Source organism: Mus musculus, chromosome X, assembly GCF_000001635.26.
Source record: "Mus musculus strain C57BL/6J chromosome X, GRCm38.p6 C57BL/6J".
In the NCBI taxonomy this organism is placed as follows: Eukaryota; Metazoa; Chordata; class Mammalia; order Rodentia; family Muridae; genus Mus; species Mus musculus.
In genome coordinates, this window is record NC_000086.7 from 89,282,854 (window position 1) to 89,354,942 (window position 72,089).

Sequence of the window (72,089 nt, forward strand, 5' to 3'; positions counted from 1 at the left end):
ATTCAGTATTATCTTGGGGATACTCAGTGATGAATGCATGGGAAGAGCTTTTGGCAGTGCTCTTGATTTTTGAGCTGGATATTGCCATTGCATGGGATTGTCTGGTCATCACAAGCCAGGTGGGGCGGGCGCTTAAGGAGGAAATTTTCATCTTGCTTACTGCAACTCCATGAAAATTCTGAGATATTTCCCAATTGCAAGCCATGGAGCAGATTCGGGCAAGAGATAAAAATGTGGAGGCTGCCAGCATTTCAGAATAGATGTTGTGGCTTTAAGAGAAAAGCACTCTATAAGTTTGGTTCTGTTTACTAATTAATATTGGATTTTGTAATCTTGTATTTACATTCTTGTTGTCAAAACTTGAACTGTACAATGTTTTTTCTCTATTTAAAGTCAGTTATATATCTATCCACTAAGAAATATATATGACTGTGTATTATTTTGCATAAATCACAACTTACCCATCTTATGCATGAAATATTCCAGTTTTTATACTTGATATGTTAAATTTTTTATCCATTATACAAGTAACTTGACACCATTGGATATACTACTATTTTAAAGACTATTTCTATAAATAGCAAAATAAAGATTTTATAAGCTTCTAGACACATACTGACTCAGTTCAAACTGTTGAGCTGCCTTGGTATGAGTTTTACTTTGCAAGCAAAATTTGAGGCACTCACAAATGTCTTTCAGGGATTCAATAGAGATTCATTGTCCCAATTTACATATAAAAGAAGCTAGATATAAATGTTGAAAAGCTCCTCTAACTGAATCTATTGGTTTCCTCAATTATCAGCTACAGTCCTATCTATACCTCAGGGAATATATCTACTTCCTCATATAAAAGTAATACTTCAGCCGATACAAAGTCTGTCTCATGGATTCTTAGTTTTGTTATTTAGTTGTTACTAATATTATTCCTTTATTTTTCTCCCTATTATTTTTTCAATGATTAATTTTCAGGAGCAACAACAATTGAACTCTGGTCACCATATTGAATGCTGAAATGAAAGCACTGTCTCAGGTTTTTGTTGTTATTTGTTTGTATTTGGATTGCCATAACAAAATACAATATACTCTTTTCAGAGTTGATAGAATGCAGAAATGAAACCAGTTAGCATGTTTGTTTTAGTGGTAAATAAGACAAGCACATTTGATCATGTTTTGCATTATTGGGTCACTTGTAATCTCTCTTCTGGAACTTTCTAAGATCTTATATTCATATTTTGCTTTTCCTATGATCTACAATACTTGTCAAAAAATGTCATACAGACATGCCTAAAGACATATATAATGAAATAATTTTCTCAGTTGTGACTCCTTCCCAGATAACCCTGGCTTGTGTCAAGTTGAAAGAAAAAGGAAAAAAGAAAAGGAAAAAAACTACTGATCAGTATAAGGCTTTATTTACAAATAAAGTAACATTGAATGTTGAGATTTTAATATATAAAGAGAAGGGCACAATTCATTTTCTAGCAGATAGTAAATATGTAAATAATTTAAGAAATGACATTTTTATATTAGATCTCTGCCTTTGAACAAACATTCTAACTTACTTATTTCCCTAAGCTTATTTTTATAGTTGCTTACAAAAGATAGAATACATTATTGTGTTAATTTGTAGATACGACTTGATATTTGTTATTATGCTTATATTACATATCTTGTTTGTTAGTTTCATGTGGCAAAATTCTTGGACTTAAAGATATCTTCAGCAGCTTTTGGGTTTCTGATTAATTTGAGTATTTTATAAAATGATTCCTTTGGATTTTCTAATTAGAGACTCATGCCATCTATTATAACTGTTTCAATATGCCTGTCTCTTATATACTTTGGTGTTTCACTACTGTGTTTATGGATTTTCATTCATGATTAAGCAATAGGTGATATTATACATCTGCATCACTTCCTTGACTTTAATGGGATGTTTCTAAAATTTCAGATTTAGTCTAACATGTTGTAGATTTTATGAAATAAAAATTCTCTTCTAATGAACCCACTCTGTTCTAATGAGAGACAAAAGAGGAGTGGATCTGGATGGGAAGGGAAGCAGAGAGAATCTTGAAGGAGTAGAGGGAAGGGAAATGATAATCAAGATGTATTATATGAGAAAAGAATCCATTTTTAATAAGAGAGGGATTTAAATAAAAGAAAATTCTCTTTTAATACAGTTTTTTCTAAGAGGTTTTGTATCTTAAATAGCTGTTAAATATTTTACCAAAAACTTTTTAATGCATATGTATAAATGGTCAAATGTATTTTCTCCTCTAACTTATTAATTAGGGAAAATCCATCTTGATGTTATGTTTTAATATCCTTATAATTCATTATCTACTTATTAATTACTTCACTGAATAATAAAAAAATGATATAGAATTCATGTCTCCACACATAAATGAGCTTGGCTCAATGAATCATTGTTTTCAAGTATTTATTAATTATATATATATATATATATATATATATATATATGCATTATGACTTTATGTGCTCTACATTTATATATCTACCCTCAGAGTACAAATGGACTAGGATTCCCTTGAACTGGAGTTATAGGCAGTTTTGAGTCAATGATATTAATGCTGGAAAACAATTTCAGGACCTCTATAAGAACATGATACCACTCTTAACCAATAACCATCTCACCAAATCAGAAGTCAAGTTTTTGAGGTAACATTATTAAATTTGCCCCAAGATCAGTATATGTGTTGAAGTGAATTCAATAATTTATCTTTTAATATAGTATAGAACAGTTTTCATAAGAAAGTAATTTGTTTTCTTATTAACAACTTTGTGAAATTGGACTACAAATTTGACTTTTCGTAGAATATTTTAAGAGTCTTGCATAGAGTCTTAGATTTGACAGCAAAGTACAATCAATCATAGAAAGAAGTTGGTAGCTATACATGATTGTGATACATAAAATAATATTTTTGAAAGATTTACTACATATTGTGTGAATTTTATCATGATTACATAGTGTAGTCAATGTTATCAAATTATAATATTGTCTGGTGAGGTTTTCAATGTACAGAGTGGTAATGTCCAAAACAACAGTCATATAAAGTAAGACTATCAAAGAACCTAGCAAGATACTGAAGTTTCTAAACTGAAAATGAAGCCTTGAAATATTTATATTATCAGATTGAGATAAATTACATATAAATATTATAATCCCTTGGTTACCCATTAAAATTGTATGAAGTTCTATGTTTTCATTAACTGTAATATTTTTATTAAAGCTATTTTATCTCTGCATTTTAAATAACTCATTAAAAGAAGGAAGAGGAAACAGAAAAACAAAAATATTAAAAGAAGATTAGAAAAGGAGCAACAATTAAACTACAGATTAGGGTGAGAGGGCCAAATTTACAGTTAACACTACTTGCACTTCATTCATACTAGTTTGAATTCATTACCCAGCACTTATATAAAAAGTCATTATTTCCCATAAACACCTGTAGCTTAGCTCTGAGGAGTGGGGGAACAAAATTATTACTGGGGATTACTGGTCTCCAGCCTAAATGAAATGAAGAAAAACCAAAGTAAAAGGAGAGACCTTTGCTACAAGGAAAAATATATGAAGTGATCAAGAAGGACAGTCCTAACAGGGCATGGTGGTGCATGCCTTTAATCCCAGCACTTGGGAGGCAGAGGCAGGCAGATTTCAGAGTTTGGGGTCAGCCTGGTCTACAAAGTGAGTTCCAGGACAGCCAGTGCTATACAGAGAAACCCTGTCTAAAAAAAAAAAAAAAAAAAAAAGGACAGTCCATGTACTATTTTGGCCTCTGAATTCCTGTACACACACACAAGTTTCCTCACACACATTTCCTCACACAGATATATAATAAATACAATATAATATAATGAATTAATCTTTTTGTAAACAACACAAAGCTTGGCTGGAGACATGAGTCAGTGGTTCAGACTGTGCACTGCTCTTGCAAAAGGCCTTAGTTACATTCATTCGTTCCTACATCACATGGCTCACAACTCCTTATAAGTCTACTTCCAAAAGATCTAATTAACAAAATCAGAAAAGAAAAGGGAAACATAACAACAGAATCTGAGGAAATCCAAAACATCAGATCCTACTACAAAAGGCTATGCTTAACTAAACTGCAAAACAAGTATTGAATGGACAATTTTCTAGACAGATACCAGGTACGAAAATTAAATCATGATCAGATTAACTATCTAAATAGTCCCATAACCCTAAAAAATAGAACAGTCATTAATAGTCTCCCAACCAAAAAAAAAAAAAAAAAAAAAAAAAAAAAAAAAAAAGCCTAGGTACAGATGGGTTTAATACACAGTTCTATCAGACCTACAAAGAAAACCTATTACCAATTCTCCTCAAACAATTCCACAAAATAGAAACAGAAGGTACTCTACACAATTCATTTTATGAAGCCTCAATTACTCTTATAAGTAAACCATGCAATGATCCAACAAAGAGAGTTAACTTCAGACCAATTTCCCCCATGAATATCGATGCAAAAATACTCAACAAAATTCTCACAAATTGAATCCAAGAACACATCAAAATGATCATCCACCCTGATAAAATAGACTTTATACCAGGGATGCAGGGATGGTTCAATATATGGAAATCCATCATTGTAATCCACTATATAAACAAAGTCAAAGACAAAAACCACATGATCATCTTGTTAGATGGTGAGAAAGCATTTGACAAAATCCAGCACCCATTCATCATAAAATTCTTGGAAAGATCAGGAATTCAAGGCCCATACCTAAATGTAGTAAAAGCAATATACAGCAGATCAGTAAACAACATCAAACTAAATGGAGAGAAACTTGAAACAATCCTACTAAAAGCAGGGACTAGACAAGGCTGCTCACTCTCTCCCTACCTATTCAATACAGTACTTGAACTTCTAGCCAGAGCAATTAGAAAACAAAAGGACATCAAAGGGATACAATTTGGAAAGGAAGATATCAAAATATCACTATTTGCAGATTATATGATAGTATACATAAGTGCCTCAAAAAATTCCACCAGAGAACTCCTAACCCTGATAAACAACTTCAGTAAAATAACTGGATATAAAATTAACTCAAAGACACAAAGTGTTCTTTCTCTACACAAAGGATAAACAGAATAAGAAAGAAATTAGGGAAACAACACCATTCACAATAGTCATAAATAATTTAAAATATCGTGTTGCGAATCTAACTAAGCAAGGGGAAGATATGTATGATAAGAACTTCAAGTCTCTGAAGAAAGAAATTGAAGAAGATATCAGAAGTTGTAAAGATCTCCCCTGCTTGTGGATTGGAAGGATTAATATAGTAAAAATAGCTATGCTGCCAAAAGCAATCTCCAGATTCAATGAAATTCTCATCAAAATTCCAACTCAATTCTTCACAGAGTTAGAAAGGGTAATTTTCAAATGCATGTGGAATAACAAAAAAACCTAGGATACCAAAAACTATTGTCAAAAATAAAAGACCCTCTGGTAGAATCACCAGCCCTAACCTCAAGGTGTACTACAGAGCAATTGTGATCAATCCTGAATGATACTGATACATGTAGATCAATGGAATATAATTGAAAATGCAGAAATGAACCCACCCATATATGGTCACTTGATCTTTGACAAAGGAGCTAAAATTATCCAGTTGAAAAATGACAGCATTTTCAACAAATGGTGCTGGCTCAACTGGCAGGTAGCATGTAGAATGTGAATTGATCCGTTCTTATCTCCTTGTACCAAGCTCAAGTCTACATGGATCAACGGACTCCACATAAAACCAGAGACAATGAAACGTTTGAGGAGAAATTTGGAAAGAGCCTTGAGCATATGGGAACAGGGGAAAAATTCCTGAACAGAACACCAACGGCTTGTGCTGTAAGATCTAGAATTAGCAAATGGGATCTCATAAAACTGCAAAGCTTTTGTAAGGCAAAAGAAACTGTCGATAAAACAAAAACGCAACAAACAGACTGGGAAAAGATCTTTATCAATCTGAAATCCAATAGAGGGTTAATATCCAATATATACAAAGAACTCAAGAAGTAAGACTCCAGAAAACCAAATAATCCTACTAAAAAATGGGGTACAAAGATAAAAAAGAATTCTCAACTGAAGAATACCAAATGGTTGAGAAGCACCTAAAAAATGTTCAACAACCTTACTCATCAGAAAAATGCAAATCAAAACATCCCGGAGATTCCACCACACACCAGTCAGAATAGCTAAGATCAAACTTTTAGGTGACAGCAGAATGCTGGCAAGGATGTGAAGAAAGAAGATTACTCATCCATTGCTGGTGGGATTGCAAGATGATACAGCCACTCTCCAAATCAGTTTGGTAGTTCCTCAGATAATTGGACATAGTACTACTGGAAGATCCAGCAATACCTTGCATGGGCATATACCCAGAAGATGTTCCAACAGTTAATAAGGATACAATGCTCCAGTAAGTTCATAGCAGTCTTATTTATAATAGCCAGAACTTGGAAAGAACCCAGTATAGTCTTTCTTACAAATGATGTTAAAATAATATGATTTCAACAGGATTTGTTGAAATTAGCCTTGCCCTAACTGTATAGTATAATAGGTATTTCAGATCGATTCAATTCTAAATATAAAACATAAAATTATAATATCTTTAGAAAAATCTTAAGGAGAAGGGCTGGGGGATATCTCAGTGATCGAACACTTGCCTAGCATGCTAGAAGCTCTGGGTTCAATACCCACTATGAAAATAAAATTAAAAAAAAAGAAGAAGAAGATATCACACAGAAGAGCTTGGTAGTGACTTTGAGGTTAGTGAAGAATTTTTAAACCTGAACACACAATTGTGAATCATAAAATGAATTATGGATAAATTTAACTTTATTTAAGCTAATAATGCTTGACTTTCAAAAACATAGGAATATAAAAGGACTTTGGAGTCTGGGACAGATTATCTGCAAATCATTGAACCAGCAAAAACTTTTAATTTGGAGCTTTTCCTAAGCTCAATAAGAAGCCAAAAAGCATACATTTTTATGAATCAAACTATGTATGATCTGAACATACCACTTCACTCAAAAGGATATATGTGTGGGCAAATAAAAACATGTTCAACATCATTATACTACAGGGAAATAAAAATTAATTTAAATACAAAATTCCCTAATATCTCTGTAAATCAATCTGGAAGATTTTTTTATCAAATTACATATATAATCATATATTCTTTTAACTTTTGAGAATTTACCTAAGAAATGCAAATCTTTGTTTGTACTGAACACTAACTAGAAGTATATTTTGGAACAAGTATATTTTGATAAATTGCTAAACAAATATAGTATATTTGTAAAATAAACTTACAACACAAAAGGTAACAATAACTATAAACAATATATTGAATCTGACCAAAGTATATTCTTTCAGTGCAAAATAACAATCTCTACAGGTTACTTTTAATTTCATTTATATGAAGTTTTTTAAAATAATGATACAGTAAATGAAGAAAATTCAGTGGCTTCCAGGGATAGTTAAATGGAAGTATAATTACAATGTGTAAAACTAGGCCATTTGAGGAGTTATTGGAGAAAGCTGTACTCTAATTGTAATTTTGGTTATAAAAATCTACAGTTTTTTTTAATATCATTAAAATACCAGAATTTACAACATAAAACAAACAAGAAAAATATCAAGAGACTGTACATTAAAACTGAGTAAATACAGATTAGACTGTCGTTTTATAAATTTATTTTTAAGTATGTTTTAATTGAAGTAGAATTACCTCACTTTGCCTTTCCTTTTCTCCCCAGCCCATCCCAATTCCCTCTGTCAAACCCTTCCCATTTGTTCATATTTAAGTTTCTTTGCTCTTTGATTGTTATTGTTACATACACAAGAGTGTAAGTATATGCACACACACACACACACATATATATATATATATGCAACCTGATGAGTTTATTTAGTGTTGTTTGTATGTTTTTTACCACTCAGTAACCAAGTAAAGTGGTCATCCCTATGTAAGAAGAGTGATGTCTTTCACAGCAGATGTTAACTGCCTGTGGTTCTTCATCTAGGGGTGGGGCCCCATGATATTTTTCCCTATGTTGGCATATTAATTGATGTTGCCATAGTTCAGATCTTATTTAGGCAGACATATTATTGGGATTTCATAGGTGCCACTTCTCTATTATATATAAAAGACACGATTTTGCAATAGACTTCCTAGTCCTTTTGTTTTCTGAAGTTATCTATGTAAATATCTATGCTGATTCTAAAAGAAGTTTCTCTAATTGTAGGTAAGAACTAATCATATACCGTCATTCTTATTTTTAGTTTAGAGGTGTGTATATTAGTGCAATCACTTGTAGACGCCAGAAAAGAGGATTGGATACCTGGAAGCTGCAAGTACAAGGGTTTGGAACCTGCTGACATGGACACTTAGAACAAAAGACCAGTCCTCTGTGGAAGCAGTATGTATTCTTAATTGTTAAGCCATTTCCCCAGTCCTTAAGCTGATATCTTTAGAAGCTGGGCCAAAAAACCCTAGGAACTCCTTTCTACCATTTGTAATTTCTATGAATCTAAGCTGCTTTCGAAATATAAAGGGTTAAAAGGCTTCTGATGTTCGCTCCAATATCTAAAAACCATAGAAGTCATCACTTGTATATTTTCATGAAATAGCAGCAAAATTGAAAGTCGATTCCATTTTTGAGACTGAGCAAAGGACTTGGGTTAACAAGGTCACAGGGCCAACTGCCACCTTGAAGTCAGGAGAAACAGGCACATTCTGAAAGATACAATGATTTGCTTCTCTGGAGCAGAAACTCCTGGAAGTCAAGGAGGCAGAACCAATTACTTTACTAGTAATATTGACAAATTACTGTGGGATGAATGCAGACCAGTCTGAAATTGCAAAACTACTGGGAGTGGCAATTGCAGAGGGTGCCTCGGACTTTTGCAGGTCTTTGGTCTAAGAGGGTCACCAGGTTCTTATAATGGGAATCTGAAATAAGTCCCCTAGTGGCTCTGCCAAGAGGAAGGAGAATATTGTTTCTTGATCTCTCTCCTTAATGGCCTTACTCTACAGGGTAACTTAGAAACTTTATGTTACCAAGAAGAATTACTTCCCACCATACACTGATTTTTCCTCTTTCCTGTCTCAATTAAGAAAAAGTAAATAATGTAGCCAACATAATATAGGGTTCCAAATCTATTGATTGGAGATGATGCAGGCACACGAGAAAACAAAGAGCTGAGATAGGTACTAGGATGTTAATATTGTAAATGTAGCATTACCAAAATTCAGAACCACTAAAACACTAAAAGCTAATTGGGAAAAAGTTGAGAGACCTTTTCTTAAGCTCACATTATAATACCATAGCCAAAGGCCTCTACTATAAACTGGACTTACAGTTAATAGAGCTGAAAAACAAAGATGCTCAAAACCAATACAAGGAGATCCTAAAGCAAAGAAAGGAGACAAAATCAAAGATACCAACAAAATTTAAACGCTTTTTGCACTTAGTGCTCCACAAACATTAAATACAGGCTGACTCCTAACCATGTTAATGCCAAGCCTCTTGATAACAGAACATTTTCCTTAGTATATAACACTAATACACGTGTGAATTTCAGTGAAGTATTACAAAGAACACATCTCAGGAAAGAACAATCTAAAAGCATAAAGCAATCATTAGAATTAGATGCAAGACTCAGAATTATTTTAAAACAAGAAAGTTAGCATTGATATAATCAGATTTTCCTCTTTTTTGACAGGATATCACTGTTCTAGTTAATGGTGAATCCTGTTTTGTCCTCTAGCAGAAGGGAGGATGAGACAGGATTGAAAGTTCACAAACTGTCTTGACTATGGAGTGAATTCAAGATAGGCCTAAAGAATTGAGAGGTCTGATATCAAAATAAAATTAAGAAGAGAAATTGGGATATAGTTCTATCAATGACAGAGTACTTGCCTAACATGCATGAGTCCTTAAATTCAATCCCCAGGAATACATTCTTATAAAAAAACAATAAGACAAGGGAGATATTTCAGCTGGTTTAGGCTCTTGCCCTCAAGCCCTTGACCTGGGTTTAACCACTAGGATGTACATGGCATACATATACCTACGGTTACACATGGCACTCACATGATGGGTAAACAGAAAGACAGACAGACAAGATAAGATAGATAGATGTAATGAACATATAAATGCAATTTAAAATTTACAGAAATATAGCCCACAAATTTAGAGACTTTACTAACAAATAATATGTCTGATAATGAAAGTAACTGCTAGTAGGTTCAATCAGGGCACACAAAGATTTTTCTGTCTCCTAACCTATGTACCTTGGAAGATACACATACTCACAGCTCTTTAAATAGGAGCACCTTGGGTTACAGTAAGCTCTAAACTCCTATGAAAAGAGCAGACATGAAAGAAATACAGAAGAGAGCTAGGTAAAGGTGGCAGGTTACAGTTATGGCTTATAAGTCAAAAATGTCATAATTGCTGAGTAGCACTTGGGATATAGGAGAAAGTTATATGATACTTGTTGCTCTGAAGCTTCTGAAATGTACTAAGCCTTGTGACACCCTGATATCACACTTCTGACCTCCATATCTGGGAGAAAACAGATTTCTTCTGTTGTAAGCTACCCAGTTTGCTACAGTTGCTCTGGGAAACAAACATGCCAGGCTGATTTTAAAATGAACAAAATTGTACAAACAAATATCTCACAAAAGAAGACATATGATGGGGAATTAGCATATGAATAGATGTGCAACATAATTTGACGTTAGAAAAATCCATTATAACAAATATTTACCAGCCTACTCCAAATAGAAAACACTAAAAACAATTCCTGGTGAATATGCAACTGACTACTGAGATGACGAAAAGATTTAGAAGTCTCATATGATGGCAGTACCAGCTTCCTGGAAGGTAACACCAGAGAATCTTGAGCTCTGGTCAGCTGGAGTACAGAAGAAACTGTTACAAGCCCCACTGTATCACCAAAACAGAAACAAAGGAATGAACAAAAGAAAAGAAAAAAAGGAAGGACTATGAGAAAATGAAGGAAATTTAATGAGGTGAGGACTTCAGTTAATTGTGGTATTGTGATACATATTCATTAACTTATGACAAAATGTTAGTTTAAGGGACTGACAATAAGATAGAACAAATACTAAGAAAAAAACAATGATGGACAGTAAGGTGCCTCAGCAGGTAAAGTTGTTTGCTGACAAGCTCGAACAGTTAAATTTCATCCTCTGGACGAACCTACACGGTAGGAGAGAACCAATTCTCAAAAACTTTTTTCTGCCCTCCATACCCATGTGTCATTGCAAGTAGCCATACACATGAACACATGAATTAATTAATTAAGGAGAAATGAGAAATTAAACTTTTAGAGAAGAAGAAAAAAATTAACATCTTGTACTAGTGTTGGAGTTTTCCAGCTCCTACTACCTCTAAAGAGTAGTTGAGACCACAGGTCTGGGTAAATAAAAGGTCATCAATAAAGATTTTTTTTTTAAACCTGTAAGGGCCAAGCACAATGGCAGCTTTCTATGGGAATTTGGTTCTAACATGGAAAGTTGTTTCTTCTATCACTCAGAGCCCTTCCTTTGATGAATTAGAACAGCTATTAGTGGAAAGAGAACATATAGGTTCAGAATTTACTAAATCTAGTGATTTGAATCTAAGAATATCAGAGCTGAAGTTAGAAGGAATATGAGCAATATCTTCTAATATGTAGGAAATGGGGCCAATATACTTCACCCCACAGATTTTACTTTACATTTCAGTTGTAGAAGAGATCTGTTTGCTTACCTGAAACTTCCTCATAGAATAAAGCTTTTGCAGTCCTGAGCCAGATGCACCAGAAAGTAGCTTCCTGGGATCTGCTATGAATCTTGATTAGGATCTCCAAGGGTAGAAAAACAGCGTTGGGGCTCTCTTCTGATATCACTATTTTTGGAAAAGGAACTACTGATAATTTGGTTTCTAAATTTGAGACCTGGTCCATCTCTTTTTTTATGTTAAACTGAGAACACTGTCTTAATCAAAAGCTATTACTCACCTCCCCTCTCATCCCAGTGGCCATAAAAGGGGTGGGGGTGGGGGATGACTGTGTCTAAAAGCCATAATTGGTGATCCCAGAACTAACAGAGAGGTATTCTGTTCTGGTGTGCATGGCATGGCCACTTACTCTGGTTCTTCAATTGGGATTTTCTTTGTTTTTAAAGACAAAGATTTTTTCACTTATCTTGGTCCAGCCTGGAATCTTTGTTTTTTTATCCCCAGGATGGTATTGAAATTGCAAGAATCCTGATTAGGCCTCCTATATGGTGGTATTATAGGTGTATGTCACCACTTAGGTTCTCCTGTTTAGATTTATGAGGGCCTATGATTCTTCTTTTTACTTATTTGTAACTGAAACTTGTCCAATGTCTTGTTCTAGGGGTATAAAGTAATTAAAAATTACAGCAGATCCTTCAAAAATCTTGGGCATATCTGATACCTGTTTAAATTGTTTTAGTGAACCAAGTTTGTACTCTTTCAGTCATTCACAGTTTTGGGCCTTGTGTATCAAAAAACATCCCAATAATTTAAAAAGTAAATTGTCCTGTGTGTGGAATTTCTTTGTCCATCAAGAAAAAAAAAAGTTGGAAGTAATTGCTTACACCAATATTATTTATTATTCGCATAGATCTCAAAATGGAGATACAGGGCTAGGGATGGCCTTGTACTATGCTTCAAAGAATGAAGAGATAGTGTCTATGATTATCAAGATTTAAGACAATACAGGCTAACAAAAAGTCAATAGTAAACCTTTTATTTTCAGTTGGTGAGATACATAGCCCTCTAATTTTCCCTCCAATTTTCTACTGATTATAGCTATAAGATATTCCCTATTAAATTGCATATGTTTTAATTGCCAATAATCACTGTACTCCAAACAAACAAATAAAAGAAGCACTAGTTTCAATATTGTAAAATTACTATACAGGAACAATATTATTCTATGACAAACATGAAGGAAGTTTAAATTTTCTTTGTGCTCATAAGTATATACAACTCACCAGAGATCCAGAAAGATCATATTCTCTGAAATTCCCTTACAAATAAATAAATAAAATAACATCACACAGTGACATACAGAAATAAGCTACACTTTGTCTACTGGTGACTAATGGAGATTTTAAGATAAAGTTTTGGTATATTAGACATGTATGTTCATGATTCTTTCATATGATAATTTGACCACACAAATCACCCCACTAAATTCACAATACAAGATATTATTAGATTATATTATATTATTTGGCTATTGTTCTTTGTGGTGATTATGGCTGTTCACTATTTATTCCTGGCTGACTCAAACTCTTTGTGATCATATTGCCTCTGCTTCCTAAGTGCTGAGATTAGAGGAATGCAACACCACACCCAGGTTCTTATTTGTTTTAAATTGGCTAGGACCCTATAAGATCTCACATCTTCTCTTCTGTTATTTTTATGAATATATATATATATATATATATATGTATATATATATATACATATACATGCACATACAGACACATATATATGTGTGTGTATATATATATATATATATATATATATATATATAACCATGTATTCTAAGTACTTACTGTTATCTACCTTGGTCTCTCCAGACTTATCTTAGACTTTGATCTCTCTCATGGACTCTGGGAGCTGCTCTAACTCCAGTTATGTTCCTCATTAACTGAAGAATTCTTCTCTAAAGTATCTTCTGGGACTGAGTTAAGATTACAAAATCTGTGTTTCTCAAAGGGAAAAAAAATGAAGCCTTACTCACATATTAGAATTGCAAAGCATTCTGCAAAGATATTCTGGTATTTTAAAAATTACTGTACAAATGCTACTTTGTATAGATGATGCCATAATGCATGCATGATTGCTTTTGTAATTAAAAACTTCAAATTCTATTAAGATACATTTAATTTTTAAAGATACATTTATTTCATGTGTATGAGTGCTCATTTGAATGTATGTGTGTCCACCACAGGTACACTTTGTGCCCATGCGAGTCAGAAAAGAGTGTGAGATTCCTTGGAACTGAATTTATAGATGGTTGTGAGCTGCCATACAGATGTTTAGAACTAAATCTGGGTCATCTGTAAAAACAAGTGCTCTGAACTGATGAGCCAACTCTCCAACCCAAATATTTCAAAATTTTTGATTGACATAATTAGTAAACAAAGAGATAGTGAAATAATAGTAAGACTATCATTTTATCCAAGATACTGAACAAATTTAAAACTGATTAAATAAAATTCCTGTCAGTTGAAGATGCTCATATATATATATGTGTGTGTGTGTGTGTGTGTGTGTGTGTGTGTGTGTGTGTGTGTGTGTTTATATGTTAGGTGACTACAAATTGATATACCATTAGCCTAGCCTTGTTCCTATAAGCCTGTGATCTCAGAGACTTGGGAGACCGAGGCAGGAGCATTACTAGTTCAAGGCTTTCAAGTTACAGAGTGAGTTCAAGGACATCCCTAACAACTTATATATAACTTATATTAAATTAAACCTGCCTAAACTAAAACTAAAAAACAACAGAGCTGCAGATACAGTTCATGGTAGAGAGCTTGAAACATGAAATCCTGTATGCAATATTCAATATAGTTAAAATAAGAAGACAAAGCATCATTGAAAATATTTCATTAGTATTCATAAAAATTACAATCAAAATCAATTTTGAATGTGAACTAAGATTAATATTCATAAAAATTTGCACTGACTTTATTTAACTCAAATTTAAATATTTCCTATCAGAAATTATGTTCAATTAATATTTCCATTCTATTCACCATAAAAATAAAAAATCAACTTATGTTTATATCAGAAACAACTAGTTAAGTCAATGTATCAATTTTTGTCATACATATACACAGTTTAGAGTACTATGGAGAAAAGTATGAGGTGAATGAATCCACACTTACACACACACACACACACACACACACACACACACACACACACACACACAAAGTGGACTCTCATTAGACACTGAATCTATCAAAACATTGATTTGGGATTTTGTAACCTTCAGAATTGTGAACCATAAATTTTGGGTTCCAGGAAGTATGAGGCTAGGAATCTTCTTTACCTTGTGAGGGTAAAATGAGAAGATTGTAAAGTAGAAAGAGAAGCCTCACCATAAACTCTGACCATGTAATCTCAAATTGCCAACTTCCAGAACTGTGATAAATATTTGTTGCTTAAGAAAGGTGTATAGTTACTTAATAAACAGATTAAGTTATTCATCAAATCAATTTTCATAATGGTAGTACTAAAACTTTAAAGTACTAAGATTTTTAATTTATATGAGCAGTAATGATTCTTGTGCTTCTTTGCATTTCAGGTACAAACAGAAACCTTCTAAAGTGTAACACTAACTTTTTGATTAAGAAACAAATAAAACCCTGAAAAAGGAACCTAAAATTTTGTGAATTAATTAATATTTTCTTAATTCTTGAATAAAGTAAGTATAGTTATATACTATAGACTGAACACTTAAAACTTTTGTTTATACATCATGCTACATTCTCTCTCTCATTTCAAAAAGTACCTACTTTCCTATCATGTTATCTTTTCTAAATCAATAATGTGATAAAACGTCTTCTAATTTGTTTTTCAGAATGATTAAATAGAGTTAAATACCATTCATAGAAAAATGTAAAACACCATTAATAAACTTAAGTTCAAAGGTTATTATAAGCTGATAAAGGGAATACTTTGTGAAACACTCGGAAGAACAGAGAACACAATAGGAATAGAATATTACAAATGTGTTGTCTCTTGACTCTTCTTGACGTTCCACTATTTAGAACCAAGACTTCTCAAAATGATAAATGATTGAAACATTACTAAGTTGGGGGAGCAAAAGCACAAAGCTGTTGGAATGTACACTGTTTATAGCTGTGATTGAGCTGTGGTTTGGCATTTCATTTCCTCATCATTTAGCCCCTCTTCATACAATGGTGAAAAGCTGCTGGAAAGAAAAATATACATCTTATCTGAAATTTCAAAACATTTCATCTTGCTGGTTTAAACATGAGCTTGGGGATGGGCACAGAAAAGTTCCAAAACTCTTTCTCTTGAAACGAACAACAACGCAAAAAAAAACCAAACCAAAACAAACAGGAAAAACACCCTCAAATTCCTTCACTCTTTGAGATTCCAAGACATATATGCCCACAAACCTTGCTTGAGCTTTCTTAGAGCTGACAAAGGTATCAGTGTCTGTGGGAATGCCAGTGTTGTAGAGGGAAGAATTCCCTTAGAATGTCCTTAAACAGCGTTTATTGGTCCCAAGTTAGAGCCTCTCCACTTGATTACATGAGTTAGACTTAAACCAAGGGATTCCTTGTCTGGAATTGTAGAAGGTTAAGTGCAGGACTTGCTGAGTTTTGCAGCTTTGCAGAGTTGAAGATGCAGGTATAGAAATGGCAGCAGATAGACCAAAGTGTGAACACCCTGCCCCTTCTCAGAAGTGGAAACAAAACACCCATGGAAGGAGTTACAAAGTTTGGAGCTGAGACTAAAGGATGGACCATCCAGAGGCTGCCACACACGGGGATCCATCCCATAATCAGCTACCAAACGCAGACACTATTGCATACTCCAGAAAGATTTTGCTGAAAGGACACTGATATAGCTGTCTCTTGTGAGGCTATGCCAGTGGTGGCAAACACAGAAGTAGATGTTCATAGTCAGCTATTGGATGGAACACAGGGGCCCCCCAATGGGGGATCTTGAGAAAGTACCCAAGGAGCTGAAGGGGTCTGCAACCCTATAGGTGGAACAACAATATGAACTAACAAGTACCCCCAGAGTTCATGTCTCTAGCTGTATATGGAGCAGAAGATGGCCTAGTCGGCCATCATTGGGAAGAGAGGCCCCTTGGTCTTGCAAACTTTATATTCCCCAGAACAAGGGAACACCAGGGCCAAAATGTGGGAGTGGGTGGGTAGGGGAGCTGGGGTGGAGGGTATAGGGGACTTTCGGAATAGCATTTGAAATGTAAAGAAAATACCTAATAAAAATAGAAAAAAAATAAATGGCAGCAGTAGTGGGCAATATATCTTTTTATTTATTTATTTATTTATTTATTTATTTATTTATTTATTTATTTTTGGCTTTGGATTTCAACAGGTCCTTTTGTTTATATATTTTTAAAAGAAATCATATAGTAACACATTGGTTGTATCATGAAGGTTCAATAGTAGCATTAGATCTAAGGGCCTTTGACATGCAAAGCAAGTGTTTACAACTAAACTTCACCCCTGAAAATCTGTGCAACTCAGAAAATCCTGTACTTCTACATTTGAGACGGGTAGAAGGAAGATGCCCTTGATTTAATGTGGGAAGCCGCCCCCACATTCGCCGTCACAAGATGGCGCTGACATCCTGTGTTCTAAGTTGGTAAACAAATAATCTGCGCATGAGCCAAGGGTATTTACGACTACTTGTACTCTGTTTTTCCCGTGAACGTCAGCTCGGCCATGGGCTGCAGCCAATCAGGGAGTGATGCGCCCTAGGCAATGGTTGTTCTCTTTAAAATAGAAGGGGTTTCGTTTTCTCTCTCTCTTGCTTCGCTCTCTCTTGCTTCTTACACTCTGGCCCCAAAAAGATGTAAGCAATAAAGCTTTGCCGTAGAAGATTCTGGTTGTTGTGTTCTTCCTGGCCGGTCGTGAGAACGCGTCGAATAACAATTGGTGCCGAAACCCGGGACGAGAAAAAACTCCGGACTGGCGCAGGAGGGATACTTCATTTCAGAACCAGAACTGCGGATCACGTTTATAAAGGTTCCCGTAACACAGACTGTTGAGAAGGATTCAACTGCCGAATTCAGAACTCATCAGCTGGGGAACGACGGTGATAAAGGTTCCCGTAAAGCAGACTGTTAAGAAGGATTCAACTGTATGAATTCAGAACTTTTCAGCTGGGGAACGAGAGTACCAGTGAGTATGTTTGGCCTTGAATTTTTTCTGGTGTTAGGAGCCCTTTTGTTCTTTTTCACATGCTATCAAGTGATTAAGATAGGGCTGAAAATTCTAGAGGAAATTCAGGACAATCTATCAGAAGTAAAGCGGGGAGAGAGAGTAGGAACAAAGAGGAAGTATGGTACACAAAATAAGTATACAGGCCTTTCCAAGGGTCTTGAACCCGAGGAAAAGTTAAGGTTAGGTAGGAATACCTGGAGAGAGATTAGAAGAAAAAGAGGAAAAAGGGAGAAGAAAAAAGATCGATTAGCGGAGGTCTCTAGGAGATACTCGTCACTAGATGAGCTCAGGAAGCCAGCTCTTAGTAGCTCTGAAGCAAGTGAAGAATCCTCCTCTGAGGAAACAGACTGGGAGGAAGAAGCAGCCCATTACCAGCCAGCTAATTGGTCAAGAAAAAAGCCAAAAGCGGCTGGCGAAAGTCAGCGTACTGTTCAACCTCCCGGCAGTCGGTTTCAAGGTCCGCCCTATGCGGAGCCCCCGCCCTGCGTAGTGCGTCAGCAATGCGCAGAGGGGCAATGCGCAGAGAGGTGCGCAGAGAGATGCGCAGAGAGGCAGTGCGCAGAGAGGCAGTGCGCAGAGAGGCAGTGCGCAGACTCATTCATTCCCCGAGAGGAACAAAAGAAAATACAACAGGCATTTCCAGTCTTTGAAGGAGCCGAGGGTGGGCGTGTCCACGCTCCGGTAGAATACGTACAGATTAAGGAAATTGCCGAGTCGGTTCGTAAATACGGAACCAATGCTAATTTTACCTTGGCGCAGTTAGACAGGCTCGCTGGTATGGCACTAACGCCTGCTGATTGGCAGACGGTTGTAAAAGCCGCTCTACCTAGTATGGGCAAATATATGGAATGGAAAGCGCTTTGGCACGAAGCTGCACAGGCGCAGGCCCGAGCAAACGCAGCTGCTTTGACTCCAGAGCAGAGAGATTGGACTTTTGACTTGTTAACGGGTCAGGGAGCTTATTCTGCTGATCAGACAAACTACCATTGGGGAGCTTATGCCCAGATTTCTTCCACGGCTATTAGGGCCTGGAAGGCGCTCTCTCGAGCAGGTGAAACCACTGGTCAGTTAACAAAGATAATCCAGGGACCTCAGGAATCTTTCTCAGATTTTGTGGCCAGAATGACAGAGGCAGCAGAGCGTATTTTTGGAGAGTCAGAGCAAGCTGCGCCTCTCATAGAACAGCTAATCTACGAGCAAGCCACAAAGGAGTGCCGAGCGGCCATAGCCCCAAGAAAGAACAAAGGCTTACAAGACTGGCTCAGGGTCTGTCGAGAGCTTGGGGGACCTCTCAGCAATGCAGGTTTAGCGGCTGCCATCCTTCAATCTCAGAACCGCTCCATGAGCAGAAATAATCAGAGGACATGTTTTAATTGCGGAAAGCCTGGGCATTTTAAGAAAGATTGCAGAGCTCCAGATAAACAGGGAGGGACTCTCACTCTTTGCTCTAAGTGTGGCAAGGGTTATCATAGAGCTGACCAGTGTCGCTCTGTGAGGGATATAAAGGGCAGAATTCTTCCCCCACCTGATAGTCAATCAACTGATGTGCCAAAAAACGGGTCATCGGGCCCTCGGTCCCAGGGCCCTCAAAGATATGGGAACCGGTTTGTCAGGACCCAGGAAGCAGTCAGAGAGACGACCCAGGAAGACCCACAAGGGTGGACCTGCGTGCCGCCTCCGACTTCCTATTAATGCCTCAAATGAGTATTCAGCCGGTGCCGGTGGAGCCTATACCATCCTTGCCCCCGGGAACCATGGGCCTTATTCTCGGCCGAGGTTCACTCACCTTGCAGGGCTTAGTAGTCCACCCTGGAGTTATGGATTGTCAACATTCCCCTGAAATACAGGTCCTGTGCTCAAGCCCTAAAGGCGTTTTTTCTATTAGTAAAGGAGATAGGATAGCTCAGCTGCTGCTCCTCCCTGATAATACCAGGGAGAAATCTGCAGGACCTGAGATAAAGAAAATGGGCTCCTCAGGAAATGATTCTGCCTATTTGGTTGTATCTTTAAATGATAGACCTAAGCTCCGCCTTAAGATTAATGGAAAAGAGTTTGAAGGCATCCTTGATACCGGAGCAGATAAAAGTATAATTTCTACACATTGGTGGCCCAAAGCATGGCCCACCACAGAGTCATCTCATTCATTACAGGGCCTAGGATATCAATCATGTCCCACTATAAGCTCCGTTGCCTTGACGTGGGAATCCTCTGAAGGGCAGCAAGGGAAATTCATACCTTATGTGCTCCCACTCCCGGTTAACCTCTGGGGAAGGGATATTATGCAGCATTTGGGCCTTATTTTGTCCAATGAAAACGCCCCATCAGGAGGGTATTCAGCTAAAGCAAAAAATATCATGGCAAAGATGGGTTATAAAGAAGGAAAAGGGTTAGGACATCAAGAACAGGGAAGGATAGAGCCCATCTCACCTAATGGAAACCAAGACAGACAGGGTCTGGGTTTTCCTTAGCGGCCATTGGGGCAGCACGACCCATACCATGGAAAACAGGGGACCCAGTGTGGGTTCCTCAATGGCACCTATCCTCTGAAAAACTAGAAGCTGTGATTCAACTGGTAGAGGAACAATTAAAACTAGGCCATATTGAACCCTCTACCTCACCTTGGAATACTCCAATTTTTGTAATTAAGAAAAAGTCAGGAAAGTGGAGACTGCTCCATGACCTCAGAGCCATTAATGAGCAAATGAACTTATTTGGCCCAGTACAGAGGGGTCTCCCTGTACTTTCCGCCTTACCACGTGGCTGGAATTTAATCATTATAGATATTAAAGATTGTTTCTTTTCTATACCTTTGTGTCCAAGGGATAGGCCCAGATTTGCCTTTACCATCCCCTCTATTAATCACATGGAACCTGATAAGAGGTATCAATGGAAGGTCTTACCACAGGGAATGTCCAATAGTCCTACTATGTGTCAACTTTATGTACAAGAAGCTCTTTTGCCAGTGAGGAAACAATTCCCCTCTTTAATTTTGCTCCTTTACATGGATGACATCCTCCTGTGCCATAAAGACCTTACCATGCTACAAAAGGCATATCCTTTTCTACTTAAAACTTTAAGTCAGTGGGGTCTACAGATAGCCACAGAAAAGGTCCAAATTTCTGATACAGGACAATTCTTGGGCTCTGTGGTGTCCCCAGATAAGATTGTGCCCCAAAAGGTAGAGATAAGAAGAGATCACCTCCATACCTTAAATGATTTTCAAAAGCTGTTGGGAGATATTAATTGGCTCAGACCTTTTTTAAAGATTCCTTCCGCTGAGTTAAGGCCTTTGTTTAGTATTTTAGAAGGAGATCCTCATATCTCCTCCCCTAGGACTCTTACTCTAGCTGCTAACCAGGCCTTACAAAAGGTAGAAAAGGCCTTACAGAATGCACAATTACAACGTATTGAGGATTCGCAGCCTTTCAGTTTGTGTGTCTTTAAGACAGCACAATTGCCAACTGCAGTTTTGTGGCAAAATGGGCCATTGTTGTGGATCCATCCAAACGTATCCCCAGCTAAAATAATAGATTGGTATCCTGATGCAATTGCACAGCTTGCCCTTAAAGGCCTAAAAGCAGCAATCACCCACTTTGGGCAAAGTCCATATCTTTTAATTGTACCTTATACCGCTGCACAGGTTCAAACCTTGGCAGCCGCATCTAATGATTGGGCAGTTTTAGTTACCTCCTTTTCAGGAAAAATAGATAACCATTATCCAAAACATCCAATCTTACAGTTTGCCCAAAATCAATCTGTTGTGTTTCCACAAATAACAGTAAGAAACCCACTTAAAAATGGGATTGTGGTATATACTGATGGATCAAAAACTGGCATAGGTGCCTATGTGGCTAATGGTAAAGTGGTATCCAAACAATATAATGAAAATTCACCTCAAGTGGTAGAATGTTTAGTGGTCTTAGAAGTTTTAAAAACCTTTTTAGAACCCCTTAATATTGTGTCAGATTCCTGTTATGTGGTAAATGCAGTAAATCTTTTAGAAGTGGCTGGAGTGATTAAGCCTTCCAGTAGAGTTGCCAATATTTTTCAGCAGATACAATTAGTTTTGTTATCTAGAAGATCTCCTGTTTATATTACTCATGTTAGAGCCCATTCAGGCCTACCTGGCCCCATGGCTCTGGGAAATGATTTGGCAGATAAGGCCACTAAAGTGGTGGCTGCTGCCCTATCATCCCCGGTAGAGGCTGCAAGAAATTTTCATAACAATTTTCATGTGACGGCTGAAACATTACGCAGTCGTTTCTCCTTGACAAGAAAAGAAGCCCGTGACATTGTTACTCAATGTCAAAGCTGCTGTGAGTTCTTGCCAGTTCCTCATGTGGGAATTAACCCACGCGGTATTCGACCTCTACAGGTCTGGCAAATGGATGTTACACATGTTTCTTCCTTTGGAAAACTTCAATATCTCCATGTGTCCATTGACACATGTTCTGGCATCATGTTTGCTTCTCCGTTAACCGGAGAAAAAGCCTCACATGTGATTCAACATTGTCTTGAGGCATGGAGTGCTTGGGGGAAACCCAGACTCCTTAAGACTGATAATGGACCAGCTTATACGTCCCAAAAATTTCAGCAGTTCTGCCGTCAGATGGACGTAACCCACCTGACTGGACTTCCATACAACCCTCAAGGACAGGGTATTGTTGAGCGTGCGCATCGCACCCTCAAAGCCTATCTTATAAAACAGAAGAGGGGAACTTTTGAGGAGACTGTACCCCGAGCACCAAGAGTGTCGGTGTCTTTGGCACTCTTTACACTCAATTTTTTAAATATTGATGCTCATGGCCATACTGCGGCTGAACGTCATTGTTCAGAGCCAGATAGGCCCAATGAGATGGTTAAATGGAAAAATGTCCTTGATAATAAATGGTATGGCCCGGATCCTATCTTGATAAGATCCAGGGGAGCTATCTGTGTTTTCCCACAGAATGAAGACAACCCATTTTGGGTACCAGAAAGACTCACCCGAAAAATCCAGACTGACCAAGGGAATACTAATGTCCCTCGTCTTGGTGATGTCCAGGGCGTCAATAATAAAGAGAGAGCAGCGTTGGGGGATAATGTCGACATTTCCACTCCCAATGACGGTGATGTATAATGCTCAAGTATTCTCTTGCTTTTTTACCACTAACTGGGAACTGGGTTTGGCCTTAATTCAGACAGCCTTGGTTCTGTCTGGACAGGTCCAGATGACTGACACCATTAACACTTTGTCAGCCTCAGTGACTACAGTCATAGATGAACAGGCCTCAGCTAATGTCAAGATACAGAGAGGTCTCATGCTGGTTAATCAACTCATAGATCTTGTCCAGAAACAACTGGATGTATTATGACAAATAACTCAGCAGGGATGTGAACAAAAGTTTCCGGGATTGTGTGTTATTTCCATTCAGTATGTTAAATTTACTAGGACAGCTAATTTGTCAAAAAGTCTTTTTCAGTATATGTTACAGAATTGGATGGCTGAATTTGAACAGATTCCTTCGAGAATTGAGACTTCAGGTCAACTCCACGCGCTTGGACCTGTCGCTGACCAAAGGATTACCCAATTGGATCTCCTCAGCATTTTCTTGCTTTAAAAAATTGGGTGGGATTAATATTATTTGGAGATACACTTTGCTGTGGATTAGTGTTGCTTCTTTGATTGGTCTGTAAGCTTAAGGCCCAAACTAAGAGAGACAAGGTGGTTATTGCCCAGGCGCTTGCAGGACTAGAACATGGAGCTTCCCCTGATATATCTATGCTTAGGCAATAGGTCGCTGGCCACTCAGCTCTTATATCTCACGAGGCTAGTCTCATTGCACGAGATAGAGTGAGTGTGCTTCAGCAGCCCGAGAGAGTTGCAAGGCTAAGCACTGCAATGGAAAGGCTCTGCGGCATATATGAGCCTATTCTAGGGAGACATGTCATCTTTCATGAAGGTTCAGTGTCCTAGTTCCCTTCCCCCAGGCAAAACGACACGGGAGCAGGTCAGGGTTGCTCTGGGTAAAAGCCTGTGAGCCTAAGAGCTAATCCTGTACATGGCTCCTTTACCTACACACTGGGGATTTGACCTCTATCTCCACTCTCATTAATATGGGTGGCCTATTTGCTCTTATTAATAGAAAAGGGGGAACTGTGGGAAGCCGCCCCCACATTCGCCGTCACAAGATGGCGCTGACATCCTGTGTTCTAAGTTGGTAAACAAATAATCTGCGCATGAGCCAAGGGTATTTACGACTACTTGTACTCTGTTTTTCCCGTGAACGTCAGCTCGGCCATGGGCTGCAGCCAATCAGGGAGTGATGCGCCCTAGGCAATGGTTGTTCTCTTTAAAATAGAAGGGGTTTCGTTTTCTCTCTCTCTTGCTTCGCTCTCTCTTGCTTCTTACACTCTGGCCCCAAAAAGATGTAAGCAATAAAGCTTTGCCGTAGAAGATTCTGGTTGTTGTGTTCTTCCTGGCCGGTCGTGAGAACGCGTCGAATAACAATTTAAGACTGATTCATGTAATCAAATGGAGAGTTTCTAACCTGGACCCAATAAAAGGCCTCTACCACTACCGGCCTTCTAAATGAATTCTTTCATCTACATTTGAGCTATAGAACAAAACCTTTACATTTATTTTCCTTTAGTTTTATCTTTGAGGCAAAGTTGAAATAGTTGCTCAAACTATCCTTTGACTTTCTGTTTAATAGAGAGGAACTTCAAATATGCAGTTGGCTCGGCTCAATCTTCAGAGTACCTGGCACTACAGATGGGTATTGACATTTTCTGGACACCTTTAAGCAATCCAAATGCAGTGAGTTCTTATCTTTGTGAATGGAAAGGTAAAATAAATATAATTAAAACATAAAGAATGGAGAGAGATGTATTATATGTAGCAAGCAACAAGGGGAAGGGAATTATTTCCAAGGCAATGTTCTCCTAGTGCATAGAGTGAGGAATTTACTAGAAAGGTTTATGGATATTCATATAGGGTGGGACAATTTTTTTGTTTGTTTTTGTTTTTCAAGTCAGGGTGTCTCTGTTTAGCCCTAGCTGTCCTGAAACTCACTCTGTAGACCAGGTTGGCCTCGAACTCAGAAATCTGCTTGCCTCTGCCTCCCAAGTGCTGGGATTAAAGGTATGAGCCACCACTGCCAGGCAGGGTGGGCCAATTTTTAAAGCTGCTCATTTTAGGAGTACTTCTGAGCATTATCAATTTGTACCATAGTATAATAGGGAAAATAAAGATGCATATTATTTAAATGCAACACCATAGAAAATAATTTCTGAGGGTGCATACTTTGTTTAGTTGTTAACGTATCTGTTAACAATTTGGAATATATATACTACAGCAATAATGGCAACACTAATGCCAATGACCTTCCTTTCATTAAACTTCACAAAGGAAATTATGAGATAATCCATGTTCAGAGTTTTAAAGTACTAAAAGCAAGGTCAGAAATCCATAAAAGGCAGATTATCTTCTGTTGCCCGTAGGAGAATCTTTTGACTCTGTGAAGAGCCTGTGACCTGATCATGCCTGGCTTGATGTCAAACATTCTGTTCCCTGAAATGTCACAAGGAAATTTTTATAGAAAACCACTACCAATCACTCCAAAATTCCTAAGCCTGCCAGGCTAAACAAAGCAGTTTAAAGTTCTCTGTTATCAGATGGCTTATATTCAGACTCAAGAATCACAAGACACTCTCCATTTCTAACTACAGATCTTTTTCTGGGTTTTCCATTAAAAGTTTAATCTTTTAGTTCTCTCCAGATCCTCTTGGAAAATGACCACTGATCAATACTCTCAAAGTTTCATCGTATCCAATACCCACTTGAATTTAAAATTGAGTTACACTAAAGAGCTAGCAGTTTCCCAGTGCTCTAAAGCTTGAAACCCACTTTCTTCAAGATTATACTAGAAACTTTCCATTCAATTCCTCTCTCCCCATATGCTACATCTTTCATTTCATTTGTTCTTTTAGTCTTGGCCTATTTCTTACTATATCCCTTATAACTTATCTTAGGTTCTGAAATTCAATAAGAATAAATATATCTTGTTCATTATTATATTCCTTGTGCTAAATAAATAGATGCTCAATAAATGAGTAATTAATAATCAAGTGGACCAGAGGTATAATTGACAGTGTATTTTCCTATCTTGAATAATCCATGCCTATTCTAATTCATATCATTTGATTTACAAGAACAGTAGATTAGAAGTGAATAATGAATGCCAGAGAAGATAGGGGAAAAGATGAATAAGGAAAACAACAACATTTTAACTCTTTTCACTTTTGGAAGAATGCAGTACCTCTTCACATAGCACAGGCTACCCTGGAATTCACTATGTTACCCAGGCAGGCCTCATAACTGTGATTCTCCTGCTCCAACCTCCCATGTATTGAAAAATACTGATGTATGCTACAATGCCAAGCATTTCTTTTTGTTTCATGATTCTATGACAATGAGTTCTTTCACATTCCCAAGGAAATGGCTAATTTATCACCCTAGTATCATGTTCCAAATCACAGATGAAAGGAGTGTTTTCCATGCAAAATAATATAAATTTAATCTTAAATCTCATGTATAAAAGAGAATAAATTAATTAACTGAGATTCTGAAATTACCTCTAACCTAATAAATTAAATATATTTAAAATATTAAAAATACCAAATAACATAAATATTAAGCATATTGTAATGTCATCAGTCCCACATTGACCTTCTACTGCTTTAAAGATTTTTTAAATTTAAAGTGAAGAATTATTCAGACATTCTCAGTGGTTTCAGGACTGAGTTGATTTAAATAAAAATGGCCCCCATATGACCATAGGGACTGGCACTAGTAGAAGTGTGGCCTGTTGGAGTATGTGTGGCTTTGTTGAAGGAAGTGTGGCACTGAAGGCAAGTTTTGAAGTGTTGGATGCTAAATTCCTTCCTGTGTGTCTAAGTCTCTTCCTGCCTGCAGATCCAGATGAAGAACTCTCGCATACCTCTCCAGCATCATGTCAGTCTGCATGCCACCATGCTTCCCTCCACGATGATAATGATAATGTACTAAACTTCTGATCCATAATCCGGTACTGATTAAATGCTTTTCTTTATGAGTTATGTGGTCATTGTGTCTCTTAAATGGCTAGAAACCCTAACCAAGACAAAGTTCTTGTGTGCATATTGTCTTTACCTTCATTTTGTTTTCAAAACCTTCAGTAGATAAGGTATATAAAACAATTATACGCATATTAGTGGTAGATATGATCCTTCTTGATTGTTGGAGTTTCTTGTATGTTTTAGAAATTGAACCATGTCAACTACCCTTGGAACAAGCAGAGAAGAAGGAGGAGGAACACACAAGTAGTATGAGCACTTTCTACAACTTCAAGTGCTCTGCTTGTCTGAAAGCATTTTTCCTGAGCATGACATTTACTCATCTGACTTTAAGGAATAGTAACTCAGTTCAGGTGTAGCAGTCAAAGAAATAAATGATTCAGTGATCTGGAGGAGATAAGATTGTAAAGATTAACTCCTTATATGTTGGGGTAGATAGATGGTTCTCCATTTACTCAAGAGATGCCATTGTTTTTTTTATAATGGTTCTTCTGCAAGCAAAATTGTGATTCCTATTTAAAAAAAATCACAAGGCCGTTAACCCCTGACCTGCCTGCTTTTAGTAGTTTAACAGTGATATAGACAAAAGTGATAAAAGAAAAACGAAAAAAAAAGTCAATATTCACAATAAATGGCCTGTGGCATAGGTTGCTAATTATCAGGGCCACCATTTGGTTTCTGAGGCCAAGCAAGACCCATAAGGTCTAAGCTTTGTGGTAGCCTATTTAATCTTGGTCAAGGATGTGCCAATTATTTGTTCAGTACCATGCCTTCATCTTAATTTTTATTAGGTTCTAGAATATCTATAATCTTTCATGTTAACCCTTCATTTCAATGTCCCTTCCTACCTCCTAACATGGAGAAGAACCTGGAAGGAAACTATGCTTTCTTCCTCAATATACACAGGGGAGAAGAAAGAAAGAACTCCAAGAGGCTTTTTATATCCTATGGCAATTCAGGTTCCCATTCTCCACTCAGGTTCTTACCTGGCATCTGGTAGGGCCTCCAACTTCAATTCACTTAAAATATTAAACTGTAATGAGAGAACCTCATCTCTGAAACTGCAAAAGAGGAATGTGAAGATATTACTTCCACAAATCTACCTCGTATCCCTTAGGGTTCACACCATAAGAAAGTCTCTGCCTTCTACTTTTGAACTCTGTATATTGTCCTTCAGAACTACTATTATGGCCTATGACTTATCTACCTAAGTTGGACATTTTGTTCCTTATCTTCTTCAGTTCTCATAAGGATAAATGGTTATACATAAATAAGTAGTGACTTCCATGAGGCTTTCAGGAGTCTATGGGCCTTTTTCCTTTGGGATATTTATATTAGTTAATGTTATAGCCTAGAAATACATACTCTGGCTATCAACATCCTTGATTCCATTTAATTACCACCCTACCTAATTCCTCTCTGGCTGACAGTCCTCTCTGACTGACAGCTTGGGCAAAACTACATATGAACCTGTCTTTAAAAAAAAAAAAATTATATATATATATATATATATATATATATATATATATAATAGGTAATTTCCTTGTTTACATTTTCAATGCTATCCCAAAGGTCCCCCATACCCACCCTCCCAATCCCCTACCCACCCACTACCCCTTTTTGGCCCTGGCATTCCCCTGTACTGGGGCATATAAAGTTTGCAAGTCCAATGGGCCTCTCTTTGCAGTGATGGCCGACTAGGCCATCTTTTGATACATATGCAGCTAGAGTCAAGAGCTCCGGGGTACTGGTTAGTTCATATTGTTGTTCCACCTATAGGGTTGCAGTTCCCTTTAGCTCCTTGGGAAATTTCTCTAGCTCCTCCATTGGGGGCCGTGTGACCAATCCAATAGCTGACTGTGATCATCCACTTCTGTGTTTGCTAGGCCCCGGCATACTCTCACAAGAGAGAGCTATATCTGGGTCCTTTCAGCAAAATCTTGCTAGTGTATGCAATGGTGTCAGCATTTGGAAGCTGATTATAGGATGGATCCCTGCATATGGCAATCACTAGATGGCCCATCCTTTCATCACAGCTCCAAATTTTGTCTCTGTAACTCCTTCCATGGGTGTTTTGTTCCCATTTCTAGAAGGGGCAAAGTGTCCACACTTTGGTCTTCGTTCTTCTTGAATTTCATGCGTTTGGCAAGTTGTATCTTATATCATGGGTATGCTAAGTTTCTGGGCTAATATCCACTTATCAGTGAGTACATATTGTGCGAGTTCCTTTGTGATTGGTTTACTTCACTCAGGATGATACCCTCCAGGTCCATCCATTTGCCTAGGAATTTCATAAATTCATTTTTTTTAGTAGCTGAGTAGTATTCCATTGTGTAAATGAACCACATTTTCTGTATCCATTCCTCTGTTGAGGGGCATCTGGGTTCTTTCCAGCTTCTGGCTATTATAAACAAGGCTGCTATGAACATAGTGGAGCATGTGTCCATCTTACCGGTTGGGACATCTTCTGGATATATGCCCAGGAGAGGTATTGCAGGATCCTCCAGTAGTACTATGTCCAATTTTCTGAGGAACCGCCAGACTGATTTCCAGAGTGGTTGTACAAGCTTGCAATCCAATCCCACCAACAATGGAGGAGTGTTCCCCTTTCTCCACATCATTGCCACCATCTGCTGTCACCTGAGTTTTTGATCTTAGCCATTCTGACTGAGGTGAAGTGGAATCTCAGTGTTGTTTTGATTTGCATTTCCCTGCTGATTAAGGATGTTGAACATTTTTTCAGGTGTTTCTCTGCCATTTGGTATTCCTCAGGTGAGAATTCTTTGTTCAGCTCTGAGCCCCATTTTTTAATGGGGTTATTTGATTTTCTGGAGTCCACCTTCTTGAGTTCTTTATATATATTGGATATTAGTCTCCTATCTGATTTGGGATAGGTAAAGATCCTCTCCCAACCTGTTGATGGCCTTTTTGTCTTATTGACGGTGTCTTTTGCTTTGCAGAAGCTTTGCAATTTTATGAGGTCCCATTTATCGATTCCTGGTTTTACAGCACAAGCCATTGCTGTTCTATTCAGGAATTTTCCCCCTGTACCCATATCTTCGAGGCTTTTCCCTACTTTCTCCTCTATAAGTTTCAGTGTCTCTGGTTTTATGTGGAGTTCCTTAATCCACTTAGATTTGATCTTAGTACAAGGAGATAGAAATGGATCATTTTGCATTCTTCTACATGATAACCGCCAGTTGTGCCAGCACCAATTGTTGAAAATGCTGTCTTTTTTCCACTGGATGGTTTTAGCTCCCTTGTCAAAGATCAGGTGACCATAGGTGTGTGGATTCATCTCTGGGTCTTCAATTCTGTTCCATTGGTATACTTGTCTGTCACTATACCAGTACAATGCAGTTTTAATCACAATTGCTCTGTAGTACAGTTTTAGGTCCGGCATGGTGATTCCACCAGTGGTTCTTTTTTCCTTGAGAAGAGTTTTTGTTATCCTCGATTTTTTGTTATTCCAGATGAATCTGCTGATTGCCCTTTCTAATTCGTTGAAGAATTGAGTTGGAATTTTGAGGGGGATTGCATTGAATCTGTAGATTGCTTTTGTAAAAATAGCCATTTTTACAATGTTGATCCTGCCAATCCATGAGCATGGGAGATCTTTCCATCTTCTGAGATCTTCTTTAATTTCTTTCTTTAGAGACTTGAAGTTCTTATCATGCAGATTTTTCACTTCCTTAGTTAGAGTCACGCCAAGGTATTTTATATTATTTGTGACTATTGAGAAGGGTGTTGTTTCCCTAATTTCTTTCTCAGCCTGTTTATCCTTTGTGTACAGAAAGGCCATTGACTTGTTTGAGTTAATTTTATATCTAGCTACTTCATTGAAGCTGATTATCAGGCTTAGGTGTTCTTGGTGGAATTTTTAGGGTCACTTATATATACTATCATATCATCTGCAAAAAGTGATATTTTGACTTCTTCCTTTCCAATTTGTATCCCCTTGATCTCCTTTTTTTGTCTAATTGCTCTGGCTAGGACTTCAAGTACAATGTTGAATAGGTAGGTTGAGAGTGGACAGCCTTGTCTAGTCCCTGATTTTAGTGGGATTGCTTCCAGCTTCTCACCATTTACTTTGATGTTGGCTATTGGTTTGCTGTAGATTGCTTTTATCATGTTTAGGTATGGGCCTTGAATTCCTGATCTTTCCAAGACTTTTATCATGAATGGGTGTTGGATTTTGTCAAAAGTTTCTCAGCATCTAACAAGATAATCATGTGGTTTTTTTCTTTGAGTTTGTTTACATACTGGATTACATTGATGGATTTCCGTATATTGAACCATCCCTGCATCCCTGGGATGAAACCTACTTGGTCAGGATGGATGATTGTTTTGATGTGTTCTTGGAGTCAGTCAGCAAGAACTTTATTGAGGATTTTTACATTGATATTCATAAGGGAAATTGGTCTGAAGTTCTCTATCTTTGTTGGATCTTTTTGTGGTTTAGGTATCAGAGTAATTGTGGCTTCATAGAATGAGTTGGGTAGAGTACCTTCCGTTTCTATTTTGTGGAATAGTTTGTGAAGAACTGGGATTAGGTCTTCTTTGAAGGTCTGATAGAACTCTGCACAAAACCCATCTGGTCCTGGGCTTTTTTTGGCTGGGAGACTATTAATGACTGCTTCTATTTCTTTAGGGGATATAGGACTGTTGAGATCATTAACCTGATCTTGATTTAGCTTTGGTACCTGGTATCTGTCTAGAAACTTGTCCATTTCATCCAGGTTTTCCAGTTTTGTTGAGTATAGCCTTTTGTAGAAGGATCTGATGGTGTTTTGGATTTCTTCAGGATCTGTTGTTATGTCTCCCTTTTCATTTCTGATTTTGTTAATTAGGATGCTTTCCCTGTGCCCTCTAGTGTGTCTGGCTAAGAGTTTATCAATCTTGTTGATTTTCTCAAAGAACCAGCTCCTTGATTGGTTGATTATTTGAATAGTTCTTCTTGTTTCCACTTGGATGATTTCACCCCTGAGTTTGATTATTTCCTGCTGTCTACTCCTATTGGGTGAATTTGCTTCCTTTTGTTCTAGAGCTTTTAGGTGTGTTGTCAAGCTGCTAATGTGTGCTCTCTCTAGTTGCTTTTTGGAGGCACTCAGAGCTATGAGTTTTCCTCTTAGGAATGCTTTCATTGTGTCCCATAAGTTTGGGTATGTTGTGGCTTCATTTTCATTAAACTCCAAAAAGTCCTTAATTTCTTTCTTTATTCCTTCCTTGACCAAGGTATCATTGAGAAGAGTGTTGTTCAGTTTCCACGTGAATGTTGGCTTTCTATTATTTATTTTGTTATTGAAGATCAGCCTTAGTCCATGGTGATCTGATAGGATGCATGAGACATTTTTAATATTTTTGTATATGTTGAGGCTTGTTTTGTGACCAATTATGAGGTCTATTTTGGAGAAGGTACCATGAGGTGCTGACAAGAAGGTATTTCCTTTTGTTTTAGGATAAAATGTTCTGTAGATATCTGTTAAGTCCATTTCTTTAATCACTTCTGATAGTTTCATTGTGTCCCTGTTTATTTTCTTTTTCCATGATCTGTCCATTGGTGAAAGTGGTGTGTTGAAGTCTCCCACTATTATTGTGTGAGGTGCAATGTGTGCTTTGAGCTTTACTAAAGTTTCTTTAATGAATGTGGCTGCCCTTGTATTTGGAGCATAGATATTCAGAATTGAGAGTTCCTCTTGGAGGATTTTACCTTTGAAGAGTACGAAGTGCCCCTCCTTGTCTTTTTTGATTATTTTAGGTTGGAAGTCAATTTTGTTAGATATTAGAATGGCTACTCCAGCTAGTTTCTTCATACCATTTGCTTGGAAAATTGTTTTCCAGCCTTTCATTCTGAGGTAGTGCCTATCTTTTTCTCTGAGATGAGTTTCCTGTAAGCAGCAAAATGTTGGGTCTTGTTTGTGTAGCCAGTTTGTTAGTCTATGTCTTTTATTGGGGAGTTGAATCCATTGATATTAAGAGATATTAAGGAAAAATAATTGTTGCTTCCTGTTATTTTTGTTGTTAAAGTTGGCATTCTGTTCTTGTGGCTGTCTTCTTTTAGTTTTGTTGAGGGATTACCTTCTTGTTTTTTCTATGGTGTGGTTCCTGTCCTTGTATTGGTTTTTTTTTTCTGTTATTATCCTTTGAACGGCTGGATTCATGGAGAGATAATGGGTGAATTTAGTTTTGTAGTGGAATACTTTGGTTTCTCCATCTATGGTAATTGAGAGTTTGGCTGGGTATAGTAGCCTGGGCTGGAATTTGTGTTCTCTTAGTGTCTGTATAACATCTGTCCAGGCTCTTCTGGCTTTCATAGTCTCTGGTGAAAAATCTGGTGTAATTCTGTTAGGCTTGCCTTTATATGTTACTTGACCTTTTTCTCTTACTGCTTTTAGTATTCTATCTTTATTTAGTGCATTTGTTGTTCTGATTATTATGTGTCAGGAGGAATTTCTTTTCTGGTCCAGTCTGTTTGGAGTTCTCTAGGCTTCTTGTATGTTCATGGGCATCTCTTTCTTTAGATTTGGGAAGTTTTCTTCAATAATTTTGTTGAAGATGTTTGCTGGTCCTTTGAGTTGAAAATCTTCCTTCTCATCCACTCCTATTATCCCTAGGTTTGGTCTTCTCATTGTGTCCTGGATTTCCTGGATGTTTTGAGTTAGGATCTTTTTGTATTTTCCATTTTCTTTGATTTTTGTGCCGATGTTCTCTATGGAATCTTCTGCACCTGAGATTCTCTCTTCCATCTCTTGTATTCTTTTGCTGATGCTCGCATCTATGGTTTCAGATTTCTTTCCTAGGGTTTCTATCTCCAGTGTTGCCTCACTTTGGGTTTTCTTTATTGTGTCTACTTCCCTTTTTAGGTCTAGTATGGTTTTGTTCATTTCCATCATCTCTTTGGATGTGTTTTCCTGTTTTTCTATAAGGACTTCTACCGGTTTGGTTGTGGTTTCCTGTTTTCCTTTAAGGACTTGTAACTCTTTAGAGGTGTTCTCCTATATTTCTTTAAGTGAGTTATTAAAGTCCTTCTTTATGTCCTCTACCATCATCATGAGATATGCTTTTAAATCCAGGTCTACCTTTTCAGGTGTGTTAGGGTGCCCTGGACTGGGCAAAGTGGGCGTTCTGGGTTCTAATGATGGTGAGTGGTCCTGGTTTCTGTTAGTAGGATTCTTAGGTTTACCTTTCATCATCTGGCAATCTCTGGAGTTAGTTATTATAGTTGTCTTTGTTTAGAGATTGTTCCTCTGGTGATTTTGTTACCCTCTATCACCAGACGTGGGAGACTAGCTCTCTCCTCTGAGTTTCAGTGGTCAGAACAATCTCTGCAAGCAAGCTCTCCTCTTTCAGAGAAGGTGCACAGTTATCTGGTGTTTGGACCTCCTCCTGGCTGAAGATGAAGGCTCAAAACAGGATCTTTCCCAGAAGCTATGTTGCTTTGGCCAGGGAGGTGGCCGGTTGTCTGGAGCCGAAAATGGTGCCGCCTCAGAAGGTCTCTGGCTCTCGCCTGTCCCAGAAACTGCTGGCCTCTGTATTCCACACCCTCACCCGTGTAGCCTGCCCTCCGAGGAGTCCCGGAACCAAGGTGGCTCCCTCGGAGCCTGAGGCAGAAACCTCTCAGGCCGGGCAGACCCCTGTGCTCTCACCAGGAAGGTGGCGGGTTGTCTGGAGCCGAAAATATCGCTGCCCTGAACCTGTCTTTATTGGGGTATGAACATGGTTCTCTGCTGTCTCAATAACCTTACCTTTTATTAGGGCTGGAAATTCTTTCATCTGTAGATTGGGGATTTCTACCTGGTTGAACAACATCTGCTCCTTTAATTTTCCAAGAGGAAATTCAGACAGTGATTAAAAAAAAAAAAAGAGTACTGGCAATCTACTTTAAAGGGTATAGCAGCAGGCTATGGCTATCTCTCATCAGGGTAGTTGGCTTAATACCTCACAATAAACACCTGTCAGAACCTATGACACTTCACTATGATGACATAACAATGTACCCTTCAAACAGTCTTCTACTTTCCTAGCAGCCAGAGCTAACCCAGGGTATATTCTCTCTTGCCCTCAAATTATGGGCCTTTCAGACTGGGTAGCCAATGCTGGATGTAGTGGTTTGAGTAAAAATTGTCTGTATAGCCTTATATATTGGGTACTTGTACTAAAATACATAGAACTGTTTTAGAAGGAATAGAAGGTAGGGCCTTGTTTTAAGAGTAATGTCCCTGGAGGTGGGCTTTGAAGTTTCAAAACCCACACAATTTCCAGTTCTCTCTCTTTCTCTCTCTTTCTCTCTCTCTCTCTCTCTCTCTCTCTCTCTCTCTCTCTCTCTCTCTCTCTCTCTTGATCTCTCTCTCTCTCTCTCTCCCTCTCCCTCTCCCTCTCCCTCTCCCTCTCCCCTCCCCTCTCTCTCTGCCTCCACATTGTATATCAGATGTAAGCCCACAACTACTACTCCAGCACCAAACCTTTCTGCTTTCTTGTTGGCATGTTCTCTGCCATGATGGCCATAGACTCACCATCTGAAACCCTAAACCCCCAATATACCCTGTCTTCTAAAAAGTACTTTGTCCAGGTTTTCTCTTCACAGCAATAGAAAAGTTAGTCAGAAGTTGGTACCAGGAGCGAGCTATTGCTGTGTTAAGTACGATCATATTATTTTCTAGTGTAATGTGGAAGATATTAGAAGTTAGGTCTAGGGAAGTTGTTGAAAGTTTTATTTTTGTTTTTGTTTTGTTTTGTTTTTTCAAGTCAGGATTTCTCCGTGTAGCTCTGGCTGTTCTGGAACTCACTCTGTAGAGCATGCTGGCCTAGAACTCAGAAAGATTTCAAGTTGCCTCTGCCTCCCAAGTGCTGGGATTAAAGGCATGCACCACCACTGTTCTGCTCTTATTTATTTATTTATTTTTGAAAGTTTTAAGGAAGAATTAATGTGCCATCTTCATAGGAGTTTGAAACACAATAGCACTGGGAGCAATCTAAGTATGTAGTCCCAGTTTAAGAGATTTCAGAGGGAAACAACTAGGCCACAGCCACGGGATTTTAACAAAGAATGGGGATGGACTTTTTCCATTGTCTTAAGAATATGACTGAGGCAAAATTAAAACATTTTTAAACTAGTTTGTTCAGGAGGGAATGTTTCAAGACAGCTTAGTATTGACTGTGTCATATGGGTGGTTAGTGATCACCCTTTTTGCAGACCTAAAATGAAAACATAAGCATGACAAAAAGAAATGTAGAATGTACAGTATGAGGAGAAAATAGTAACAGAAAACTTAATTGTGGAGCCATGCCTTAGGCTCAAAGAGACAAGAAGTTAAGCAAGAGGTCTGATGATAAATGGAAGAAAAGGGCAGGCTACCCTTAGGGCAAGACTAAACCAAGTCAAACTTCCAAGCTATATAAAAGTAATGCCTAAGGAATCTTCTGCTACTAAAACAAAGGAAAGTTAATTCATCAAAGGAAAGCCAAAAATCAAAATTTATTTAAATGTAATTTTTAAAAGGGTCTAAACTCCATTACAAGCAGGTATCATACCTTGGAAGCATCACCACCATGGTTCTGGCTTTAGAGTTGTGAGTATACAGGATAAAAGTGTTGATTTTTTTCCAGGTTAAGGAAAGTTGATGATCCCAGGCTTGTGGCAGGGAGTCCCTGTATAGAGACTAAGAGCAGACAATATGAAGTTGTGCAAAAGAAGTCTGAGTTGTGTTGGAGATCTCAAGAGATTGCAAGTGCACAGCTGTGCAGGAGACTATAACAAGCTCAAGAGAGAGAAGTCTATTGCAGTCAGCAAAAATAGAAGGTAGGATCCATGTTAGCACCTGGACATCAGACATCTAACTACAGAATTTGGATTTTAAGCTGCTGTACTTTAATCTTACTTGCTCCAGTATTTTCTCAATATTTCCATTTCTCCCTTTGAAATAGTAATGTATATTCTCTGCCACTGTGTGTTGGAAGTAAATAATTTGTTTTCTGAGTTTGATATCACAGAGGATTACAATTAAGAGTTTTCTCTGAGTTTCAGAAGAGAATTTGAACTTTTAAGCTGTGTTGTAATTGTGAAATATGATGTATGGAGTGTTTTTGTAGAAAAGGAACCTTGTATTATGATATGGCTACAAGCCAATGAAGTCCAGGGAGAATAATGTAATATTTTAATGAGAATAGTCAAGTGTTTGAGGGCTGGAGAGATGGCTCAGCTGTTAAGATCGCCAACTGCAATGGAGGAGTGTTCCTCTTTCTCCAGTGCAGTTGGCTATCTTAACAGCTGAGCCGGCTCTCCAGCCCTCAAACACTTGACTATTCTCATTAAAACATTACATTATACTCCCTGGACCACTTGGGAAATCAGTCTGGCTGTTCCTCAGAAAATTGGACATAGTAATACCAGAGGATCCCGCAATACCTCTCCTGGGCATATATCCAGAAGATGTCCCAACCGGTAAGAAGGACTCATGCTCCACTATGTTCACAGCAACCTTATTTATAATAGCCAGAAGCTGGAAAGAACCCAGATGCCCTTCAACAGAGGAATGGATACAGAAAATGTGGTATATCTACACAATGGAGTACTACTCAGCTATTAAAAAGAATGAATTTATGAATTTCCTAGGCAAACGGATGGACATGGAGGGCATCATCCTGAGTGAGGTAACCCAATCACAAAGGAACTCACACAATATGTACTCACTGATAAATGGATATTAGCCCAGAAACTTAGGATACCCAAGATATAAGATACAATTTGCTAAACGCATGAAACTCAAGAAGAATGAAGACCAAAGTGTGGACACTTTGCCCCTTCTTAGAATTGGGAACAAAACACCCATGGAAGAAGTTACAGAGACAATGTTTGGAGCTGTGACAAAAGGATGGACCATCTAGAGACTGCCATATCTGGGGATCCATCCCATAATCAGCTTCCAAACGCTGACACCATTGCACACACTAGCAAGATTTTGCTGAAAGGACCCAGATAGAGCTCTCTCTCTCTCTTGTGAGACTATGCCGGGGCCTAGCAAACACAGAAGTGGATGCTCACAGTCAGCTATTGGATGGATCACAGGGCCCCCAATGGAGGAGCTAGAGAAAGTACCGAAGGAGCTAAAGGGATCTGCAACCCTATAGGTGGAACAACATTATGAACTAACCAGTACCCCGGAGCAATTAACTCTAGCTGCATACTTATCAAAAGATGGCCTAGCCGGCCATCACTGGAAAGAGAGGCCCATTGGACTTGCAAACTTTATATGCCCCAGTACAGGGGAATGCCAGGGCCCAAAAGTGGAATGGGTGGGTAGGGGAGTTGGGGGGGGTATGGGGGACTTTTGGGATAGCATTGGAAATGTAAATGAGGAAAATACCTAATAAAATATATTAAAAAAAAGATCACCAACTGTTCTTCTGAGTCCAAATCCCAACAAACAAATGATGGCTCACAACCATTCTTAATGAGATCTGATATCCTCTTCTGGGGTGCAGTGCTTAGCCCCCTGTTTGTGGAGCTGTTTCTGAAGGATTAGGAGGTAGGGCTCTTTCGGAAGAGGTATGTGTGTAACTGAGTTTACTTTTTGAGGTTTCTAGTTAGCTTCCCCACTTCACATTTTGTTTGTGTATTAGATGTGATCCCTTAGGAATGGCCAAAGTGCCATATCCACATGCCTACATACCTGCTACTACCCTTCCTGCCATAGTGGTTGTGGGTTGGTCTTCTGAAACTGCAAGCCTTAATAAAATGTTTTTTTCTATAACTTGCTTTGGTCATGTCATCTCATCATAGCAATGGAAAAGTAACTGAGCATTGGATTTTTATTGGACTTCTCTCATCTGGTATGAATTATTGATCTCATGCAAGATCATTATCTTCATAACAGGAAGGCCTAGATATATGACTTCTACTGGTTTGATGTCAAATCTGGTTGAGTACTGTCAAATAATCCAAGAATGTCAGAGTATGAAAACTCAGGTAGTCAATATCTATTGATGCAATTCTGCTGGTCCGTCTATCATTTTCTGTACTAGTGTCCTCAATCATTTTAAAGGGTCTTTTGCTTATATATTTGCAAAAGAATCCATGAGACTTTTCCATGGAAGATTATTTCTGTACTAATCTGACAGTTGTCTAGTTCAGACCAGTTCCTTAACTTCCTCAAAAATTGAGTGGCAGAGATTTAGGAAGATAGTATATGTCACCCTCATATGGAGCCTCTTCCAGCTGAGCTCAGGGGTATGATTTTAAAGATAGAGGGATAGCCTCTGCTTTATATGTGCAAAGGGAATTATATAAACCTAGCTGCTTCCTTTGGGTTGCATATGAAAATTGCCATCTTACTTAAGAATGGCTTATCAGTTTGAACCTACTAATATTCTCTGGAGGAGAGGGAAAGGAGGGTTATGATCCATGAAGCACAGGAAGCTTGATAAAATCCTCAGGGGACAACTCTTCTGTTATACCTGAGGTAAACAATTCTCCATAATATTGGGGATTCCTCAGTAATATAGCTTCCAATTAGTTGCTCAAGTGATGTTTTAGGAGGATCAATTATGCTTCTATAAGTATCCCAAAAAGTTAAAATTAAGAGGAAGGTCTCTATATACTACACAGAATGGTACTGAATTCATTTTAATCAATAGCAGAGTAATATGTACAATAGAATGGAAGATATGTTAAAAATTCAATTCATTACTCTGCTTATCATAAAAAAGCCCCAAAACACAAAATAATAACTGCAAGATTTTTTTTTAACTTTTAATGATTGAGTTTTAGATCAAGGAGAATTATTTACCTTTTATTCTACAAAATTTGACAACATAAAACTTACTTAGGTGGGTATATGTCTTAAGCTTTCCATGGTTATGATAAGGCACAATTATAAACTATGAGAAACAAAGGATTTATCTCAGCTTACAACTCTCTGGTCAGACTTCATCAGTGTGGAAGTATAGCTCAGGAACTCAAAGCAGGAAACTGGAGGCAGGAACTGAAGCAACCTCCAAGGAAGGATGTTGCTTATTGGATAGTACCTCATGGTTTTGTTATTATGCTTTCTCATAAAATACAGGAAAAACCTGTCACCTGTGTGTAACACTGACCATAATGAACATCAACCATCAACAAACAAACAAACAAATGATCAAACTGCCCCAGGTTAACCTAGCATGTCTGCAATCCAATGTGCTGAAAGCACTTCCTCAATTGAGCTTCCTTTTCTCAGATATCTTTACCTGATGTCAATCCAACATAAAACTATTTAGCATAGTATGTGGTGTGCATATGTGAAAGTGTGTGAGTGTGTGTGTGTAGTGCAACTGGATATCAGAGAACGAATTCATATGTATTTCCTCAGGAGTCATGCCTTAACTTATTTTCCTTTTACTCTGATAAAATAACATAACAAAAATCAAGTATCCATAGGTGTGTTGGTTTATTTCCGGGTCTTTGATGCAATTCCATTCATCAATGTATCATTTCTGCAACAATACGATGTGGTTTTTATAACTATTGCTCAGAAGTATAGCTTGAGTTCAGGGAGTTCAGTCCTCCAAACGTTATTTTATTGCTCAGGATTCTTATGGTTATCCTGGGTTTTTCGATTTTCCATATTAAGTTAAGAATTCCTTTTTCATGGTCTATAAAAAATTTTGTGGGAATTTTGATGGGGATTGAATTGAACCTTTATATTGTTTTGGTAAGATGACCATTTTCACTATATTATCCCTACCAATCCATGAGCAGATCTTTCCATCTTCTGATATCTTCTACAATTTCTTCCTTCAGGAATTTGAAGTTTTTATCATATGTATCTTTCACTTGCTTGATTAGTTACAACAAGATATTTTATATTATTCATGGTTATTTTGAAGGGTGTTGTTTCCAATTTTTATCTCAACCTGTTTATCATTTGTAAAGGAGGGCTACTGATTTCTTTGAGTTAATTCTGTACCCAGCCACTTTACTGAAGATGTTTATCTGCTACAACAGTTCTCTAGTAGAACTTTTGGGGTCACTTATGTATATTATCATATCATCTTTATGTGGGATATATTCTTTTAGCTAGGCTGTGTTGTTTGGCTTCAGTGGGAGAGGATGAGCCTAGCTTTACAGATACTTGATGTGCCAACATGGGGGAGGGGGAGACACAGTGGGGCCCTGCCCTCTCAGAAGAGAAGGGGAGGGGAGATGAGAGGAAGGATTGCAGGAGGGGTAACCAGGAGTGGGAGAGTGAGCGGGATGTAAAGTGAATAAGGAAAAAAAAAAAGCCTTGACAAGAACAGCTTTAAAAAGAAGGAATTGGTCACTGCAGCCTTCCATTTAACAATGGAAGAGTTTAAACTCAGACACACTGAGGGTATTGAGGGATTTGAGAGAAGAGAAGCTGCATGTGCTGATGGGCCTGAGACTTCAGCAGGCCTTCCTAGGCTGGACAGTGACACCCTGTCTGAATGGTGAACAAAAATAAGAATGGATGGGAGCAGCAGACTGATAAAGTTAACATCTTTAGTCTTAAAAGTTTTTTGTTTGCTTTCTTGAGTTTTGCTCCTGTTTGAGCCATTTTGCATTTTTTTTTTTTTAAGTAAGTGTGCTTTGCAGAGACGTAGTTTGGACCTAAGATGAAAGGATGGACCATCCAGAGACTACCCCACCCAGGTATCATTCCCATAATAAGCCACCAAGTGCAGACACTATTGCATACACCAGCAAGATTTTGCTGAAGGGACCCTGATATAGCTGTCTCCTGTGAGGCTTTGCCAGTGCCTGGCAAATACAGAAGTTGATGCTCGCACTCATATATAGGATGGAACATAGGGCCCCCAATATAGGAGCTAGAGAAAGAACCCAAGAACTGAAGGGGTCTACAATCCTATAGGTGGAACAACAATATGAACTAACCAGTATCCCAGAGTTTGTGTCTCTAGTTGCATATGTAGCAGAAGATGGCCTAGTCCACCATCATTGGGAAGAAAGGCCCCTTGGTCTAGCAAACTTTATATGCCCTAGTACAGGTGAAAGCCAGGGCCAAGAAGTGGGAGTGAGTGGGTTGGGGAGCAGGGTGGGAGGAGGGTATAGGGGAATTTTGGGATAGCATTTGAAATGTACATGAAGAAAATATCTAATAAAAAAATAATAAAACCAGACACACACACACAAAAATGGTGGCATGTGTTTGTAAGTATTTTCTCATCAATAGTTTACAAAGTTACAGGCAAGGATGAGTAATTTTAGTGTATTTTCAGAAAAGAGACTTCAAATTTATATGGATATATGTCAGAAAGGAATGTGAATTCACTGGGAAGTTATCAAATGCAACTGAAATACAAATCCCCCCCCCCCAAAAAAAGGAACTGGCCCAGTCACTGGTTGGCCTTTCCTTCAGTATCTGCTCCATTTTTGTCCCTGTCTTTCTTTTAGACAGGAACAATTTTGGGTCAAAAATTTCAAAGGTGGGTTAGTGACCTATCCTCTAAAAGATCATATATGGGCTGGTCCATGCTTCTCAGCACATATGTAGCAGAGGACTACCTTGTCTGGCCTCAGTGAGAGAAGATGTGTCTAATTCTGTAGAAACTAGATGTTCTGAGGAAGGGAGATGCAGGGGGTGGGGGTACAAGGGGTGGGGAGCACCCTCTCATAGACAAAGGAAAGGGGGAATGAGGTGAAAAACTCAGGGGGACCAGAAGGGGGCAACATTTGGAATGTAAATTAATAAAATAAGTAATTAAGTAATAATAAATAAGGTGTTTACCTTCTTTCACCATTTATAGTAAGACCATCCTGACAAGAAATCTGAGATAGCAGGAGCTTGAAACAGCTGACAACATTACATCCTCTGTCAGAAGAGACCAATTAAGGCATGTTACTCAGTTCCCTTTTTCCAGTTATACAGACACATTTCAAGAACAATTACATGTTTCAGAACCCCTTGCCCTGAACAGAATGTCATTTGGACTTCTATTTACCAGTTAGGGATTAGACTAGGCTAGCTAGACAGATGAACCTGTCTCTGTCTCCACAAGTGCAGATGAACATGCATGGCTTTTTTATATGAGTTCTATAGATTAAATGCATGTCCTTACGCACTTTATTGAGTGAGCCATCTCTTCACTCATCCCTTTTTTTTCAATTAAAGCATTTAAATACAACTAATATAATTAAGAATAACTGAGTTTTATACACCATTTAAAATAAGTGATGTGGTTCCTGGCGAGAGACACAGACCTTCTGAGGCGGCGCCATCTTCGGCTCCAGGCAACCGACCACCTTCCTGGTGAGTGCACAGGGGTCCGCCAGCCCGAGAGGTTTGTGCCTCAGGCCCCGGCGGGAGCCTTGGCTCCGGGACTCTGCGGAGGGCAGGCTGCACGGGTGACAGTGTGGAATACAGAGGCCAGCCATTTCTGGGGCAGGCGAGAGACACAGAGCTTCTGATGCAGCACCATCTTCTACAGAACATTTTATCCTAAAACAAAAGGATATACCTTCTTCTCAGCACCTCACGGGACCTTCTCCAAAATTGACCATATAATTGGTCACAAAACAGGCCTCAACAGATACAAAAATATTGAAATTGTCCCATGTATCCTATCAGACCACCATGGCCTAAAACTGATCTTCAATAACAACATAAATAATGCAAAGCCAACATTCACGTGGAAACTAAACGACACTCTTCTCAATGATACCTTGGTCAAGGAAGGAATAAAGAAAGAAATTAAAGACTTTTTAGAGTTTAATGAAAATGAAGCCACAACATACCCAAACCTATGGGACACAATGAAAGCATTTCTAAAAGGGAAACTCATAGCTCTGAGTGCCTCCAAGAAGAAACGGGAGAGAGCACATACTAGCAGCTTGACAACACATCTAAAAGCTCTAGAAAAAAAGGAAGCAAATTCACCCAAGAGGAGTAGACGGCAGGAAATAATCAAACTCAGGGGTGAAATCAACCAAGTGGAAACAAGAAGAACTATTCAAAGAATTAACCAAATGAGGAGTTGGTTCTTTGAGAAAATCAACAAGATAGATAAACCCTTAGCTAGACTCACTAAAAGGCACAGGGACAAAATCCTAATTAACAAAATCAGAAATGAAAAGGGAGACATAACAACAGATCCTGAAGAAATCCAAAACACCACCAGATCCTTCTACAAAAGGCTATACTCAACAAAACTGGAAAACCTGGACGAAATGGACAAATTTCTGGACAGATAACAGGTACCAAAGTTGAATCAGGATCAAGTTGACCATCTAAACAGTCCCATATCACCTAAAGAAATAGAAGCAGTTATTAATAGTCTCCCAGCCAAAAAAAGCCCAGGACCAGACGGGTTTAGTGCAGACTTCTATCAGACCTTCAAAGATGATCGAATTCCAGTTCTGCACAAACTATTTCACAAAATAGAAGTAGAAGGTACTCTACCCAACTCATTTTATGAAGCCACTATTACTCTGATACCTAAACCACAGAAAGATCCAACAAAGATAGAGAACTTCAGATCAATATCTCCTATGAATATCGATGCAAAAATCATCAATAAAATTCTCGCTAACCGAATCCAAGAACACATTAAAGCAATCATCCATCCTGACCAAGTAGGTTTTATTCCAGGGATGCAGGGATGGTTTAATATACGAAAATCCATCAATGTAATCCATTATATAAACAAACTCAAAGACAAAAACCACATGATCATCTCATTAGATGCAGAAAAAGCATTTGACAAGATCCAACACCCATTCATGATAAAAGTTTTGGAAAGATCAGGAATTCAAGGCCCATACCTAAACATGATAAAAGCAATCTACAGCAAACCAGTAGCCAACATCAAAGTAAATGGAGAGAAGCTGGAAGCAATCCCACTAAAATCAGGGACTAGACAAGGCTGCCCACTTTCACCCTACCTTTTCAACATAGTACTTGAAGTATTAGCCAGAGCAATTCGACAACAAAAGGAGATCAAGGGGATACAAATTGGAAAAGAGGAAGTCAAAATATCACTTTTTGCAGATGATATGATAGTATATATAAGTGACCCTAAAAATTCTACCAGAGAACTCCTAAACCTGATAAACAGTTTCGGTGAAGTAGCTGGATATAAAATAAACTCAAACAAGTCAATGGCCTTTCTCTACACAAAGAATAAACAGGCTGAGAAAGAAATTAGGGAAACAACACCCTTCTCAATAGTCACAAATAATATAAAATATCTCAGCGTGACCCTAACTAAGGAAGTGAAAGATCTGTATGATAAAAACTTCAAATCTCTGAAGAAAGAAATTAAAGAAGATCTCAGAAGATGGAAAGCTCTCCCATGCTCATGCATTGGCAGGATCAACATTGTAAAAATGGTTTTCTTGCCAAAAGCAATCTACAGATTCAATGCAATCCCCATCAAAATTCCAACTCAATTCTTCAACGAATTAGAAGGAGCAATTTGCAAATTCATCTGGAATAACAAAAAACCTAGGATAGCAAAAAGTCTTCTCAAGGATAAAAGAACCTCTGGTGGAATCACCATGTCTGACCTAAAGCTTTACTACAGAGCAATTGTGATAAAAACTGCATGGTACTGGTATAGAGACAGACAAGTAGACCAATGGAATAGAATTGAAGACCCAGAAATGAACCCACACACCAATGGTCACTTGATCTTCGACAAGGGAGCTAAAACCATCCAGTGGAAGAAAGACAGCATTTTCAACAATTGGTGCTGGCACAACTGGTTGTTATCGTGTAGAAGAATGCGAATCGATCCATACTTATCTCCTTGCACTAAGGTCAAATCTAAGTGGATCAAGGAACTTCACATAAAACCAGAGACACTGAAACTTATAGAGGAGAAAGTGGGGAAAAGCCTTGAAGATATGGGCACAGGGGAAAAATTCCTGAACAGAACAGCAATGGCACGTGCTGTAAGATCGAGAATTGACAAATGGGACCTAATGAAACTCCAAAGTTTCTGCAAGGCAAAAGACACCGTCAATAAGACAAAAAGACCACCAACAGATTGGGAAAGGATCTTTACCTATCCTAAATCAGATAGGGGACTAATATCCAACATATATAAAGAACTCAAGAAGGTCGACTTCAGAAAATCAAATAACCCCATTAAAAAATGGGGCTCAGAACTGAACAAAGAATTCTCACCTGAGGAATACCGAATGGCAGAGAAGCACCTGAAAAAATGTTCAACATCCTTAATCATCAGGGAAATGCAAATCAAAACAACCCTGAGATTCCACCTCACCCCAGTCAGAATGGCTAACATCAAAAATTCAGGTGACAGCAAATGCTGGCGTGGATGTGGAGAAAGAGGAACACTCCTCCATTGTTGGTGGGATTGCTAGCTTGTACAACCACTCTGGAAATCAGTCTGGCAGTTCCTCAGAAAATTGGACATAGTATTACCAGAGGATGCAGCAATACCTCTCCTTGGCATATATCCAGAAGATGCCCCAACTGGTAAGAAGGACACATGCTCCACTATGTTCATAGCAGCCTTATTTATAATAGCCAGAAGCTGAAAAAAACCCAGATGCCCCTCAACAGAGGAATGGATACAGAAAATGTGGTACATCTACACAATGGAGTACTACTCAGCTATTAAAAAGAATGAATTTATGAAATTCCTAGGCAAATGGATGGACCTGGAGGGCATTATCCTGAGTGAGGTAACACATTCACAAAGGAACTCACACAATATGTACTCACTGATAAGTGGATATTAGCCCCAAACCTAGGATACCCAAGATATAAGATACAATTTGCTAAACACATGAAACTCAAGAAGAATGAAGACTGAAGTGTGGACACTATGCCCCTCCTTAGAATTGGGAACAAAACACCTATGGAAGGAGTTACAGAGACAAAGTTTGGAGCTGAGATGAAAGGATGGACCATGTAGAGACTGCCATATCCAGGGAACCACCCCATAATCAGCATCCAAACGCTGACACCATTGCATACACTAGCAAGATTTTATTGAAAGGACCCAGATGTAGCTGTCTCTTGTGAGACTATGCCGGGGCCTAGCAAACACAGAAGTGGATGCTCACAGTCAGCTAATGGATGGATCACAGGGCTCCCAATGGAGGAGCTAGAGAAAGTACCCAAGGAGCTAAAGGGATCTGCAACCCTATAGGTGGAACAACATTATGAACTAACCAGTACCCTGGAGCTCTTGACTCTAGCTGCATATGTATCAAAAGATGGCCTAGTTGGCCATCACTGGAAAGAGAGGCCCATTGGACATGCAAACTTTATATGCCCCAGTACAGGGGAACGCCAGGGCCAAAAAGGGGGAGTGGGTGGGTAGGGGAGTGGGGGTGGGTGGGTATGGGGGACTTTTGGTATAGCATTGGAAATGTAAATGAGCTAAATACCTAATAAAAAATGGAAAAAATGGAAAAAAAATAAAATAAAAACCATTGACACCCATGATGGGCACCATTCCAAATAAAATAAAATAAAATAAAATAAAATAAAATAAAATAAAATAAGTGATGTGAAAACTATGAAACATGAAAGAACATATATCCAATGTTCTTTTATATACAAGTAAGCTTAATGGTGGTTCTCTTATTTCAGGTGGTCCATATCTCCAGGCTACATAAAACACATGGCTCCATATTCCATATTAACTGTTGAATGGAACAGAAATCATGATGTTCTCATGCACCTAAGTCTGAAGGCAGGATCATATTTCTGTTCTCATTTTCAGTGTCAAGGGTTGCACTATGTCCTTTTCTAAGTGTAACTATGACGGGCAATATAGTCTCCAAATAAAGCAAAGATAAAAAACAAGACACAAGTTGAGGAGAGACTATAGTTCTACAAATTAATTGGTATCTTGTAAGCACTCAAAACCCTTTCTTAAAATCTATTAAGACAAGTGTCAGGAATGTAGTCATGTGAGAATTCTGAGTAATTGTGAGAATCCAAGAATGATCTCAGTTTCTTCAAAACATGTAATTGTTCTTGAAATGTGTTTTTATGCTCCTCTCAGGTGTAGTGGATAGGAGTGAGTTTATATCAGCTCTTGCTATTCATGTGCCTCCATGAAAAAACATGGTTTTGTCATTTGTGGCTTGTCCTTGTGATTGAACACCTTATTCATATAATTGTGACTCTTCTTAACCATCAGAATATTAATTTCCTGATGCTCTGAATAAAGTTGGCTGATACATTAGACTTCAGTCTGCCTCAGTTTTAGACCACACTCTCCAAGGTTCATACCACCAACTATAGTGGCAAACACTTTTTTCCCCCCTTGGAGTAGTTTCTCAAAGTATCAAATGCACTTTCTCTTCAACAGCATTTTGAAGTTCTTTATTTATCAGATATGTTTAAATGTAGGATGATATCATTTTGAAAAAATGGCCTGTAAATCTCAGCAGGAAGGATTCACCCTTCTATATTCAATAACACCATTCTGTACAAACCTTTCCAATAACCTCTATAATCTCAAAAGACAGAAATTTCTTTTGGTGCTTGGTCAAAATCATACCTTGTGATTCTTTGCTATTGACTTTCTGATAAACACAGCTGAGGTACTTGTACTAGTATGCTTAAGCACAGTATAATCAGAATTTTTCCCTAGCCCAGAGAAAGAAAAAAAGTCATGAAAATTATGGTGATTTAAATTTCTTTTATAAAATCAGTTCTTGCACAACTACCAGGGAGACATTTTCTACCACTGTGGGTTTTCTATAAACTAAATAATTACTCTACAAAGAATCCAATTATTGTTATACTTGAACCCAATTAATGTGCTGGTTAGTTTTGTTTGTTTTGTTTTTTTATATATATAATTTTGGCATAAGCTTTGGTCATATGAAAAAAAGGGAACCTTAATTGAGGAAACGTTTCCATCAAATTATTTTTAGGTGAGTTTGTGGAAATTTTTGATTAATAATTTAATGTGGGTTGGCCTAGATCACTATGGGCAGTGACATCCTTGGACAGGTCATGTTAGGATGCATCTGAAAGCAAACCGAGCCAGCCATGGTGAGAAACTCAGTAAGAACTGTTCTTCAATGGCCTCTGCTTCAGCTTCTGTCTCCAGGTATTTGCCTTGTTTTCATGACAGACTGCTATTTAGACCTATGTATCAAATAAACCATTTACTTTCCAATTTTGTGGGGTCAGAGTTTTATCACAACAATGTAATAGCTCACTAGAACTGAAATTACATTGTCAAATTTAATTATGTTTGCAAATCTAACTAAAATTACAGTACTTACCTTAAAAATAGATACAAAGTATGGGGTTGTCTGCATGGGTTCAGTGTAACTGAATGACTCCTTCTAAACAGAGAAAAGTTTTCTTTCTGAGAAACAGGAGAGACTCTAAGCATGTTCAATATAATGTTCAATTTCTGACACAGAAAAATAGAAATTTACGTGCATGAGTTCAGAGACCTCAAGCAACAATGGCACTTCAAACTGGCAGTCAGCAAAAACTCAATTCTCCAACTTTATTTTGTCTCGTTATAGCATTCAGACTAGGTTGGAACTCGCCATTTACCCCAAGCTGACTTTAAAGTCATGGCCATCCTCCTGCCTCATCATCCTTAATGTTGAGGATATATTCATGAACCACCATATCTAGATTCACTCTTCTTTCTTAAACCACCAAGAACTAGATTTCTCAAAGGACTAGATTCCAAATGCAACCTAAATAATCCTGAATTTGATTTTCCCTGTGTTTATAAATAAAAAAATCATATATTGAATTCTCCATATGATCTTCTGATATATTTGTATTGTTTCGAGTTACTTAATATATGTTTTTATGGTTGCATTAGAAAACTGTTATATCATATTTAAAAGATACTAAAGGTTTTTTATTGCAGTTTCCTACATCTCTACAATTTGTTTTGATAAGTCAGCTTCCATTGTCTTCTTTTATACCTATTCTGTACCAATTACATTTACCTCTCTTTCTAATCACATCTACAAGTTTTCTAATCCTCTATTACTTAAGTTTCCATGTCTTTCAGGAACCAATAAAAACAGTGCCAATTTAGATTCTACTCACAAAACTTGAGAAAATAGTTTGCATGCAGGATTGTGGGGAAAAGGAACACATTAGACCATCGTAAAATCTTCAATATTATAGTTAGATCAATTATTTTGTACCCTAACTTTTAAATTTTTATTGATTTTTTTTAATCAGGGTATAACTTATGTTGCCCTGGCTAGCCTAGAACCCATCCTGCTGTCTAGACTTGCCTAACCTTGGAATTGAAAATTATCCATTTCTCTCTGTCTCTGCCTCCAGAATGACAGGATTAAAGGACTTTCAAGTTCAGATAAAAATGTCCTTTTTTCATTGAAATTAATTGATTTCCCACCCCGTCATCTCCTCTGAGACCCTCCTCACCTCCCTACTCACCCAACCCCACCTATTATGCCTTCTTTTTCTCACTGTAGAAAACAAGCAGGCAAATAAAAATATAAAGAAGCCATATTTTAAAAACAAACAAATGGAAAAGCACTAGAAATGAATACACACACACACACACACACCATAGGAACAGAAAACAAAAGCCTGTGGAGAAAAGGAACTGACCAGTGATGCTCAGAGGCTAGGAGGACTAAATATGTAAAATTTTAATGAATTTCCTGTTAATGAAATTATTCTGTATTGTACAATAATGTTCATAATGTTCATTTAATGTATAATAGAAGCCAGAATATAATATAGAAGATAATATATATATATATATATATATATATATATATATATATATATATATATATGTATCCAGTCTGCCATGTTTTTCTGTTAGTGAAATTATTCTGTATCATACAGTCATGATGAATACATGTCATCTATTATATTCTTGTCTAAATCCATAAAATGTTCATCATGTAATAAGAAGCCTAATGAAACTATGCCTTTTGAGTGGTTATAGTGTGGTAATGTGTATAACAGCTATATCACTCAGGGACGACTATTGCTAATGTGATGGCTATGCATGTTAGGAGTTGTGCTTATATGCAGTATCTCACTATCATCCTCAGTTTTGCTCTAAACCAGTGACTCTCAGTCTTTCTAATGTTGTGACCCATTAATACAATTTCCGAAACATAAAAACATTTTATTGCTACTGCATAAGTGTAATTTTACTATTGTAATGAATTTTAATGTAAATATCTGATATGCTGAATATCTGATGCTAACCCTGTGAAAAACTTGTTCAATTCCCAAAGGGCTACAACTCATAAATTGAGAACCATTGCTTTAAACCTTAGTCTACTCTAAGAAATACTTTGCAGTTAACAACAAAAGGAGAATTAAAAAGAATTATGTGGAAAAGAAAGATATTCAAAGTTTATTTCCCACAAGGGCAAGTATGGCCTTGATGCAAGGGAGTGATTATGATATACACTGGGCATTAAGGACTACTGGCATAAACTTGGATAGTAAGTAGTATAATTCAAGAGGAACTAGATCTGTCCCATGTCTTAGTAGCTAGGTAAAGTTAACTGGCAAAGACCTCTGAGGCTAAACACAGGTGCCTATATATAATTGAGACCTATGTAAGTCCCTGACTTACATTTAACTCCCAATTTTCTTTATTTATTATGGTGAAAAATAGTGTATAAATCCCAGTTTCCTTCTTTGTATTATATTGAGACACCATACAGGAATGAGAAGAGAGAAGAGAAATTAACTTGGAGACAGAGTACTTGGTCTCTCTGGAAGGAGCAGAACAATGTGAGCACAACAGGAGCCGTTTGAAATTGGGATCACTCTAGAAAAAAGCTCTCAAATTCTTTGTGAAGTGAAATCAGCAAGCCCCTTTTAGTGTACATCCTGGAATGCATGTGATATGTGAAAGTCCCTGGCACAGTGCAACTGGCACTTATTACTATTAGTACCTTAGCACATACCAAAATGTATTGTTGTTATTGTTTTCTAGCCAAATGTGAGAGCATGTTTAGCACTCTGGTAAAGTACACAGATTAGTCACAAACAAGATATATAGAGTAAAATGAGGGTTACTTTTTGTATAGCTGTTGGCAAATCTGAAGTTTGTTTGGAGTGTGAAACTTTAGCTTAATGCAAAATTCCTAACATTTTGACCAAACAATTTCCTATCCTTTCAAATTCCCTTCTAATGAAACTTCCCTTATTTTTATTTATTCCCTTTCACTCAAAATTTATCCCTCAGTTAATAGACTGATAAAGGTAAATCAAGACTCCCTAAGAAACTTTCCTTTTAATGTAACAGACCTTGTCTTTCTCAGGTCAGAGCAAATACTGCCTGCTTAGCATTTTCTAAGAACAACAGCTATCAAAGAGTACTCTAAAAACTCCTAGAGCCAGTGTTTGTAAAATATATAGTTTATTCCTTGTGTTTATCTGTATGGAAGAAAGGACACTGAAAAGGAATACAGGGTTTCTTTCATAGGAAACAGATACATTTTCCAGTTTCTCTAGGAAAACCCCTACATACACACCCCAGAAAGCAACTGCTAAAAAACTGTTTCTCTTTTTTTTCAAGATTTTATTGCAACAAAATATACTTAGTATGAAATTTGACATCTTGACATTTTAGTCATTTTAAGTGCACAGTTTTTAAATGATTTTTTTTACTTTGAATTTTTAAGTATTTTATACCATCTTGTGATTACAGTTTCTCCTCACTAATTCCTTCCAAACCTCTTCACCTCCCCTCCTATATCCTAAAAGCTATTTCTATTCTAGACATTTGTTTATGCTGCTGTTTTGTTATTTCTGGACACCCCAATTTTAGGGGCGTGTCGCTGATTTCTATTTTAACACTCTAATATGACCCATCCTTCCCAGCTTTACTTATAATTGAGTCACATTGAAGGACTTACAGTTTCCCCCAACCCAAAACTGCTTGCCTCTGGGCACTGGATCTGACTGTTTCCATCTCGATATCTTGCCTATTTTAAACACCTTTATATTTTAGGATATGTCCCACTTTCTTTCTTTACTGTTACCTTTTCATAGATTCTAAACTTCAGTGGGTATAGTGAGTCTTGTTTATCCTGACATTTGTGATAGATGCTAACACAGAGCTTTCCAGATATCCAGGGACAAACTACTATTGGAGAAATTAATTAAATATTGTATAGAATCTTCAAACTTATTGATTTAAAATCCTGAACAAGCAGTTTATATCTGAGTTATATTAATATTTCAGTTTTACAGAAGACACTAAAATGTAGTGACTTCAACACAAGAACTTGTCATCTTTGGATTTTCTTTTTCTTAAAAATCTTAAATAATTTGTTGCTTTGTTCTTTTGTATTTTCAAGGCAATGGTTAATCTACTTATGCATGGTATCACTAAATATGAGAGATTTCCAAATCTACTGCATAAAATAATAAAATTCTCTTATACCTCACAAACATTAATGTATGACTTACATTACATATAAACTTGTCTTCTGAAGTCACATAGATCACCTGTCAAAAAATAATTAGCACAAATATCCATTTTATAACAGAAAAGAAACATGCACTATCTACTATGTTCCTGGGGCCAAACTCATCCCTCCCTACACTAAATGAAACAGTAGAAAAGTGTTTTTCTGTTTTTGTTTGTGGCAAGAAATGTTAAGAATGATTCCGGCAACTGTCACTGGTCTTGGGACCACTTTGAGGTTTGGTTGCTGCCTTTTCATAAGCTCACTCTCTGTCATCTTTCAGAGATTCTTTATACCATGGAGTAAAGAAAATAGGAAAATAATCATGAATCTTTGCAAAAATTCCATGATTTTCAGTTTGCTGGGTCAGCACAGACTTTCAGGGTCCGTTGGAACTGATAGGATGAAGGATCACTGTCAAACACCTGATGATATTTCCAATCCTTTTGCTTCACAAATTATTGGTGAGGAAAATCTTGGTATTTTTAAAACAAAGTTGTTTCTATCATCATATCCCTTCCCCACACAGCACTTTCCATACTTGTTTCTCTATGGCAGAATTGCCCTTTGCAAAGATCACACCAGGGATAGTCATCAGCAGACAAGTTGCAGGTATATCTACTTTATTATTAACTTTTTAAAAAAAAATCATACTCTGGATATGTCAGAGCCAGCAATAAGCTCTAGGTGGTCGTAAAGCTTTCTTCATGGTCTTATGGAAGTGATTCTCATATATTTGGATTACATTTTTCGTTATCTCTGTCTATATAATGTACTCTTTAACTTGATGCTTGTACCGCAGGTAATTCAATAAAAAAAGTAACTTTCCCAAACAAAGCACATTAGTTGCAGTCCTCAGTGTGAAATTTTTATGCATCTAGGATTTCCTCTGTGGTTCTCTGTCCCTTCATTGGCACCTGCATAGCAGCAGCCAAGGTAGCTGGCTCTCTCTCAGGTTCCTGTTGTCTGTGGAATTCTTACACATCAGATCACCCATCAGATCATCTTTGTTTTCAGGAATAATGGAACAGTGAACATTTTCTTTTGCTTTAGTACTTTGTTTAGTTATTCTCAAGCCTGGCAGAACACATACTCTTCTGCCTCTGCTGCATGATGACTCTGATCAAAGACAGCAGTCAGGGCTGTAGAGAGAAGTCAGGTGGTTCAGTGACTTAGAGGAAAGAGGCTTTATCCAGATCTGCCCCTATATGCTTCCTTGAAGACATTGCTCCAGGGATTTTTTTAAAAAAATATGTACTCCTCTCTGATGAGTATTTCCCTGATGACTCCACAAAATTAGCTACAAGAGTATGTTAGGCTACAGCTCTACAGTGTTACCTGTAACATTCTGGGCTTTACAATATCTAATAGGTCCAAACCCCGTGGAGCCTACTCTGATCTGGGATAGCGCATTTCTTTATTGAATTTACATTTGGGTCAATTACCCTGCCTGGTATTATTGTTTAGCTACACTGGGGATAAATCACCCTCCATGGATCCTTGGATGAAGAACTGAAAGGAAACCCAATTTAACTATTTCTATGTAACAATGATCTTGAATACCATGGGACAGATTTGTGAGACCTTCTTCTCTCAAGATAAACCAATCAGATAATAGGCAGAATCTTTATATTTGCTTTTGCTTTCTTCTTCCTTTCTTTCCCTTTTATTTTGAGACACAGTTTCTACCATTAAATTTACTGTTTTACACAGGAAGATTTAAACTCATAATAATCCTGAATCTATCTTTCTTGTGCTGAAACTGTAGGCACACACCACTATGCCCAACTATCTCGCTTTTTAAAATTTTTTTCTTTCTTCTCTCTTTCCCTCCCTTTCTTTATTTTGTTGATTTATTTTTTGTATACTATATCTTGATTATAATCTTTTCCCTCCCCTAACTCCTTCCAGATTTTTCTCACCTCCCAGCCAACAAAATTCATGTTCTTTGTATTTATCAAATGCAAAACAAAACAAAATGAACAAGCAAAAAAACAATAAGACAAAAATACCAAAAAACCCACAAAAGCAATCGAGAGAGAGAGAGAGAGAGAGAGAGAGTCAATTCTGTGTTGGCCAATTACTGATAGTCTTGTTTATCTTCAGTTTATATAGATAAGTCACCATCTTTCTAGTATGGGAGATTAAATCTAAGACCTCTCATGCTAGGTAAGTATGTTACCTCTGAGCTGTGAGGAGCAGGTGTGGCAGCAGTCCCAAGATGGCGCCTGGGACTGCAGCTAAGTCTTATAACTTGCACCTGACTTCCTCTTACACCTGAAAATAAGCTACGGCCATCGTGAGAGCTGCACAGGTGCACCATGATGCTGGCAGTTTAAACAAGTCCATATTTGGAGACATGCCCCTGCCGCCCTGATTGGCTGAAGCAGCTGCCTGGTGAGGTGACGTTGCCTGCTGTGAGTGGATGGGAACTGAGAGTATATAAGAGTGAGAAGCCCGGGGTTCGGGGGAGAAAGATGAGGAAAAAGATGAAGCGAGAGAGATGAAGACTGAAGTTTGCTGAATAAACTGCTGTTAGAAGGACTGGTGGTCGTGTCATTCTTGCTGGTGGAGAGTGGACAGGACACTGAGCCACAACCCCAACCACTTTGGGTTCTGACAGGGATTTACTGTTCTCCTTCTACTGACTTGTGACATGACACCTAAAAAAATTAAGAAAAATAGTGTTCACATCAAAGATGTGCTTATTCTGATATTACAAAATTGACATTAAGACTCTTGGTTTTATTTATCTAATTATTTACTTTAGTAATATTTGTATCAATTCTCTGAGAATTTCATACAATGTAATTTGATCATCCTAAGCCTCTCTCAAAATTCCTAGCAGATCCTCCTCCACCTCCCTACCCAACCAATTTCATATTCATATTCATATTTTCCCATCTTTGCCCCTCTTATGGAGTTCAGTTTGTGTTGGCCAACTACACCTAGGCATGAGACTTGCCTGGAATGTGGTAATATACTAGGTGCCAATGCATTGCAGTAAACTTATGTTCCTTCTTCCAGCAGTAATCAAATATCACTATATGTGCAGCTAGGGTAGAACATCATGCCTACTTCCTCTCTTCCATGATGCAATTTTGACTGGCTTGAGATTGTATAGGTCTTGTATATGCTGTCTGAATTGCTCTATGTTCTTATATGCTTCTTCTTTGTTGTGATAATAGAACCCTGTTTATTGAATTAACCTATCACCTCTGGCTCTTACATTCCATCTGTCCTCTCTTCAATATAGATCTTTGAAGGCTCTTGATTTTAATCCAGAAAACTATAAATCATTTTTTGGAAGTTTTGTGTGTACCATAGGGATTTGCGGACTTTAATTAAGATAATAACAGCAAGCATCTCATCCATATCGCCAACCCCAAACTTACATTTTAACTTTTTATGGTTTTTCTTTTGGTCATGGTATTTTTTATGAAGAGATGTATATTTACAACTATTCCCATATTTTCATTTTTGTTATTGACCTTTGTGGTTTCTTTTATTTGCTGAAAAATCCTCTCCATGTTAGATGTGTACATTGCCTATATTTTCTCTTCTTTAGGTTATGTTTGCACTCTAAGTATCTCTAGTACAAAGAAATCATTTAGCCTCTTCTTTTAAATTTATTTTTATTAATTAATTTATTTTTTTCCATTCCATTTTTTATCCCCCCCCCAACAATCAACTCTCCAACTGTTCCACATTCCATACCTCCTCCCCACCCACCTGTCTCCTCCTGCATGTCCCCATGCCCACCCCATCTGACCTCTAAACTCCATGGGGTCTCCAGTCTCTTGAGGGTTAGGTCCATCATTTCTAAATGAACATAAACCTAGAAGTCCTCTAGAGTATGTGTGTTGGGGGCCTCATATCAGCTGGTATATGCTGCCTGCTTGGTGTTCCAGTATCTGAGAGATCTCAGGGGTCCAGATTAATTATGACCGCTGGTCCTCCTACTGGGTTGTCCTTTTCCTCAGCTTCTTTCAACCTTCCCTAATTCAACAAATGGGGTCAGCTGCTTCTGTCCATTGGTTACTTGCAAATATCTGCATCTGACTCTTTCAGATGCTTGGGTCTTTCAGAGGGCAGTCATGATAGGTTCCTTTTTTTTTTTTTTTTGTGAGTATTCCATAGCCTCAGTAATAGCATCAGGCCTTGGGACCTCCCCTTGATCTGGATCCCACTTTGGGCCAGTCACTGGACCTTCTTTTCCTCAGGTTCCTCTCCATTTCCATCCCTGAATTTCTTTTAGAGAGGAACAATTACAGGTCAGAGTTGTGACTGTAGGATGGCAACCCCATCACTCACTTGATGTCCTGTCTTTCTGCTGGAGGTCAGCTCTATTAGTTCCCTCTACCCAGTGTCCAGCATTTCTTCTAATGTCCTCTTATAATTTGGTTTTGTTTCATTCCTTGTAATTTGGAGACTTATCCCCAAACTACTACCCTCTCTAAATTCCTGAAGCATTTCTTTTCTCTAAGATTTTTCTCTAGTAGTTTCAGAGATAAATATCTCATATTTAATTTTTTGATGCATTTTAACTTGTTGTTTTTAGCTGTTGTTTATAAACTATTGAGAAGTGGTCTAAGCTACGCTCATGTTCATGTGCATAGATGTCCAATTTTCCCAGTAACATTTATTGCAAAGACTGTCTTTTCTCTAATACATATTCTTACTACTTCACTAAAATTCAGTTGGATAAAGGTTCTCTATTTGTTACTTTGGTCTATGTATCTATTCTTGGCTGATGAGATAGTGTTTTCATTGTTAAAGCTTTGTAGTTTTTGGACCCATTCCGCCTAATTAACATTTTCTCTTTCATTCTTTTAAGCTAAAAATCCTATGGCTATCTGTGTTTTTCCTTTTCTTTTTTTTCCTACTATTCTGAAAATCTCTTGGCATTTACTTGCGAGCTTTATTGTAAGAGTGTGAAGTATATTTTATTGAGCTTAATTTAATTGGGACCATTTACTTTCATGTATCTGGCTATTTGTCTCATCTAGTTTGAAAAGACTGCTACTATTGTACTATTCTCATATTCTTCAAAAAGTCCAATAATCTGTACATTTGCTGTGTTATATAAGATCTCAAATTTGCCACATGTTTCCTTCATTCCTCTTCAATGTTTTTTTTTCTACCCCACCTAAGGTTTTCAAAGAGTTTTTCTATAAGTTCACTTGTTCTTCTTTCTGTTTGATCTCTATTGCTATTGGTGCCTTCTCCTGCATTTTTAAATAGTGTGGACTATATTTTTCAGTTCAAGAATTTCTATTTAATCTTTAAACACTGCTCTCACCCCTGTTACATTTCTCTGTTGGAGTATTGAAACATTTTTTTTTTTGTTAAGCTCACTGAATTTCCTTAAAATAGCTACTTTATAATCTTTGTACATTCTCTAGTATTCAATACTGCCTGGTCAGTTTCTGGCATTAAGAAAATGGGTAACATATTTTCCTCAAAACATCTTACTGCCCTGTTGGGATCATCTAGGCCTTGAAGGATTACAATTATTTTACATAATTTTGTCTCTGTGCCACTCTTTCCATTAGGTAGCCTGTATTTTATTAGCTATGTATGTAATTAACTACTTTGAAAGCATTTGCAAGTAGTCTTTTTATATTGTACACATACTCACAGCTTGGAAACCCTTTATTTTATCAGGCTTTTTTTTCTTTTTAAAAATACTTATTAATCCTGTGTATGACTCTTTGGCCTGCACTGACTCATGTACAACATGTATGCCTAGAGCCTTTGGTAGCTAGAAGCAGAATAGGATGCACTGGGACTAGAGTGACAATCACTTATGAACTACTGTGTGTGTGCTGGGAATTGAACCACAGCATATAAAGAAAATGTTTTTAGAAACTAATCCACTCCTCCAGCCCTAACAGATATATTTTTTCCTGCTGGCCTGATTTCCAGTATTTCATCCAGAGGTTGCATCCAGGTCCATATTTACCATTTGTCTTCTTTTGGGATTCAGTGGCAATTCCAGTACTTTCGAACAAAGCAAATTTAAGGTGTTTCCAAATACACTATTAATGATGTTCAGAAACAGAAGAGTGCTTGGAGTGAGTGTCATGTCGCTAATACATTTCCTGGGTCCAAGATTCACCCAAATATCTCATCTGCAGTTGCATGCCTATGATTAAGGACTGGAGGATGACTCTAAACAGATTGTATATGGTGGGACCTGATTCAGACTCAAACATTACTTCTGTGGCTACTTAAGCAGCAAAACTGACTCATATCTTGAGCCTTTAACACAAAACCAGTACAGTAGGTGACAAGGCCCACGTATATTTTTTTTATTTAAAATGTTCTATTTTATTTTATGTATGTTGATTTTTGCCCACCTATATGCCTGTGCCTCACATATGTGCAATGCCCTAAAAGGGTCATAAGAGACTTTCTGATCCCCTAGTACTGAACTTAGAGAAGGTTGTGAGAAACCATTATATGTAGGTTATGAGAACTAAACCTTTGTCCTCTGGAATAACAACCAATGCTCTTAAGTACTGAGTTGTCTCTCCAGATCTAATGTCTTTCATTTCAATAGGCTACTTATGGGTGATGGGTAGTTGTATCCCCAAATTAGTATAACTAGTCACAAGGGATAGTAAGTACAATAGAAATCTGATACAATCTACATTGTTTCTTTTCCTTTAATTTGAGCTGTTCCATAAGATTTTTTCCTTGTAAGGAAGGGCTCAGTGATAATGTTACTGGGGAGTTTGCAGAATCTCACTTCATGTACCATATGTTATCCTAGAAAATACATTCTCTTCTTCAGGTTCTAAATCTAATTAATAGAAAAAAATAAACTCAGTAGGAATCCCAAGGACAATTTAGCTATAATCTAAAAGAAAACCTCTAGAACAAGCAAGCTGTAAATATTGACATCTGCACAGAAAAGGAAGAGGAAAAATTTAGAAGCCACATGGCAGACATGTGTTTGCATGGCAAGGGGAAGGAGTGCTACTTGAGACAAGGAGGGACAAATGCCAAAGGGTCAAAGAAAGCAAGTTTGGGATAAGAGATTAAAAGAAGAAAAAAATGATTTGCTTTATTCGGAAAAGCAGATAGAATTAGATCCATGATTAACTCTCTATAAGAAATTGTATAGAAGTTTCTACCTAAGATGCTTGGTCTTTATATAGGATAGTCGATTCCTAGATACAGTGTTTGAGGGCTTATGTTATTGAGTCTTAACTGAGCTCTCAGACAATGCTTTATGCTAGATATGTTTGCCCTGTTCATCATCTAATCACATGAAGTTGGAAATGTCCAATATCATTTCTGAATGTCTAATATGCATTTAGTGTTCCTATTTTTTCTATTGACTATGTTTAATATTCTTCTGAGTACTACTTGAGCTGTTTTCCCAGTGTGATGTTTGAATAAGAATGCCCACATAGACTCATATATTCGAATACTTGTCATTAATGAGTGGTACTACTTGACAGATATTATGAGGTGCAGTTATACTAGAGCTAATGTGTTACTAGGCATGGGCTTTGGGGTTGCAAACACCAGGCCTAGTGTCTTTTTCTTCCTGATGCTTTTGAATCTCTCTGTAGAACTCTCAGCTAGCATTTCTTCTTGCATGTTGCTATGCTCCTGGCCATGAGAATAATGAAATAAACCTCTGAAATGATAAGCAAGCCCCCAATTAAGTGTTTTCTTTTATAAAAGCTGTCATGGTCCTGGTATCTCTTCACAACAATAGAACACTGGCTAAAATATACTTGTAATATTGTAGGACTTCATGTGTAGCATTTGAAAACTTTGCAAGTCAAATATACATGTTTATTATGTTTTCGTATTTTTAAATGTGTGTGAAAATACCAGTGAGTAAAAATTAATTTTGAGAAAGATGCAGCAGAGAGGAGGAGAATGTAAAATTATGTAGAAGAGAATGTATCATTTCAGTAGTAGTAAAAAAGTTATGGGTATGATGTATATGTAGTTGGATGTTTAGGTTCTATATGTGTACTCTAAGTATAATTTTTAGTAATAATGGCAGATAGATTAGACTAGTCAAAATGGTACTTTCAGAACTGTTAATATACACCAAACTTTATATTGATTGTTTTTAGTTGGTAACATTATTACCAAATCATTTGTTTAGTAGATATCATGTATTTAGAGAGTGTTCTGCATTTGACCTATATTATATATGTATTCTTTAACTGATATTTCTAACTCTTAGATATTTATGGCTTTCCTTATTTCTTTTTCTCTAATTTATTCCCAATATGTCAATAAACCAAATCCAAACCTCACAATACTTTCATTGTGCATTGTTTAAAAAAAACACAAAAACAAAAACAAAACAAAACAAAACAAAACAACAACAACAAAACCCAAAGACTTAGTGCTTTTAAATTTAGGTTAAATTTATTCTAGATAACTAATTTCTTTCTTTTAATTTCAGTAATATTTATTTTCTTTTTTTTCTTAATCATTCCATTCTTTTACATCTCAAATGATATCCCAATTCGTGGTTACCTCTCCACAACCCCCCATCTCATCTACCTTCTCACCCTCTCCCATTTGCCTCTATGAAAGTGCTTCCCTGCCCACCCACCCTCTCCTGCCCAAATGCTCCAGCATCCCCCTATGCTGGGTCATCAAATCTCCATAGGACCAAGGGTCTCCTATCCCATTAAAGTAAGACAAGACTATCCTCTGTTACTTGTGTATCTGGAGCCATAGATCCCTCCCTGTACACTCCTTGTTTTGTGGTCTAGTACCAAGATCACTAGGTGGTCTGGGCAGCAGACATTGTTTTTCCTGTGGGGTTGCAATTCCCCTCCACTCCTCCAATGTTTCTGCCAGTTCCCACACCGGGTTCCTGAGCTCAGTCTGATGATAGTCGGTGAACATTCACATCTGTATTTGTCAGGTGCTGGCAGAACCTCCCACGGAACAGCCACAACAAGTTCCTGTCAGCAAGTGCCTCTTGGCAATAGCAACAGTGTTGGGGTTTGGTATATGTAGAAAGGATGGATCCCCATGTGGGGCAGTCACGGGATGGCCCTTCCTTCAGTCTCTGCTTTATTGTTTTGTCTCTATCTTTCCTTTGAACAGGAACACCCAGACGCCAGGGAAGCACGAAGTTCCCAGGACACAGTGGAGATGATTTTAGCCTAAATGTGCAGAGAAGGGGTAGATAGAACCTGTATACACCACCTTCAGTAGATAGGCACAGCCCCAGTCGAGGGATGAGACCACCCACCCATATCAACGTTTTTAACCCTGAGACGAGTAAATTTTTAATCAACATTTGTTATAAAAGAAACATGCTTCCAAATGGTGGTGGTGGTTCCAGACTGGTCTAAAGATTGAGTTCCAGGATGGCCAGGGCTACACAGAGAAACTCTATCTTGAAAAACTATATCTTCTTCTTCTTCTTCTTCTTCTTCTTCTTCTTCTTCTTCTTCTTCTTCTTCTTCTTCTTCTTCTTCTTCTTCTTCTTCGTCAATCTTGTAGTTAACTATGTAAGTATTGTTAATAAACAGAAATAGCATAATAAATATTCATTAATATATAATTACCACAAAAGAATAAGAAATTCTCAGTAAGTAATTTCAAATAAAAGAGAATAATAAATGAATTCATGGCAAATATGCATGTTATGTGAGCTAAAATAATTATACACAGCAGTTAGCAGACATGTCTCAAAGAAAAGAGCAAGATATAGTATGTAAGAGAATAGTACATAGTAAAAAATAGATTTTTGTAAAAGGATTTATTTTGTTATCATAAGGACTATACAATGATATCAGTATTTTGCTTTGAACATGCATTAATACATTTAATCTCGTGTAGATTGTATTTTAATAGCTATCTATTGACTATTTTATAGTTTGTTTAATGTATTTGATCATATATATCTCCCATCCATCCTCTCCAACTCTTCTTAGAGTTCCACACTATGCCCTCTTTGCAACTTCATGCCTCCCTTTATGTATAATCCACTGAGTTCAATCACTGTTTCTCGTGTGTGTGTGTGTGTGTGTGTGTGTGTGTGTGTGTGTGTGTGTATACAGCAATTCACTGGAGCATGGGTCACCAAAGAGAGGACCAAACATCCATAAAGAAACGTGTTTCTTCAACTCCAAGCAGCTATCAAATGCTAATTGCTCCTCTATTAAGATTAGTGTGTGTGTGTGTGTGGGGGGGTGGTCCTTGAGCTCTCCATTATCCATGCTGAAATGCGTATTGGCTTCATCTTTTACAAATATGGTTCAGGCAACAATAGCTCTGGTCAGTTTCTTATGTGCAAGAGCCCTATTGTTTCCTGAAGATATTGTTTTAGAGCAGTCTTCCCCAATCAGTAACAATTTCAATCTTTCAACACTTTTCTCACAATGCTTCCCAAGGCTTGTCTTGGGTGGGAGTGTGTGATATAGACATTATATTTAGAGCTGATCACTCCATTACTTAGCTTTATACTTTTTCCTCTTGTGATGCTGTAATAATTGTAAATATAATTTCTCTGACCAAAGTTAAATGCTATACTGTAGACAGTATTTTGATATTCTTATTATTTTATAATTATGAATCTGCTGTCAAAATCCATGAAAAATCTTGTTAGATAAACTATGAAACAAATATTACAGTGTTTTTTGGTATATCTGCCACTTATAAAATTTCTGTATTTTCAATAATCCTGTGGGCAGCTACTCAACTGAAAATATCTAATCTCTCATATTTACCATATCTTACTCCTTGCCCCATTCTTTTTTATTAGATAATTTCTTTATTTACATTTCAAATGTTATCCCCTTTCCTATTTTTCTCTCTGAAAATCCCCTATACCCCCCCTCCTTCCCCTGCTCCCCATCTCACCCACTCCCACTTCCTAGCCCTGGCATTTTCCTATACTGGGGCATAGAACCTTCAGAAGACCAAGGGTCTCTCCTCCCATTGATGAACGACTAGGACATCCTCTGCTACATATGCAGCTAGAGACACGAGTCTTGCCCCATTCTTTAAGCTGCAGTACTTTATCTGTATGGTTTTCTTAAATAATTTAAATGAAGATAAGTTAAGTTTGAACAGTATAAAATTAGTTTTAAAGAGAATTAAATATTTCTCTTACAACATATATATATATACCAACTACCAATGTTTCTGGTTTTTTAAAAACTTTTATATATATATGTTTACCATACTTTCCAGAAATAAAAAACTAATGCTACCATTGTCATTTCCATGAATGACTATACTTTAAAAAACAGGGCTACTAATAGAATGCTGAATTACAAAGTTTCTGAATTTTTCATTCTCTCAGTTCTTCTTTTCTTCCCCCTGCTCTATCTTCTTTTTCAACTCTCTGGCTATGTAGGGCAGGTGGCCCTTGAATCGATGATTCTGCTGCTTCCATATCTAAAGTGGCGGGATTGCAAATGTATGACACTCTCATTTCTCTTAGATTGAAAAACCTGCTTAAGGGATCATAGGTATAATCTAAGCAATTCTAATCTCCTAAAATTCCAATAAAACATCACATGTAACTGAATAAATATGTTTAAGTGGAATGTATTTTTATTTAAGTTAATTCTTATCTTTGTAGTTCTAGAAACAGCTACCTTATGTTTGCTAGGTACATCTTTACTATGCTGTCCAGAAATATATCTCTACTCAATATTCTAGTTAACATTGTAGACTAGAAAATTCATGATACTTCTGAAACAAAGAAGGAATATATACTCCATGTTAGCAAGCATTGTAAGAGAAGAACTGAGAGGATGAAAAAGTCAGAAACTTTGTAATTCAGCATTCTATTAGTAGCCCTGTTTTTAAGTATAGTCAATCATGGAAAAGACAATGGTGGCATTTTTCTTTTATTTCTGAAAAGTATCATAAATATATATAAAATTTAAAAAAAAACCCACAAACATTGGTAGATGGTATAGATAGTCACGATGTGGACAACCTATATAGAAATCAATGACAACATTTATAAGATTACTTTTGATGTAAAACTGTATTTCCATTTATTCCACATAGGACTACATGTTTGAGATTACATATTATTTAAAATTAAAAATATATAGTGAAAATAAAAGGAAATGAGCCCAAGATAAAATGTTGTATAGCTCTCCATAATCTAAATAGCTTTGTTCCTCTCTGTATTGTCTCTTGAATGTAATACTGTGAAAACAGGTGTATATAAATGCTTTTCAGTACTATAAAAGATAACTAATACAAATTGTGAGTAAAATTACTTTGTTTCTTTATTTTCTTAATTGCATTACTTAGACATATATGTAATTAATATATGTAGAGGTATTTAAGTTATATTGCTTAAATATTCACATATATCACTCAAATTTTATCTTTATAAAAATAATGGCAATGTCTGGTTTCACTTGAAGACCATGCCACTACAATGTCTTGATGTGCCCATGCCCTACACTGTCTGGATGGCCAAGAACCAGAGCCTGGATAGCCTAGAAACCTAGGGTAGAACCAAACAAAATTGCCCAAAATATCAATGAAATAATACCTAATGATAAACTGATATGCTTATAGATTTGTGCCTTATCCAGTTGTCATCAGAATGGTTTCCTCTGGCAGCAGATGGGATCAGGTTCCAAGACTAGATATTATGAGTGGAGAGTCTAAATTGGAGGTCTCCATCAGATCTTGCCCATCAGAGCCCAGGAAACCCCCTTAGAAGAGTTAAGGAGGAAAGACTGTGGGAGTCAGACAGGATGGAGGGCATCACAAGAACATGGCCAACTGAATAAACTAAGCAGAATTCACATGAACTCACAGAGATGAAAGGGGAAGGCACAGGGACCTGCTTGGATCTGTACCAGGTCTTCTGCATACATATTATAGCTGTATAGCTTAGGGTTTTAGTTGGTTTGATTTTGTTTTTGTTTGTTTGTTTTTTCTTTGTTTTTTGGTATTCCTAACAGTGAGAGTGGAAGTATCTTTGAATATTTCACCTGCTATTAGCATCCTTTTCCTCCTATAGGCTTTTGTCCATCTTTGATAAGAAGGTCCATACCTAGTCTTGTGTAAATGTATGCCATGCTTTGTTGATATCCCTGAGAGGTTGTCTCTATTTTTAAAGAGAAACAGAGGAGAAGTGGATTTGTGGAGGAGATAGGTGACGGGAGAACTAAGGGAAGTGGAGGGAATGGAAACTGTGATCAGGATGTATATATTAGTGTGTGAGAAAAGAGTATATTTTCAATTTAAAACTAATACAAAATATAATATTTATTATGTTTACATGACATAGACAATTTTTTCGCATTACATGTATGGAAAGAAAGAATAAACATAAGCAATCAAATATATCATTTAAGAATATAGATTTTGTTTGTACTATCACTATTTAACCTCAATAAGCTTGATGTTTGTTAAAATATAATATTACAAAAATATAAATAGTTACAATGACATTTATGTGAAAGATATATTTGTTTGCTTTCATTTCTCACCATATTATAGCTCACACATTTTAATAGTATGTTTCAAGCTAGTCATTTAACTTGAAGAAGTTTAACCTAATACCAAACTATGTCATGAAACAGAAAAATGAAAAAAAAGTTATCTTCTTGTATACATTTTAAAAACTATTAATGTTTTTATTGGTGAATAGGGAAAGCATATATTCAGATGTTATAAACCACATTAAGTATTCACTTTATCCACCTAGAAAGCTTACAGAATATTCTGTCTTAGTTGCATTAATATTAGAAAACACATGTTACTCTTAAATAAGACACAAATAAGTTTATTATTTAGAGTAATAGTAATAGCTAATGTGCTAGCATTTTCTTTCACTTGTTTGCCATGCTTCTGTTCTTCAATGGTGAAATGATGATTTCTACATGATTCTAGAACAAGTAGTGAGTTGCCTTACAGGATAAGAACTTTCAACTTAGAAAGTCTGTGTTGTGAATAATGGTAAACATGTTTGCATGGTATTTTAGAGATATCCTTTCTCTATCCCAAAGTATTTCAAACAAAGTTTCTTAATAAGATTGTCTGAACAGAAGAAAATAATATCTTACTTGTAAGATATAAAGAAATGCAAGTGGCTCATGGAATATTGTTTAATTCTAGGTATATGGTATATTTTATTTGGATTTATTAGTGTAGTTGCCTTTATCCTATCTAAATTTAAATTTTTGATAATGATTTCTTTGGAAAAACACATTTATAGACTAAGGTCTTAACTTTCAAATTCTTGAAAAGCAAGCAAAATCAACTTATATTAAAATAAACAATAGGCAATCAGTTCAAGTCTGCAAGTTCAAAATTGTTTTAAGTGTTGCATGTTCATATGATACGATGATGATAAAAATACATTCACTAATTGTAAAACCTATTCAAAATGAGTTTTTTCAACCTCTGTTTTATCCAGCTGTGAATCTTAAAGGCTACAGTAATAACTAGCCTGACAGGTCAAGCCCACTCATGCAATATTAACTTCATTGGGAATTATATATTGGCATTATCTATCCCATCCCAGGTCTCACAGATCATTGTACAACAGGACACATAAACACTGGAAGAGCCAAAGATAAGTCTGCAGTAGTATTTTTCTTGATTTATGATTTATATGGGAGAGAGCCTGACTCACTTTATATGGTACTACTGCTAAGAAAATGGTCCTAGGTTCCATAAGAAAGGATGCTGAACAAACCATAGGAAGCAAGCCAGTAATCAGCACTCCTCCATCGACTCTGCTTTTGTTCTTTCATTTAGGATCCTGTCTTAAATCTTAGCCTAAATTCCCTTCAAAATGGTCTATGAAATATAAGAAGAAATAAATTAAATATTTTCCTCCTTAAGTTGCTTTTGTTAATGATGTTTTATTACATTGATAAAAATCTAAACAGGACAAATAATTTCTTTGTCATTTGTACACAAAAATTAGATTTTTAAAAATATATTTGATTGTTTCTAAAGGTATTCAAACCAACATGTAAATGACTGATTGATGTGTATAATGAAAATGGTTAAGTTTGGGAAATTCTTTCTTCCTCTTAATAGCTTATAACACATAAACATTCTTGATTCTTCAAGTTTCATTTAGTTTAAAACATATAATTATTACAAAAGGCAATAAACTTTTCAGTATCAGGCTTCTTTTTTCCTGAGTACTCAGGCTCCTTGCTGATTTATTCCCTTTATTCTAATACCACAAATGAGACGACACTTGAGGGATCACACATGGGAGACACTATCTGGAAAGTTTCTGAGTCCTTTACCATGAGCCAAGAACCAGACTTTAAGAAGGAAAGCCAGGCTCAGCATGAACTATGTTGTCTGTCTGTGACACATGTTGACCCTAATGCCCAAGAATAGCAGGAACCCTTGTGAAATACTAATTCCAGACTTCTTTTTTTTTTTTTTTCTTTTTTTTTTCCATTTTTTATTAGGTATTTAACTCATTTACATTTCCAATGCTATACCAAAAGTCCCCCATATCCACCCACCCCCACTCCCCTGCCCACCCACGCCCCCTTTTTGGCCCTGGTGTTCCCCTGTACTGGGGCATATAAAGTTTGCAAGTCCAATGGGCCTCTCTTCCCAGTGATGGCCGACTAGGCCATCTTTTGATATATATGCAGCTAGAGTCAAGAGCTCCAGGGTACTGGTTAGTTCATAATGTTGTTCCACCTATAGGGTTGCAGATCCCTTTAGCTCCTTGGCTACTTTCTCTAGCTCCTCCATTGGGAGCCCTATGATCCATCCATTAGCTGACTGTGAGCATCCACTTCTGTGTTTGCTAGGCCCCGGCATAGTCTCACAAGAGACAGCTACATCTGGGTCCTTTCAATAAAATCTTGCTAGTGTATGCAATGGTGTCAGCGTTTGGATGCTGATTATGGGGTGGATCCCTGGATATTAATTCCAGACTTCTTATATGAACATTTATTCTTTTCTGTAATGAAACATTTCATTTTCAAATAATCTATAGAAAATGAATCAATTAAATATAATAAAGATCTTCATCAGTGTTCTAGTACTACAGTCTTCTAGTTAAAAGAAAATAGTTGAAACATTAAATATAAAATTAAATTTAAAGGTTTAAAGATTTACATTTTAGCATTCTAAGCACTAATATTCTCTTTACCACAGATTGAGCAGTGGTCATGATTACATTAGATTTCAAAAGAACATGCCATTACTTGTACTTTTGAACCTGATAATGACTTTAACAGACAAAATTTCTTGCTAAGGAAGATATGAATGTGCTTTTGGAGCAAATAATTTTCAAATAAAGTCAAAGCACAGATTCATACCAAACTGCTAAAAATCTTCTGGTTATGATATCACTTATCATAATGTGTTAAAGCTATGTTTCAAACCAAATATAGTAATGTTAGAACTGCTTGCAAATTCATCCCTAACATATCAGATCTGCCTCTAAAAATTCATGAGAATATAAATATAAAAACACTCATTGTGTCATGGTAACATGAAGATTCCTTTTTATTAATTTTATATCTTTTTACCAATTTCGGGAGATGACACTAAATATTATATTATATAATAAAATCTTATAAACTTATCATGAATGTCAGCTTTTATATTTTAAAAATATAAATTCAAATTTCTTCTCAACATTGACATAAAAACAGGCACTGACTAGAGTTACATCAATCCTTCCCAAATGCCTCAAAAAATATGTGCACTGTTACAATAAAAACAGTTCACCAGCTGTTTATGTAAAAATTATTTGATGAAAAACAAGCATAGCCATATGGCACTCTAGCTCTGCTGTGGGTGCATGAAGAATAATTTTGTAGGCTGTAGTACATAATGGTCATGCTAAGTAGGGTGTCAACTACTGTGAGCTCATTACGTTAATAGTTAATCTGTCCTTTTATCCTCTAAGTACTTACATTTCTTAACAGCTTGTAGATTGGAAACAAGTTAACAACCTACTGATTAAGAATTAAAAATTGGAAAATGACAAAATATTTGATGTAATATGCACATACAAAATATTCTTTTGTTAATTAAAGATATTATTTAAATAATGCAGTAACTCAACAATATGAATGCAATTGAGGATGTGGTTGATATTTCTAACTAAATATTTTGAAAGTCTGAGTATATCAAAGGTTCTCTGATGTAGAAGAAATAATTAGAAAAGGTATTTCATGAGAGAAACAAATCAATGTAATCACTGATTAGTGCATTGCTAGAATATAAAAATTGTATATTATTCAAATTTGCATCATTTTCTACATCTATTGCTATGTCTTGCACATAGATTCCATATGTTAAATGTCCATATGTTTGAATAAAATCTTTTAGAATGAATGAGCTAGAAGTGCTACCAGTAGATATTTGTGTCACTTCTTATAAAACAGTGAATGAAGAATACCTCTTACCCACTTCATCGACTTCATGGTTGATTATTTATTAGTCGATGATATCCAAATTTTAACCAATCATAATTTTACTTTTTTGGTTTCTTCTGTATCTAGAGGTAGATTTCAATGAAAAATAAAATTGAATGGCTTATCTTTCATCTATCAACACATTGTACTTATGTTAATTTTTTTCATTTTTGAGAGTATAATAAATAACATTACAACATATCCTTCTTCCTTTTCCTCTTTCCAAACCTTCTGTACATCCTTCCCTGCTCTCCTTCAAATTCATGCTCTCTTTATTTATTGTTATTGGATGTATACACACACACACACACACACACACACACACACACATGTATGTGTGCATGTATGTACTCCTAACTATTATCTGATCTATCCATGTTACATTGTCAGGGCTGACCATCTGTCACTGGATAGCTCATTGGTATACTCTCCCTTCCATGGGGAAGACTGCATCTTCACCTCTTAACTTTTTTCTGTTGCTTATAGATTTCTGTCTAGGGTAGAACTCCCATGGACTTTTCTCTGTTCACTTATTATATCCATTGGTGCTGTTCTGAGGCTTTATGGAAACAATGTAAAAAAAAAAATAGAGAACGGGATAGTTAGATTGTAATCCAGTTATTTGCATTTCTGTGTTTTGATCAATACATTGACAAAAAAGGTGTTCATTGACACAAAGCACTGTCATTTAAAACCTCCAAATATCAATTGAGCTCCATGGTGACAATAATAACTGAAAAAGAAACCAGAGTAGAGAGAGTTCCATGAGAAAAATGATTCAGACATGGCATCTATTACTAAAAGTGCTTATTCTCCGTGGTTTTCCTGGTTCATTTCATCCATGAATACCTAATTTAGACTTATGATCTATGTGATATTTTCCATTATAAAAATTCTGAGAAAATGCATTAATCTTTTACTTGTTAGGTTTAGAACTACAAATTATAATAGTATGAATAAATTTCTTTTCCATAGGTGGTAAACAATTAATCTGAGTCTTAAAGAACAAAGTGAAATGACTACAAATTTTGGCATGGATACATGCTGATTATGTTTACCTGAATATTATTAGTAATAACCGATTTGGGCATATTAGAAGAGTAACTAGAAAGAACATTGGAGGGAACTGACAGTAAATT

General features: G+C 37.0%; 1 protein-coding gene and 1 pseudogene across 1 annotated transcript; one reads left to right on the top strand and one right to left on the bottom strand.

The window, feature by feature from the left end:
• Positions 1-18,015: 18,015 nt before the first annotated feature.
• On the top strand, positions 18,016-19,743 carry Gm52437 (predicted gene, 52437). The gene is made up of 2 exons (XM_030251546.1): positions 18,016-18,578; positions 18,618-19,743. The coding sequence occupies exons 1-2, from the start codon at positions 18,016-18,018 to the stop codon at positions 19,741-19,743; spliced, it is 1,689 nt and encodes a 562-aa protein (XP_030107406.1).
• On the bottom strand, positions 53,865-54,380 carry Gm18439 (predicted gene, 18439; annotated as a pseudogene).

Excerpts from the sequence above, each read along its gene's own strand:
- Gm52437 (XM_030251546.1), top strand. The coding sequence starts at position 18,016 with ATGTTTGGCCTTGAATTTTTTCTGGTGTTAGGAGCCCTTTTGTTCTTT. Across the intron at positions 18,579-18,617 it reads GAGGGGCAATGCGCAGAGAG|GCAGTGCGCAGAGAGGCAGT; the intron begins GTGCGCAGAGAG and ends GTGCGCAGAGAG.